This window comes from Anser cygnoides, chromosome 3 (assembly GCF_040182565.1).
Source record: "Anser cygnoides isolate HZ-2024a breed goose chromosome 3, Taihu_goose_T2T_genome, whole genome shotgun sequence".
NCBI classification, from domain to species: domain Eukaryota; kingdom Metazoa; phylum Chordata; class Aves; order Anseriformes; family Anatidae; genus Anser; species Anser cygnoides.
This window is the reverse complement of record NC_089875.1, coordinates 50434238-50506326: the sequence shown is the minus strand read 5'-3', so window position 1 is coordinate 50506326 and position 72089 is coordinate 50434238. Positions and strand designations below refer to the sequence as shown.

The 72089-nt window shown below is 41.6% G+C and overlaps 2 protein-coding genes across 5 annotated transcripts; both read right to left on the bottom strand.

Moving 5' to 3' along the window:
* Nucleotides 1-29327: 29327 nt before the first annotated feature.
* Nucleotides 29328-37881, bottom strand: SOD2 (superoxide dismutase 2). 2 transcript variants are annotated; one of them, XM_048067847.2, is made up of 5 exons: nucleotides 37726-37881; nucleotides 36513-36715; nucleotides 32047-32163; nucleotides 30964-31143; nucleotides 29328-29846 (listed from the first exon to the last, which is right to left on the bottom strand). In XM_048067847.2, the coding sequence occupies exons 1-5, from the start codon at nucleotides 37752-37754 to the stop codon at nucleotides 29701-29703; spliced, it is 675 nt and encodes a 224-aa protein (XP_047923804.1). In that variant the 5' UTR covers nucleotides 37755-37881; the 3' UTR covers nucleotides 29328-29700. The 2 variants fall into 2 exon arrangements, with proteins under 2 accessions (XP_047923804.1, XP_047923805.1); XM_048067848.2 differs by having other exon boundaries at nucleotides 36513-36712; nucleotides 37726-37864.
* A 5116-nt stretch (nucleotides 37882-42997) lies between these two features.
* On the bottom strand, nucleotides 42998-67724 carry WTAP (WT1 associated protein). 3 transcript variants are annotated; one of them, XM_048067845.2, is made up of 9 exons: nucleotides 67440-67724; nucleotides 63802-63839; nucleotides 63649-63704; nucleotides 58937-58995; nucleotides 57061-57188; nucleotides 55756-55806; nucleotides 51030-51208; nucleotides 46177-46331; nucleotides 42998-44222 (listed from the first exon to the last, which is right to left on the bottom strand). In XM_048067845.2, exons 2-9 carry the CDS (start codon nucleotides 63829-63831, stop codon nucleotides 43639-43641), a joined length of 1242 nt encoding a protein of 413 aa, XP_047923802.1. In that variant the 5' UTR covers nucleotides 63832-63839; nucleotides 67440-67724; the 3' UTR covers nucleotides 42998-43638. The 3 variants fall into 3 exon arrangements, 2 of the variants coding, with proteins under 2 accessions (XP_047923802.1, XP_047923803.1); XM_048067846.2 differs by lacking the exon at nucleotides 55756-55806 and having other exon boundaries at nucleotides 67440-67719; XR_007164779.2 differs by lacking the exons at nucleotides 42998-44222; nucleotides 55756-55806 and having other exon boundaries at nucleotides 46289-46331; nucleotides 50472-51208; nucleotides 67440-67719.
* Nucleotides 67725-72089: the final 4365 nt, after the last annotated feature.

Sequence of the window (72089 nt, the reverse complement as noted above, 5' to 3'; positions counted from 1 at the left end):
CATACCTATGTCAGGTGCCGTTCCAAATGCTCCTTGTCTTGATCTAGATGGGATTCTTATCTTTAATTCAAGGACAAAAGTTTGCATGGTGTCAGCCATTTTAAGGGTACCTGGGATGAGACAATGAGGAGGAAGCAGATCTGTAGGAACAACTTGCAAGAAAGTCTCTTTCCAGATGTGCCACAGATCAAGACAGAACTGATCTGCTGCCTAAAATAAGGAAGACCCTGCTAGTAGTTGTTAAGTTTCTTACATCTCAATAGATGCCCTGCATCTAAGGTTTATTCACCTCAGAGCTTGGCATTTAACCTCATCAACAGACTGCTTTTCCTCATGCAGTTGAAAGATAACAATCTTCTAACTAAATCTCTAACTAAAAGGATGTTTGCCTGATGCAGTGGTGAGGGAAGGGACTACATCTCACAGGAACACATAGCACTGTTATTTCGGCATATGTGTCCCAAACCCCTCATGATCTCCTGTGCCTTATACATCTGGGACCAGTTTTCATTAAACAAGCTAAATGAACAAGCTGTGCAAAAATCAACCAACAACACAAAAGCCCCAAAACCAACCAACAAACAAACAAATAACTGACCAACCCACCAATCAAATAACTAACTAAATAACCCTGGATGTTACAAGCTGAACACAACAGTGCTATAGCACCCAAATGAAAAGAAAAAAGGCAGGCCAATTTGGAATTTAAGCTACTGAAACTGGAATTCCCATTACCTCTTCTGGACTGCTTTCAAGCATATCTGGGCTAGGTGGAAGTATTCCTCAGCTGGTTAGATTACAGATACTGGGAGGTTTAGAGATGCCAAGATGAATGACCTTTCTCTACTGTTCTGGTCTTCAAGGACTGACTTGAGGCTGGTGGGCCTTGGCTATTGGCTGCTATAGGTTCCCCAAAACACGACTGAGCCTCAGAAAAAAACATGGTCATAAAATAGAAGTGCAGAATGTGGGGGCGAGGCTGCTGAGAGCAGCTTCTCCTGCTGGCCTGGACTGGCTGCCTGGCAGATTTTGGGTGCTGTTCAGGGCATTGGTTGAGATCTACCAAGTTTTGCACTAAGGTTACTACAAAGACCTCCTGGGCAACTCTGTCATCTTTGCAATCATCAAAATTACTGAGGAAAAGCTCCTACCTCTTGGTTTGTGGTCTCCGGACAGAGGAAAAACCTGTTGATTCCTTCAGGCATTTGGAAAGAGGCAGGGGTAGTGTGTTCATTTCTGTCTTCTTGGCTTGTTCCAGACTGCTTGCTCAGGAAAACTGCTTTTCTAATGGCCAGCATCCTTCCAGACATCTGATGGCTGTAAATGCTCTTTTCTTCCTTCTGAACCTAGTCTTGTCCCCTTTGCAGGTCCCCCTAAACAAACCTTTGCCACCATGCCCTGAGGATGTGAGTATCGGATACTAGCATGAGGAAATACCATTCCTTGAACTAACTAGCTTTATTCAAGCAGTGGTGCCTAGAGCTGTTTAACATTTAACATTAATGGTCATTGTTCTGCAGTTCAAGTCATAATGTCTCTTCCAGCTTTACCTCCCACTAACCTAGAAGACTGCTTTCAATTTCTGGAGGGAATGTCTAGGTGGTAATTCAATTAACACACTATCGGGTCAAATTTTGGTACAAGGTAAAACCTCTTGTTAAGTCCTGTAAAGCAATAAGAGTTTGCTGGTGGTGCTATAAGATGTCCATCTGAAAAACACACTGTGTGGCATGAGGCTGCTAGGAACATCCCTTTTCAAGTGATACTGTCAAGACGGACTAAATAGTTTCACTTGCAGTAGGAAGCATATCCTTAGTTGTAGCACCTCCTGACAGTGTCCTAAAATGGTATTTTCAGACATTTTCTCTGTAGTGATTCTGCTTTTGCTATGATTCTCTCAAGGGGAGTGGATGAGGTGCGTGTCTGCAGGACCCGTCCATGGGTGAGGGACCCTGTATCCTGTGCACAAGCGCAGGCAGCTCACAAATGGCAATAGCAATTCCCATGGCTGTATCCGGCCTCCTCTCTCTGGGCCTGAGCACCTGGTTAGCCAAGAAATGCCCCCTCAGAAAAGCGTGACCCAGGGTTGAAGTGCTTGTGGATGTGGTGGAGGCCATGCAATTGCTAACAAAGAGCAAGATGACCAGTGGCTCTGATACTTGTGGTTAGGGGGGCAAATGGCTTGCCTGAGGCAATCGCAACTCATTATAGAAACCTCTGTCATTAGGAGGCTAATGCTGTCCCAACAGCCCAGAAAAGGAGCTGGTTTCCTTCAAGGGTCAGCAATGTGTCCTCCCGTGCACTCACCACACAGCACCGTCCTGCCCAGGACGCAGCCGTCAGCCTTGCCATGCCCTCAGCTCCTTGTTCCAAATTCACTCTGGTGTACCCTGGTGGTGATTTCAGCACCCACCTCTCCTTCTCCTCCCTGGCTCTGCAGTAAGGCAGCACCTGGGGAACAGGCAGCAGACAACACTTGTCCCACAGCTGTAGGGCAAGTGGCAAACTCAGGCAACAAAGCTAGATACCCGAGTCCAAAGGCCATGTTCATGGCTCTCCACCTTATATTAGTCCTTGCCAAGACCTGTTTTTGGGGCAGGAGATGACAGTGAGCAGGATGGGATGACATATTGCTGGGTTGAAGTGAGTTCCCTTTAGGACTAACTAGTCAGGTGCAGAGCTATAAAAATGGGCAGATACCTTTCATTATACAGGAATTATATACTTATATAAAATACATATAAACAGAACCATATACATGTGTATATAGACAACATCTCTCTATATGGCAAATCCATCAGTGAGCAGTCCTTATTCTTAACGCACTTGCTGCCTCCCATGGGGTGCTGTTTAAGGATGAGCATGCAAAGACCTTGGCTCAGTTCACATTATCTATGAAGATGTTGAACATTATTTTTCCAGCCTGTAGATTGAGGTGACTGGCTGGGTTTCCCTCCTTCAGTGGAAGAAAACTGAACTATCCAGAGGTCCCACATGCAGTATAAATATGCCAATTCCATTAACTTCCTTAGTCATTACCATAGCTTCAGCCTGAAAATACATTTGTCAAGAGGTGAATTTTTCCCTAATGGAATAAACAGAAATATCTGTAAGAGGTGTCATGCTTCTACCTCCTCCTGTGGAAGGGCTGCTTGGAGGGCAGGAGTTTGATGTGTCCTCAAAGGAGCCCAAGTGACAAGCGCAAGACCCAGCCAAAAGCTGATAGCTGTTCTGGTTTACTTTCAGCGAGCACAAACCTGCCAGAGGTAAAAATGGAGAAACATTTTGGAAGCCATTACTTTGAGTTCACGTTTTCCCTTCCCCATGGTCTGGGCTCCTGTCTGTCACACTAACAGAGCTTTTGCCTCTTCTTGCAAGCTGCCATACGCCCAGTGGGTATTAGATGACAGCCAACTCTTTGAACTATACAACCGGCAGAGACTTCCAGCCATGGTCCCAAATGCCCCAATTGCCGTGCACTGACCTCAGTTTTTCTGATTAAGTTATCCATTCCCTGCAGCTAACCAACCAGCAGAATGCTTTCTCTCCTTTTGTGCTTGCTCTGCGAGCCAGGGAAGAGGTTGTTGTTGGTAACAGTGAAACATAACAAACTCACATTCTGTCTTAGGTAATTGGTGAAGGTACAGACCAGTTCATCAGCAATGGTTTTAACCTGTTCCATACTTATGTTCCCAATCTTCAGACATCACTCTGTTAAAAGGTGGGAACAAAATTCCCTCTAGAAAACATTTATCAACATGGTACCTGCAGATGCTGGATGGAGACATGAAAACGCCCTGGTGGTCGCTGCAGCATAAATCTCTAAGCAGCTAAGGAGGTAGAGGAAAAATAAGTTGAAAAACCTTGTTGGGAACCAACGAACACCCTGTGAGATTTTACCAGAAAGGGCCTTATAAAGCACTAGTAGGCATGGCCATAAATACAGAGGAATATAGAGAACATACTTTAGAGGCAGCAGATGTACAATAGAGGCACGTGTTGAATACAGTAAAATTGCAGGGTGGGCAGTGGTTGAAAAGCCTACACTTTGAAGAGCCACATGGGCGCTTTTTTCTGAGGGGAGGCAGGTGGAACAGGCTCATAACAGGTCCTCAGAGTTTCTGTGTCAGGATTTCTTGGTGTTCGTGCTGATGCTTTTGATTTCCCACTTCAGCCACTGAGGTTAGGTGTAAGTCAAAAAATATGTCTCATTCCAACATTTTGGCACTAAGTTATAAACAAGTTTGTTGTGCAACTGACATACATTTGTTTTCAAACGTCTTATTTACAATTCTTTTTTTTTTTTTAACCCTCAAACCAAGGTTGAAGTGTGACCACTTTTAAAGATCTGTAATAATTTTTTTTCCTAGAAACACATTCATAAGTCCGGTGCCTGCCTGAACTTTTAGCCAGGCTTCTGACAACCCTATAAAAAAAGTTACTGGCCAATTGTTAATGATGAATCATATTTTGTTAATAGAGAATGTTCCAGACAAAGCAGAACCTGTTCACTGCATTGCAGTGAGAAAGCCCTGAAAGTTGCTTCTTGAAGTGTTCATATCCCCACACCACCATGTCTCTGGAGAGGACATCATCTGTTCAGAAGTGCCACGTTTTCAGCATTAGAGCTAAGAAACCTCTTAGGCTCTTTTAAGACTCTTATGTTCTTAAGTAACAGAAATAATTTTTTTTGGCAAGCATTCTCTCCAAAATGTGCAGATAGTTCCTATACAGTAAAAATGAACCATAAAATTGCACTGTACCAAGAGGAAAACTAATAAAACAGATTTTGCTGGGAAGAGCCAAGCTAAACGTGTCTAACACTCTTCTCCTGCTGCCCAAACCACAGGGCGGTGCTGGGCTCAGCAAAACCCGAATGCTTACACAGACAGCCTGGTGATCCCAAGGGCTGCATCTCTTCAGAAATTCTTGGTAGCCAGCACTGCTGCCTTTTCTGCGACGGGGCCAGGGGCTGTCCCCATTGCATAGGTTTGCAGAACACCACATCTACACATCTACAGGCCAATATCCTTTGTTTATAAAATTGCTAATGTACATTCTCTGGCCAGTTTCTTCCCTTGTCTATTGTTTTTCTGGGTCTTCAAACAAAAAAATATATCCTCAAGCTTAGCCTCTTCCCAACCCCTCCAGTGAGTCTGCACCTTTCCTCGTGGCTTCCTCCACAGAGCCCACGTCTGCTCTCCCGGTGGCTGGATGATCTCAGACATCTGCCCCGGTCTCAGATGCTCCACTGAAACACTTCATTGTGTATGTCCCAGCCCTTGTCTGGCCTCTGGCAGGCTTACATCTTCCTGCTCTTTCTATGGGGTGGCAAATGTCAAAGCTGCCGAGGTGCATCTGCTGCCACGAGCCAAATCAAACTGCAAGCTTCTCTTCTCTTCCTCATGCAGCCAGAGCCAGGTTCTCTTGCAGACAGACTTGAGTTTATCTTAAGGGATCAAAGCAGAGCTTATTGTAGAATTTAACACGTAAGGTGAAGAGTGTGAGGTCTGACCTTCCCTTTCCAGATGTTTCCACGGCTGTAAAGAGGATGGAGGGCCCAGGGCTTGCTGCACAGCTGCAGCTCTGCTGAGGCCTGACCCACCTGCTGCTGCACTTCGTCTTGCAGCCATTGCCAAGTTAATCTGAACCATGTGGCTGCTGCCATCTCCCAACAGACGCACATTTTCTGCATGTTTTCTTGTCATTGCCAGTGCTTTGTTCTGGTGTCTTTGAGAAAACATCTGCCCCAAGGATTCCCCCTTTTATAACCTCTTTAAAATATGTCACCATCTGCTCCTTCTTAAAGCCTCTTCCTTGATCCCATCACCACTGCCTGCCCCCCCGGTGACCTCCCCTTTCTTAGCAAGGAGCTTGAGGAGGGATGTTTGTTCCTTTGCTTCTCATAACACAGTATTGTGTATCATGTTTTGATCCAGTGGTAATTCAGTTTATAGCAGAGAAACGCCTCTGCTTTAGCAGAGAAATGCCTCTTCCCTGGGATGCAGAAGGCACTCTGCTTCTTGGCATTTGTACAGTGTCCGAAAGCAGACCCCCACCCCATCTCTGCCTTCACCAGCCCATTTCCAGACTTATGGCCTTTAGGTTCTTGCATCCTAACAAGCCATTTTCTCCTCTGCCCCAAAGCCCACCTGCACCAAACAGCCAGAAATAACCCCTCTTGAACCTTCACTGGTCGCTCCTCCCTTTTGTCACCTTTCTTTAACTCGTTTTCCAGTTGGTATATGCCAGGCTATTTTGCTGATCCTTTTGAGTGACACCTCCCCATGTGCTGTCTCCACTTATTTTGCCTCTTTTCAACATCCTTTGGCTCAATCAGTCCAAGCCAAAAGTGCCTTTTTTCACCAAGAGCGGGCTCTACAAGAAGCTCTTCTTTCCCTACTGCCTATTCCAGTTAGACTCCCAATGAACCTCTGCTCTCTAAAACCTTCATGAGATTCTTGTATGGAGATTTCTTTCTCCTTCTGTATGACACATTTTCAGACTAAATTTGTCTTTTGTCAGATCCACTTGACTGGAAGGCAGAAGTGAAACAGTTGTAAGTGGAGGTCAGCTGTCTGGTACATGGCACAGTGGTCATGTTTAAAGCCAGTGTGTGGATGATGTAGTATATGCCTCCAGAGTTACATTGAAATGGATTTTACCTCTTTGCTTTCCTCCAGGCTAAGCAGCTTTCTCCTGATTGCCAAAAACGGCTTTGAACATACCGAGAATCTCTGACATGGGTCTGGGACCCCAACAGGACCCTGGTAGGACCTCACTCTGGAGACGGTGCTCTCCTATGGCTGTGCTTAGCATTTGTCTGGTCCAAAGAGGCTGCTTATCCTCAAATCCCTTTCTAACTGTCTCCTTCCTAGTTAGTGACAGACTCCTATGCAAGCACGTAGCATCTGGTTGTGCGGCTCTCACCTGTGCTAGATTTTGTGCTGCCTGAGCTTTTGGGGCAGGGAGCATCAGTCTGACTTCACATAAATCACAGAGCTGCTGTAACCATTGCGCTGGGAGTTTGGCTAATTCAACAGAGGCAAGACCACATACATGCACTGGATGACAATCTGCTTTGTACTACTGTTGGTTCTGGCAGCTCACAGCAGCTCACAGCAGCAAAGACAGTGTAACTGCAGCCTCATCCCCACCAGAAGATAAGTCTGTACCCACCTCTGCTGGAGGATCCTTGAGAGAAGCCAGCTTATGAGAGCTGTCTTGCTAGCCTGACCTTAACACAAGTTCCAGCCTCTGGGATCCTCAGCTGATAGCTGAATAAAGCAGGCACCATCTGTGCAGGTACTTTAACTATTAAAGGTAAGCACAGGAGATACTCAGTTTGTTTCTAGCACTTGACACTCTCAGGGCGCTTTGCAGGTGGTGACCCAGCATCCCTGAACTGCCATGTCCACCAGACCCTCTGCATATGCCACTGCTATGTTAATATTCTGGCTGCAGGCTGCTAATGTGTAGAAACTCAACCTCTTTTTCCAAAGGTCTGTGTGGAAGCTGGTCTTGCCATGCCAGAGCATCTCTCCCAGGCCCACCTCTAGCTCCCTGCACACAGCCCTTCCAACCTGCTCCCCCCAGCCCCAGAGCCATGGCTGTCGTCCCCCCCCCCCCCAGCCCCTGGCTTTGAGCAGCTTTTTGGCTTTGAATTAGGAACAGGGTGCCTTGCCTTCCTTCACCAGCCTCAGAAGGAGGCTGTGGGCTGGGCAGAGCTGGGGTGGTGCAGAGGAGATGCTGTTTGAATGCAGCATCAGAGAGCATTACCTGTGGGGCTGTAGGGGCTGAAACTGGAATCTGCATGATAAAAAGAAGAAAATTGATTATTTTTTTCCTTCATCCCCCCCCCCCCCCCCCTTTGTCTTTAATTTATTAAAACATTTGTGAATCTTCCTGGAGATTCACCATGAATAACTCCAGAGGGACTAATACTCATCATTTTTCTGGATCCAATTAAATATAGCACCGCTGCCCTCATCACTACCATATGTTAAACAGAGCTAAATATATCATCTTATTGTAAATTGCATACAATTTGGCTTTTGTTTTTCTTCTGTGGGCACTGATATCTGTTTTCTGCTCTGAATTTGTCATTAGTAAAATAGAACTCACCCAGAGAGAGCTGTTAAGTGCTTGTATAAAATAATCCATCAGAAAACGTTACCAAAGGATGTCAGCAGGTGGGTCCCATGGATATTACAGGGAGTTACAACCATTTCTAAAATGGGGAAAATTTTGCAATTGTTGCCACTGTTCACTGTACAATCTGGCTTCTAAAAATGCTGGCAAACAGAAATTTAGCACTGCCAACTTTTGCAATTATATCATGAGTTGCTGATACTAAAGTTTTTAACGAAGTCCCCACTCCTGAAAGCATCTGGATTAGATGAAAATCTCAACTTTCATTTCATATAAAAGCCTTGTGATTCTAACCCATGTGGTTATAAAAGCCTGGCAAGTCTTGGGTGCCATTTCATCCAGTTTTACTGCCTGTAACTTAGACATCTAGTTCAAGCAGGTCACCTGGCCCAGCAGTGGGGAGAATGACAAATCCAGGTGGCTGTGTGGCCCCACCAGCCCTCCAACATTACCTCTCTGACCACCGGGTGATCCTGGGTGCTGGCCTAAACCACAGAAAGCATCAGCAGAAAGCTGAGGGCTAAGAAGTATGGAGCTATGAAGATGGTGATGCTGATCCACTGGTGCCAGGTGATGTAAAAGTGGACAACAACTGCACACGGTGACTTGGGAGATTTCACTTAATGTTAGCACTGCATTAAGAGTGGGGCTGCAATAGGTGACCTTCAAAGGTCCCCTCCAACCTGGATCTGGAGATATCACGACACCCTCACCAGCAGTGGATTCTCGGTGGGTGGTTCTGTCCACCCTACCCAGACAGGACTTACGGCATGTTCCTCAAGTGATGACGGGAGTCAGGAGAGAGCCTCCCTTTTGAGAGGCATCAGTTGTGCCCCACGTGCTGGCACATGCTCCATTTCGGCTTTTAATGCTCTATTTTTGTTTGCACATTCTTACACCTGCTGTGAAATTAGTCATATTTTTTCAAAAGCTCCCTTTAAAAAATGGTGGTGGCATTTTTATTTCCAAGATTCTTAAGTCCAACAACATCCTCCAGCTTGTCTCTCTTTCCTTCATCTCATTATGAGCATCTTCATTGTTTCTGCATCTCCTCTCCTCAGCAGAGTCCAATCATATCCTCAATTTATAAGAGTGATTTGTATTGCAAACAAAAGACCTAATGGGTCACAAGATCTGTCTTCCTGTGTTTCAGTTTCCTTCCCTTCTTCTTTGTTTTGTTCCTTCTCTTTTGGGGAGCTGGGGTTTAGGTTTGTGTCCTTTTATTTCTTTTATTTTTTTATTATTTTTTTCCCCCATAGGAACTGCTAGCTCACAACTCCAGTGCACAAGGCAAGAGAAAAAAGGCAGGCCAGCAAGAAGCAGTGATTCACAGTGTCATGTGCATTTAATTGTCTTTAATTTATCACTTGTGCATTTAGTTGTCCTTAATTTATGAGCTGTAGGCAGACAGTGGCAGCAGCTAGCTGAAGTCTATTTAAAAAGAAGACGAAGTTTTTTGCCCCCGGTGCCTGGACACTCCCCATTCTGAGTAACAGGATGACAGAGCATGGCCCAGCATCGCTGCTGGCGTGGCACCTGCCCTGCGAGTGGTGAGCACTGGGACCTGCCCTTCCTCGGGGTTTTTACTGCCTGAAGGCAGCTGAGGGCACGTACTGGAGCCCCAGTGAAATCAGAAAAGCTGATGACAGTGATTGCTTGCTCTGAAGGTGTGCGCGCTCTCTCACGCTGTGCAACACCATCTCCGTGTCCATTTATCTTCCCCAAAGTGGTGAGAAACCTCAAAGGAAAAAGAAAAAAGCAAAAAGAAACAGGATCTTGGAAGAGAGGAGCTGCTGCTGTGAGTAAAGGAGGCCAGATGGGAAAATCACCACAGAGAAACACTGTGAATCACTACAACGGGAATTATGGTTCTTTGGGTATACTTGGACCTTAGGAGGCAGACATAGCTGCAGACACTGTGTATCAGAAGCCTGACATATATTTTATCTACAATTATTAAATATTTCATCTCAGGTCATTTGGAACATCTGGCTATAAAAAAGCTCTGCAAGAAGACTGAATAACTCTTGGGGTCTCACTGCTTTATTTCTGTTCATGTCATGAGGAACCCAGCATTACTATCTTTACACCCCAAATATGCTTTTTTACCTGGGTTCGAGGGACAACTCTACAGTTCATGAACCAGAAACACATCAAGAGCTAATAAATACAAAGGCACTCCTTTCTGGCTCAGACACAGTTGCTGGAGGATGTGGAAGCATCCCTTCACATTTGCCCCAGTCTTGCACCATTCCCCAGCTTCCAGTATCAGCAATGGCAGGGCACAGGTAGCTGGGCTGGGTGAACCTCTCTCCTGCCCCACTCGGAGGCTCTTATATTCCTGTAGATGCGTTTTGTAGCAAGTTCAGCCAATGTGGCTATTTGTTGTTGCTATCCTCTTACCAATCACTGCCTTTTCTGTTTTCCATTTGTGTGTCTTTCTGGAATAAAGCAGCACTCACCCAAAGGAAAACACACCAGCCAAGCTAACAGGGAGTTCAGGCTGCACAAAGCCACCCCACCATCTGAAAGGAGAGAGAAGGGAGGAGCGACAACCACACAGGCTGCCTCCAGCCTACCAGGACTTCCCAGCACCCTGCCCCCTTGTTCAGCATCAGCAGCCATCGGTGTTAAACACAGCCAGGGCCCAAGGAATAAACACGACCCAGTTCACTGCAGCAGACATAGAGGAGTCGGGAATGAAGGAGTGGTACAGTCCCTGAGGAAAAAAAAAAAAAAAAAAAAAGAAAAAAAAAGTGGAGCCAACTGGAGTTCATGCACAAAACCCAGTATTGTCATGCTTCATTTTAGATTTGCTTAAACCATCTTTTTCTTTTCAAGAGATTTAAAAAAATCAGTGCTCGACCCACAGCAGCCTACATCTGCACTGTCCAGTTACACCAGCTAAATATTAACACGGGGTTTTAATGCAGCTCCTTGGAGATGTTTTACTCGTCGCCACGAAACTGCAGCTGCTGTGGACAGCAATTGCAATTACTTTTTGAGAGAATATACACAGGTGGTGTATTGCTAGACCCTATGTGCCACCGGAGTGACAGCAAGCCCCTCTCTTGTCTTTGGGGGCAAAATACTGCAGCACTGACACTCAGCACCAATGCCTCGGATTCACACTTTCGAGAAGGAGGAGTCATCTCTTCCTTGGAAAGTCTGCTGGAGTAACAAGAAGCCTTCGAGGCATCGGGGCCCAGTGTGGGATGACCACTTTGTTCCACTGCACTGAGAAGAGCAAGCTTCAGCTTGGATTTTGGACTGTTTTGGGATACAAGTATAAATAGGAACTGTACCCAGCACATACTTTGCACCTTGTAGTGACAGAATGTGCTCAAAATTGTTCTTTCCATTTGTCTGTCCCTGCTTCCAACATAATGATTCAACCTTGCGCACAACTCAGAGCTTTTACCTTGCAGGGTTTATTTTACATCCACATGCTTGCAGAGATGAGAAAGCCTTTTGGCCACAAGGCCGTAGTCAGGATTTAAAACAAAATCATATGGAAAATATATTGCAAAGAACATACTGGGAATTTCGAACCTTCAAAACACATTATTAGAGCAGCTGGCTTCTATTAAAGGAGAGTGCAGAAGTTGGTAAAGACCGATGGTATCCCAAATGGAGCTCCAGACTGAAGACAACTCGGTCTGCTGTTTGATGTTCAGCAGCCTCCTGACCCTACAAGCAGTAGGTACCCCGAGGGCAAGGCCTACCCTGCCTTCCACCCTTGTTCTCAAGAAAGGGGAGCACTAAAAGCCTTCTGGGCAGATCCCAAAGAGCTAGGCCGTGCCAGTCCACATGGTTAAGGACAGGGAAGCGGAACAGCAGCAGGGTTGTTGTTGGCACAGCTTTGCCTAACTCGCCCCTCGGTACTCGCTGCTCCGGGCAGGCTGTGGGGAGCACTCACATCAGCCGTGCCAAAGCCACCAGCCAGGGCGCTGCTGTCACCCTCCACACGTGCCCTTGTCACCTACGAGTGGGACAGCTTCACCCACCCTGCGGCCTCGGTGCTGCGGGACAGGAGCTGGCAGAGCTGTGAGGGTCTCGGCCACAGCCAGAGCCCTCCCGGGGCCATGAGTCCTGCTCTCCTCCTGCCCCACCACCAGCCCCCCTCGGGCAGGGTTTTCGGGACCAGCGTGGCCCTCTCCGGCGGCCCCCGCCAGCACCAATGTTTTCTCTCTGGGCTGCTCTCGGCTTCCTCCTCCGCAGCTGCGCTCTCCACATCTGAAGGGGCTTTTCAGGGAAAAGTGAAATTAGTAAAAGCTAAGATAATTGAACGCGTTTTGTTTTACCAGAGAGACTGTTTGTGGTTTGCAAATAGACATGAGACTTTATAAAATATTTTATAACAGTACCCTATAGAGATGACTTGTCTGTAAAACATGAAATGCAACTGGCAGGAAACCACCACATTGACTCAATAAAACGTAACATAAACTGACAACAAAAAACAATCTTGTTAAGCAGCAGAAAACTTTATAACCTCAGTTATTTGAAAAATACAGAGGTAGCCCAGCTATTAAACTGGAAGGGATCATTAGGGTAATTTGCACTACGTCCTTCACTGTTATTAAATGTGATACCATGAATCCATCGGGTTGGAATTTCTTTGACTCTGTTATTCTCCTGACTCTTCCTGCTCAAAAAAACAGTAAGAGGCCAATGACCACTTTAAAAATCACACAATGTTTTGCAACACTCATTTAGAAATATTTCTAGGGAAGCCAATCAAGGCTTCAGAGTTTATGGAGCATACATCTCCTCAGTGCATAATGATACATACATTCTTGGCATGCTCCATGGATAAAATCGATCAAATCAATGTAACTAAAGATATTGCCTGGGTCTAACCTACGCTTTGGAAAGAGGTCAACATCTGTCCCATTAATCTTCTCTGTCTTTTAACTGGGATGTTGCAAGAACATCTATGCACAGAAAAGCACGGCTCCTAGTATTGTGGAAGTAACACTTAGGAGGCTTAAGTAGAAGACGATATTTACTTGTTCACACCTATATTTTTGTACTGAGGTGTGCCTTGATAACGAGCCAGGCATTATGGATAATGAGCTCCAGCCTGGCTGGCACTACACAGACATGGGACAAATGCAAAGGCTGGAAACCACCCCCTTGGCATGCTGCACTGAGCACCTCCTTCAGGGGTATGAAAAGAAAGGAAAAACAGCTGAAGAAGTTCTTCATCATTTCTTAACTATTGTGGCCCTCTCAGCAATAGCTCTGGAGAGGCAATCCTAAAGCACCTCTCAACACAAACACCAAGAAGTCCATTTCCACCTGAGTCCTGGCTTAACCCTTTGTGCCACGGGCCCAGAGGAGCAGTGTGGTCTCTGCAGTTCTGCACATCTCGAGCAGAAGATGGGCAGAGCATCTGCTCCCCCAAGAGTCAGTAACTTCCCACTCCCTTTCTAAAGACAAGTACAGCACACGTCTGGGTGTCGTGGATGCTTCCAGCCGCCTCTTTGCCAGGCAGACACAACACCTGAAACGCACCTCGTGTGCTCAACATGTACAGCTGCTGCAAACATTTTTCCCAGCACCCAGATAGCCACAGAAAGAGAGCAAGGTGTATTTCTTTGATGGTGGTATGTGTTTAAACTGTCTAATACTGTGGATCATGGCAAGTAACTAAGGTTTCTAAGTGGTAAAATAATATGGGGAAATCAATTAATAGAACAAAGTAATTACATGGAGTAAATGTATAGGAGCAACTGATTCAGCCATCCCCCTTAAATTCTAAAATGGTGTGTCATTGTTCTGAAAAGACTCTGAATGCCAGCATGCGAAGATTTAATGTGTTTTTTCCCTTAGTCTAAACTAAAGAAAAATTGGCTGCACTTCCCTAAAGTTAACAGCAAACAGGTCATATTTATCGTCTTGCCACTTAAGCTCGAGAACTAGCAATTTAGCCATTCCTAAATGGGTTGGCTTGGCCCTCCTGAAACCGCAGATTGTGAGTTATATGCAAGCTTATCTGCTGGAAGTGACTGATATTAGAACAACATGGCACTGCAGCCCTGGCATTCTGGAAAGCTGGTGAGATCCTCACCCCAAATTCAGCTTAAATGCTGCTGGTAGTTTCATCTGTGTCTATGTTATTGCTGTGATTTGTGGATATAGGTCCCAGATAAGTTACCCACCAAGGCAAAAATAATCAACAGATTCTCTGCTAGCCTTCTGAGTTGTTTTTTCCCTTCCCTGGATCAAAATTTCTTTAGAAAAAAAAGATGATTATTTTCTCTCCACAGCTATAAATTCCTCAGCCAGCTCCTCTGTTACCATGCAGTCTGCTGGGCACATTCCAGAATTATTTCTGAAGTTTCCTCAGACTTCCATATAAGTCCAAAAATTCCATAGTCCTGCTCCATGGCAGCGTGACAGCCGGCCCCTACTTCTTGGTAAAGAGTTTTGAAACACCCAGCTCCACTGATGCCGAGCAGTCGGTCGCACTGATCGGTAAATTAAGGACACAAAACCCACATAGGACTTTGGGCAAGTGCTGCCACAATCATCACACCATCTCTCCAGTAGCCACAGTGCTTTGTAGCAGACCAGAAATAATGGGAACAGGAAATATCAAGCCATCCCCACAAGGTCTAGAGTTAATCATCTCCAGAGGAAGCGGTGTTTTGGGGCAGCTGCAAAAAAAGACCTTATCTGTGCAAAAAAATACACGAATGGTATCAAACCAAATAACACTCCTCTGCTGGAGGCGAAGAAGTTGAGTCCCAGGCTCCAAGTCAAGCATGACTTGAGGTGCCTTGAGAGAACAGATGCGGTGTCCTCCATGTGGTGGTGTTCCTCCTGGTACCTGGTGTCACGGACGTGGGGTGCGAGCGGGAGGTGCAAGGCCAGTGTCTGCTCATGGCTGCTGTGTCTGCGTTCCCTGCGCAACGAGAGAAGGGGAATTAGCCAACAATAACAGTGTTTGTTTTGTTGCCATCTCAGTAGACATCCTAATAATGCTAATAGGAAAAAGAAACCTCACCAGAGAAGGGAAAGGTCAGAAGGCTAATAAAATAAATGCATCTATTGTGCGTTCACTTGGCAATTCGGATGGGAGTGTGATTTTATTTCCTTTTCAGTTTGGATTCGTCAGTTGACTTTCTTGCTACTATATAAAAAAAAAAAAAAGGAATTTCAGCTCTTCACACAATGCTTGTTACTGAAAACCATGTTTTTGCAGGGATTTAGGTTTACACTTGCTAGCTTTCCACTTTGATTCATTTCTTTGATTTTTGCATTTTTTTTCCTGTTCATCAAAGAAAAGCTGTGGCTGTGTAGTCCCTGAGAAAATGTCGGCCAAAAAGATAATTTAACAACAAGTATTGTTCTTAAAGGACATAGCTGGCCAGGACTATCCTGATTTAATGATTACCACATCAACAGAAGCTGGGGGAGAAAGTAGCCTGAAAGGCTACAGAATGGATGGCACAGCCTCACATAAGAGGGCAGATTTATTCCCAGGGACCAGTGAGAAAAGTCACCTGCTGCAAGGACACCCTCCCAGGTCTGCAGAAGACACCTCTCAGGATGGAACCCACCTTGCATGAGAGCAGGACGCTTCTCCACGGACTTCTATAGAGTCATCAGCTGGAACAGCAGCACCTCTGACTTCCCTATAGGCCCGAAGAAAAGGCTTGGTTTAAAATCTGTACAGCACACGACAAGAGCTCTGTCCTGCCTCCTTGCAGAGCAGGCTCCATGCCCTGCAGTGAAAGGAGGGCCGTGTTTTCAAGGGATACACCTCCCCTCCGAGTAGCAATGCACTTAACTCACACTAGAGAAGAAAAAACATGCCGCCCGTCCCTCTGCTGCTATGGAGCTTTTTCCTTGGCATTATGTCTGTAGTTTCAAAGGGTCCGCTTTTCACTTCAGGCTTCTCATTGCAGCCTTTTCTGAAGTTATGCCATGATCACAAAGAACTACTTCTGTGCTCTCCCTATTCTTAATGTCCTTTCTCCGGAAAACAACAGCCTGAGATTCTCTGGAGAGCTGATGGGACACTGTGGTAGGTAAACAGGGGAGTACGAAGCAACACTACTGGATGCTTTCACCCTCCGCACAGAGTACCGGGGAAGGCAGGACAAGGAGAGCCCAAAGTACCGGGCTGACGACCACAAAGACATGTCAGAAAACTGGAGCAGGTTCATAGATCAGCATCAAGAAAAATCTCATCCTTAGTTGGTGTTCATGTCCATGCAATGTGTAAGAGACCGTACAGGACATGCCTTTGGCAGCTCAGTTAAATAAAGCAAAGCATGGGAACATGAAACTGGCTCATGAAACACCTTAATTATTTTTTTCCCAGAAAAAATCACTGCTCACCAAATGTACACCATCTTCTTGGCAACCTGAATCCCCTGCCCACATTATAGCGTGGCTCTTTTATTTTCCCATGAGAGTTTCATATCCAAATGCCTTATTCAACTGGAAAAAAATATATATTACATCACTGTGATTTAAATGGGGATTAGTTTTTGCTGTTCTGAGAACAGAGCTTGCGTCTACTCTTTGAGGAGCTCGTGTATCATATGGGATTAGTCAATCTTGCAAAATCCAGTTGTTCCATCCACCTCAGCACAGAGGCTCCAACGAGCCACAGGCATCCTACTGCTCTGCGGAATTACGCAAATTAATAAAAGGGAGGCAAGGACTGGATCAAAGCCCTCAGCTTCAGAAGGGAGAGAGAACTCAAATTCTCATCAGGGAAAAAAGACAAAAAGTGTAAAGCCAATGAAGTGGGAATTGAGAAAGGAAATGAAAATATATGAAATTTACTGGTTTTAAAACACAAAGAGACACCGTGATCATCCATTTTATATTAATTCCTGCATAAACCTGGCCATGGCATGATTGATTACATCCAAACACACGGTTAGTTTTACTACAGCTGTAATTACAGATATCTTCAGAATAAGAGTAATTACTTTCATGAAGTGTAGCAGTATTTTGCCAGCATCACCCATTCACCTCTTGGGAATATATTGATAAACAACTGTCTAGGCACTGGATCTGAATTTTTGTCCACATGTGCAAAAATATCTCAGACGTCGCCAATATATTAGCTAGGCAATCTCAAAAGAGTAAGATGCACAAGATCTCATTAACAGAGAACACAGTGCTATTCAAAATTCTTCTGCAGCAACATCCCTCAGAGCAAGAACTGAGATTTTTCTGTGAGCTCTCGTTACTACAGTGATATTTATGGCTGTGCCTTAGGGAACGCAAGCAGACAGAATCGTCTGCCCTATGCAAAGCCAATGGTCTCTGGGCCCTACTTATACAGAGTCTTATTTTGATATAAATTTCATCTTAGGCCAAAGGTTCTGGCAGCGACCTTCTAGACACCACCATAGCCCCAGCGGTACTTGTTTAGGCAGATTTTATTTTTTCCCAAATTTACTTTCTTAACGTTAATCTATTAAATTCTAGTGAAAGAAGAGCACACAGCCCAACTGCTCATAGCTGTTGTAATCCAGCATTATCCATCAGATGTTCACAGACTGGAGTCATGTTGGTTGGGGCCCCCAAGCTCTCTTTCAGTTCCCAATGCAAAAATACAAAACATTTCTCAAGATGTTTATGCTTTCTCCAGCTATATACAAATCAGACATGTTTTTCAAAAGTACTCATTCAGAATTTTGATCTCTACAAACTGACATTCCAAATTCACTTGTTTCCTGAACATGTTTTATCAAAAATTCCTCTAGCTTGAGGAAATTTTCTTGGCCACCTTAATTTTGAATTGCAAGCAAGCAAAACTAGCAATGTGTTGCTTGGATTAGTTCAAAACCAAACAAAGTTTATTGATTGTTTGTTATAAATGGGATCCACACAAAGCTTGAAACTCAAAACCAAGTTCAGAGAACAAAGGTGACGTGACAAATTTGAATAAAAAAATCATGTGGCCCTAAGCAAACCAAAACATTTTGCAAAGACAATATATGAAGCAATGGTTTCATACAACAGAATATACATTTTAGGGCAATATTCTCATTGTTTCCTACATCACACTATTTTTTTCATCTGTACCACGTGATTATTTGCCACCTGTATCAGGCACCACTTCCATTCTGTACCATGTTGGGATACTTGCAGTGACAGACCTTGTCCTGCTGACAAGAACACTTCTACAGACAACTTTGTCTCTATTTTTGGCCACCTTGAATGATGGATGAAGCATGGTATTGTGAAATCACAGAGTGGCTGAGGTTGGCAGGGACCTCTGGAGGTCATCTGGTCCAACCCCCTGCTCAAGCAGGGACACCTGGAGCAGGCTGCCCAGGACCGTGTCCAGATAGCTTCTGAAGATCTCCAAGGACTATACAACCTTTCTGGGCAACCCTAAGCTTGACAGCACTTGTTTTTTCCATGTATTTGAGTTGACAGCACACCATGAACAATAATAATGAGTTCCTGGGGAAAAAGATGAAAAAAGTTTTTTGTTCTAAACTTGATTTTTGAACTTGCACAGCATCATCCACACAGTTCTAGAGAGTGCAAGAAGCAGCCAGGGATTACCACTGTTTATTTCCTTCTCTATTCTGGCACATGGCAAAGAAAGTGACATTAAAAAGGATGATTTTGTTCTTATGGAAATAAATACCATCTCCTGCTGCAAGTGCTCCTCCCTATGCAGATAGTTTCTTAATAGCCATCTGCTTGGTGGATTCGTCCAACTGCTTTGCTCCACCTGATTCATGGTGATGTGAGATGCAAAACAGCTGTAAAACAGGAAAGGTGGCTCTTTGAATCTGGACTGCTGTACATCAGACAACAAAACCAACCGGACACCGAAGTCCTGTACATCTTCAAAGAGGCTGAGATATGTAAATGGAGATCTGGACACAATTTAAATTCGGAGAGAACGTGCTAAAATTTCTACTTTAATTCCAGCACTAAACAAAACTCAACCCTTCAACCCTGAAAGCTGCCATGGAAGGGCAGCTCTGCTGTATCTGCAAAGCTTCACCAAAATGGTTGCAGTCATCCTGCACCCTTCCTATGGGAAGGCACCGGTTTGGGCATTGGTGTGACCTTTTATTTGCTGTATCTTTCTCAGAGATTAATGTTAGTAAGGCTGAGGCATTCTGGATAATTTTTAACTGTAAGCTGAAAACTTGACAGATATGGTGTCAAGGGGATGGTTAGCGGTGAAGGTAGATGGGTTGTTTTGTGTGGATGATGGTGCTACTAACTTCTGTGAGCAGCTTTGAATCTACCGCCAAAAAATTACTAGTAATAGATGACCAAACAATTGCCTTTCTATGAATATTGTTATTTTCTTTTGTAGTTTCCCAGTAATATCCTTTTTATCTGATTTCTTAAATCCTTTTTGTTTTTTTTTTTTCCAGTAAATTTCTACAAGTTTCTCACCACTGTCAAGAATAACATGCTAATTAGTACAAAAAACAAAACAGAGGATCTCTCTTTTCTCTGCCTCTTCCATTGCATTTGCTTTCCTGGTCAAGGTGAAGGGCAACCCCCAATCATCTCTCCAAGAGAAGATGAGGTTGTTACCTTAAAAAAACAAACAAATAAACAAAAACTTATTTCAATTTCGGCCTATAGTCTCTGTTTTTCCCTGCAAAAATTAACACCAAATACGGATGCTGTGACCTTCCAGTAGTGCTTTCTTTTGATCTGCAGCGTTACAGGGAGTTTCTCCTCCTTTTTCCCTTTTTTTTCACATTGCTGATTCCTACTCAATGCTATATATAACTTTGCGCTCAAGTTAGCATAAACCTAATGTCACTGCCAACTGCCACCAAGATAGCCATTCTGACATGAGATGAACTAATTCATTGTAAATTATCTGGGGGGGAAGGGGGGGGTGGAGAAGAAAAAATCCACTCTGCAGCCTAAATATCTGTAGATGATGAAGTCTAAATTTGATCATGATGAAAATCAGTAAACCAGAGTTCTTGTTTAGCTGCTGCTAAACATTCTCTGACTGAGTCAACAATTGAACTTGTTTCCTGCTCCTCTTTCAAGCTAATAGAAAATAGTTTCATGGAGCTGGAAAATGCTCTGGGCAAGACTTGGGGAAGCAAATAACTTATTTACTGAATACAGGGTGTTGACTGATTCAAAACATCTTGCCAATTCATCCAATGTCACCAAGCGATTGGAGATAGAAAGGAGATATGGAGCTAAATCAGTGGAATGAAACCATGGTGTGCGTGGGCAGGTGGCTCCCCTCAAGCAGTCAGGATACTGCCTGCAGTGTTTTTTGGAAATCCAGAGCCTCCTTTTTAGGTCACTAGCTCAGGCATGGGCTGGAGAGGGTCATAACTGTGTGACTGCCTCTGCTAATGGACATTGCAGTAATTTTGTCTACAGGAACTAAGAGTTCATCACCTCCAATATGGAATGGCCAGGCACTCTGGTGGGGGATGGACATTCAGGCCCACATCAGCAGAGGAAGAATTCAGTGCTGCTCTCCTACATTTTTGAGGACCATCCTAACTGCCTACCCAGAGAGCAGAGATGAAGCTGCAGCACCCACCTCCTCCCTTCTTGCATGCATGGTGCTGTCATCTCACCCTTCTTCATTCATCCCAAAATAACTCATGGGGAGAAGGCACAAAGTCTCGTTTCACTGAGGGAGGAGGAAAACAAACCACTTTTTTTTTTTTTCCTGAAGTCAGTTCAGTGGCTAACAGGAAAACCATTTATAGCCAGAGTCCCAGCTGAAAATGCCTCAAGTCGAGGACGGAGGAGATCTTGCTTGTCCTGCTCTGTAATATACCCACTGGCCTTCATTTTTTGTGACATTGATAGTGAGGGCCCATTAGTTCCCCCTCTACAACACATGTGGGTAATTTTCAGAGCAGTTCCAGCCCAAGCAATAGCTTCCTAAGGCCAAGGCTTTAGCGATGAAGCAATACAAGAACTGTACACACACTCTGCCATTTGGATTAATCTGGCAGCACTTGCATGTAAACAAGGCCCAGCGGCGGACACCTCCTGTCCTTCCAACACGCTGTCAGCTCGCGCTCTGCCACAAGGGGTGAGATCCTCTCCAGCGCTCGGTCATAGCGGGGAACCAAAGCACAGAAAGCACATGAGCAGGGATTACACAGCCTCCTGAAGCTGGCAGCCAGATGTTGGATTCCCTGACTGGGCGTAATCAGCTGATATTTCTGCCATTTTTTCTCCAGACACCCAGAAGAGGTTAACAGAACGGCACACACAGAGATAAGCTCATGATCACATTTACATATTTAGGCACAAACACACGTCAACCCCTTCAAATCTGTAATCCCCAAGGATCCATAATTGGACGGGATGGCTGGGATTTTTGGATGTCGGGTCCAGCTCAGAGCCTGCAAGAAGTTCCAGGCGAGCAGCAGCCAGACGAGGACTTCTCTGCGTCGTTGCCTCCACGCTGGGACCTGCCCCGGGATCCAGCCCACGGCATCTCCCTGCAGCTAGCTCCAAGAACTCGGGGTTAGATTCCCAGCTGGCCAAGGAGAGCTTTGCTCTCAAAACCTACAGTGAGCCCTGCGTGGTTCAGAATAACACGTACAGCAGGGAGATCACTGCACTGTTGTGACGCTCCAGCTGCTGATGCAAAGGGCTCAGGCAAAGGAAAGAGGGCTGTGATGGGATGCTCCCACATCCCAGCGTGAGCTGGCTCCTGGGATACCTCACCACGGCCACGGAAGCACACTTCTTTCTAACAAGGCTGACATCAGAGCTCACTGAAGAAAAATACAGCTCACTGGTGCAAATCAGCCCCAGGACCAGTAGAAGCAGACGTTACTTTCATGGACCAGATTCAGGACCAAAGCCTCATCACCAGCCCATGCCTCTATCTGTCCCACAGAGCCTATGTCAGACAACCACATTCGGAACAAAAAGATTTAATTCCAATTAATAACCCATACTTTGCCCCATGAAAAGCATGGCTTTGCCAGCCACACACGCTGTACATTGCACAGTCTCACAACAGCTGGAGAGAATGCAGTTGGGGCAGCAATGAGTACCAGCAGATGGACAACAATCACTTAACTGCTGCAACTTACACTGAAGATAAAATCCAGGAAGAACTCCAATTCCCAGCTTGCTAATACAGAAAAGCAGCAGTTCTGGCTTTGAACTGCTTTTAACTGACCTGGATCCCATGAAGACAAGGGAAAAACTCCTGCTGGAGCTTTTTACACTCAGACAGCCTAATTCCAGTTTACTGTTCTTATCTCATTTAGTTATGCAAACAGGCACCAAGCCCACACTTAGCTCTCAAAAATAATACTCCTCCATCCCCCCAGAAAATCCAGGTGAGAGTTTCAGTTTTGTGATCCTTATTCTTTTGTCAGAACAGTAAATAGGCATAAAGTCACAAGCATTTCTTCCTCAAAAACATCGATATGTCTTATTGCAGTCAAATCCAAGGTCTTCTGAAATAGCCTGAAATCCTGAAGTAGAGGTGGGGGAGCCCAGATGGAAGAAGAGTATGCTGTTTCTGACATACCTCAAGTTCCTCTCAGCAGTTTGGGAAATGAACTAAGACGCGCAAAGGACCCAAGTGGCAAGCTCTCCTCAGCCACAGGGGTAGCTTGGCCATCTGTGTCCGTCTCTTATAGGAGGATGAAGTCCAAAACAGCCCAGGGATGCACCCTTTGAATGGCTGCATTTCCCCTCCTCCCCACACCTCTTACTCGACAGAATTCTGCATGAGGGCTGAGCGTGGCTGGAAATACCCCAGCGAAGCATTTAGTCAAATACAGATGTACACAGATACAATGGGAGAGGGAGAGCTTTCCTAGTCGCTGCCTTGGTGAGCTCCAAATGCTTTGTTCTGGTCGGATGACCCTTGGAGAAGGCTGAGGCTCGAAGCCCATGACAGCTGCTGCAACAGGCAGGAATGGCAGCCTTCCCCTGCAGCTGCAGGGCCCAGGGAGCTCCTGGGTTCCTGGAAATACTGACAACTTTTTGGTTCTGGCCAGTACTGACCACAGCCAAATTTCAAAATTCCTGCAGACTGGAAGCCCTTACTTTTCCCTGCCTCGGGTCAGAATTTCTAGAGGCGTAACAGAGGTTGCAATGTTACCCGTTCCCACCAAGGCCAAGTACTGAAATGGGACAAATTAGCCTTTCTCAGAATTGCAGGATTACCTTCAAAACCACGACACTTTAACTAACAGATGGTTCTCCTCCATACCTTCTGGTCTCCAGACCTCTGACATGTCTGCGTTCCACAGTTCCAATGACAAGCTCTGCAATAATAACGTGAAAACTTTTAACTTTCTCTAAAAACAAACAAACCAACCAAACATACAGACAAAAAAGTAGAATTCCTGTGCAATACTGTCTTCCACTACTGCCAGCGTTGCAAACTTACTGATAAAAATAACTGGCCAGGCTGGATGGAGCTTTGGGCAACCTGGTCTAGCAGGAGGTGTCCCTGCCCATGGCATGGGGATTTAAATTAGATGGTCTTTAAGGTCCCTTCCAACCCAAACCATTCTGTGATTCCAGGATCCTATGAATCCTGTGAACTCAATTACCATGCTACTTGCTTCTAGCTCAGACTTTTTATAGCTACAGCTCTGCTTCCAGTAGCCTAAGGGACAAGCCTTTAACACACAGGTGCTATGGAGCAGCAGGTGGGAACGAGCACAGCTACAAGGCACAAAAGCACCACAGAGCTCACCCTAAAGGAGGCAGCGCTCAACAAGGGCTCAGCTGAGGTAGGGAGAAGCCAGGGCATAGAGGCTTGGCTCCTCCCCTGAAGAAAAAAAAAAAGTGCGAAAAATAAAGATAAAGGAATTGTAGTTCAACTGAGGCAGACCTGGGCTTTTCAGTTTCCACTTTCCCTAATTCACCCAGAGGAAGTCGGTTCCTGGAAGCCTCCAACCTGTCTGCAAATACCTAGTGCAATAACCAGCAATTGTGGCTGGTTTCCCCGGAGTTTTGGAGAAATTAATGCTTTCAGATCCAACTTGAGAAAGCTGTACTTTCATTTCTTCTGCAAGTTTATGTGCAAGAGGATCCCCCAGCTATGGGCCTGCCAGTCGTTTCACATGGCCCCCGTGACAAGACTTCCCACGTGCTGTGCTGCAGGGAGCTCTGCCTGGCAGGGACTTGCCGTAAATCCAGAGGGTTGCTCAAAAACGCTGCAGCAGGACAGGTCTGTCCGAGCCCTGCTCCAGTGCTATTGCAAGGCTACGTGGGAACACCAGCAGCTCTGGCGGGTCCCAAGACACCCAAGGCAGCAGGTGTGCTCACTTGCCCCTGTGCTAATTTGTTCATCCATCTCTTCAGGTGAGATGATCCAGTGAAAAGGTGGAGTTTTTGCAACTGCCTTACGAGGCAGCACAATTGTAACTGCACTCCTCAGTGCCTCAGGTAGCCTGCTGGGTACTCTTTGCAGCCTTGTCTTAATTATAGCAATGTAACAGACTTTGTCCCCTGCTGCTAAATGTCTGGGTTTGTAAGACTATTTGGGATGCCATGGACAATGCATGTCCCTACACAGACATCGCTAGAGCCTGATGAGGCTGCCAGAACATCTTTATTTTATCAAGGAGTACCTTCCTCTAGCCTCTGCATGCCTGTCTCTAGTTACACCAAGACACATATTTGCCTATATTTATTAAAATAAATTGTCTTCTGTACAGCAGCTTTGTCTCCTCCCACATGCCGCTTACTGACAGGTAGCTTCAGTGACAGTGGTTACCCCAATTATTTAGAAAGTGGAAGTAACAGCCCAAATAGTTACCTTCCTGTGCAGCCTGAGCACGTAAACTGCTCCTCCACCTGCCTCTTGGAAATTCAGCTCAGAAATCCTACTGACAATAGAGCAGATACATACCCCCCTCTAGTGGGAAAAGCACGGCTCTGGTTCTCTGGGACAGGAGTGCCTCCAGCTCTGCACACCTACCATGGATGCCCAAAGCAGCTTTGTTTTTCAAATCAAAGGGGCAATAGAAGCTATGATGAAATCTAAGGACATTATTTTTCATCATTAAGCAGAAAGCACTTCAAGGAAAAGGCAGGTTAAGCCTATAAACTTACCAGTATTTTGTCTGCTGAGCATTAGACATGAATACAAACAGAAGTCTTTTGCTTTGTACTAGCGTAATGATTAACTTCCGAGAGGTCACTGCAATAGGAATGTAAAATGTTAGCAGGAAGGTATGGCCGCATTTTAAACCTATTTTGCTATAATAAAAATTCTTGAATGCAAAACAGAAAGACGACTGAGTCTCCTGTACATAGTTTTTAATGTGTCTATTGTAGGAGCCTACCAGCTTGCAGGCTGAGTCACAGGTGGCATTTTCTGGAGTGGTTTGGCATTTACCTTTCTTTTTTTTTTTTTTTTTTGAAAAAAATACTTGCTCTAGATGAAGGTGAAACAAAGGTGAGGTGGAACGTGGAATCTGGGGGAGAAAAAAATAAAACGCCTTTCATCTATTTTCACGCTGTACTGCTCAGCAAAGGCATGTGCAGATGCCTCCTGTCCCACGAGCAGGATGAAGGCGCCACCCGCCGGGATCTCCAGGACCGGCCACCACCATCAGCGCGCACTGCCCGCCACGGGGAGCGACAGCGAAGGGACTGCAAGAGCCTGGTTTGGCCGGCCTTAGCCTGCTTCAGCCTTTTCTAGTCCAGGGTGACAAGCACGTGCTTTGCAACCCGCATTAGCCTTTAGGTGCCTTTTTATAGGCAAAAAAGTGTTGAGATGCAATTGCATCCGTTGTTAAAAGACGTTCACTCACTGAAATCCATTCACAGTGTGCAAATCAAGCCTCCGAGAGCAGCAGCTTTGCCACCTGTCAGCACTTTTTATCAGATCACCCTGATGCACTTTGTTTTTCTAATCATAATACATGAACATTTCCAAGAGGGTTTGGGTTAGTTACTGCAATATTTTTCCTGCTTTACAATGTTTCCAAGTTCTTCTTTTAACATACTGTGACCTAAACACAATTTCACCGTGTATACATACACAGCATCTTCATAAGCAACACAGTTAAACAAGGACTGACAAAAGCTAGGCTCCGGGGGACTGTGGGTATACAATTCTGCAATTCTTCTGTGTGGCCCAGGTAAAGATTCCTAATTTCATTGCTAACTGGAATCAAACTCTGTTCCTGTACTACAGATCAAGTCTGTAAATAATGTCATGCTCACTGATGTGAGAGATCCTGCACAGTTCACGCTAGAGCCAACTTTACACGCACAGACACTATTTTCACCGTTAGGGCCAGGAAGCTCTAGGTAGAACAAACTGCAGGTAGGTTACATTTTGGGTAGCGTGCCTTAGGCTTGCCCACTCAGACATGGCATTTGAGGTCAGCTGTAATTGTTTACCTTCCTGTTTCTCAGCCCATGTGGGAGAGACAGACCTGCCCACCTCCAAAGCAGTTTCTGTAATGCAAACTGCTAGTTCTGAACACCAACAGATCAGTAAGAGGTTTATGCACTTCTACTGCCCTGGCAGTCACCAGCCTTGCTAGCAGACTTAGAAATTACAAGCATGTACTCCAGGTCTAGTGTCACAAGAAACACTGAGACTTCTTCCAGATTTCACAGAACCTTGGAGTTAAAGTAGCTTAACCAAGCCCTTCCTTCTTTCAAAAGACACTCACGAATGAACAAAAAAGTACTTTATAACTGGCCAGTGGAATATGCATTGAATCATTTTAATTGCTTCAGTGTTTTTAATATTTGCTTCAACGTTTAGTAAACTTTCATCTTCCATTTGGACTTTCTACTTTCAGACTTAAAGGCATCAGGACAAGCTCAACAGCTGACTGTAAGCTAGAGAAGATTCTTCTGAACTTGTCGCACAGCAGAAAGCAAGCCTTACCAGCACATGTTGGGCTTCAGAGCTTGAGCAAGAGCTGGGCCTGCTTGAGATGATTTCCATGGTTTGCCTCCTCATGGTCTCAAGTATGTAGACTTCCTCCTTGGCTTAAACATTCCCTCCCAGAGCACATTCATCTCTCTATTCTTTAAGAGCATGCAAGTACCAAGACGATGCCCAATACATGCACTACAGCACCTATCATCAAGGCCCTTGCCTCAGCATTCACTCATCTTTACAGAGGATCTCTTTGCTACATGGTGTTTCAGCACATCATGTAGTCTCAGATAAGGAAAGAAAAAAATAATCTGTTTCCTTCTTCTTCAGGCAGACTCCTTGGCAAACAGAATATGCCTCCTATATACTTTGAAGATGCTTCTGGGAATTGAGAAACAAAGGATTCTCTTCCCATCTGAAGTCCCTGTTCTTCCTCTGAAAATCTAAATGCCACTGCTTCTCTCCCCACCCCACTCAATCCACCTTATCTGCAGGGCCTCGAGCTGAACCCGACAACTGAAACTGAAGTATTAGCCTTTACTAATCCAGACGCCAACCCAACAGCAGAAAAAAAAAATACAACCACAAATATAACAGCACACGCATAAGCTTTATACACCAATGCATTCAGCAACAAACTTGCTTAACTAAGCTTTATTTATAGCTAGCTACTGATTAACACCTAGAACTACACAGGATTTACAAGCTACAGTAAATACTGTTCCTTTCTCCCCTAATAATTGTCAGCAGTATTAGTCAATTCTGTAACTAATTAAGTCCTTAAAAAGGATTTGCCTCAGTGGTCTTGCATCAGGAATATTATGGACTACATGATGCATTTTATTAAGATTTTAAGCATTCTGAAATGCTTCGAAGGAAACAAGGAAGCTGCACCATTAAGGTAGTAAGATGGATCTCAAAATAAACTTCTCAGCCCAGTAAATAATTACAGCAAAGATTTTGCTTTGCTTAATTAGAAATGTCCCCTAGGAAGTACAATTCCTTCTGTCAGAAGGTTCTACCAGAGGAAAAACGTGTGTGATGCTAGTCTTTACTAGAGGAGAGAGACCAAGGCTTCATAAGAAAAGCTGAACGTATCTCATGATAAAGACTTCCAAACCAGCTGTCCAGACTTTTGGACTTGGGACAGTACGAGTATGGACCCTTCAGTAGTCTTTTTTTTTTTTTTTTAACTGAAGTCAAAGCTACCAGACTGATTATCCGTAGAGGTACTTTTCTTCATCACTGCTCACACACTACCACAAGTAAACCATGGGTGCAAGAGCTATGGTAATGTATGTTTTAAATAAGATATGAGGCAATCCAGAGTTAAGCAGCAGCAGCTCAAGCTGCATACCTGGGATGAGAATTAGGTCTACAGAAGAAAGATCCCCAAGTATGAAAAGAAAAAAAAACATTTAAAATGTAAAATAACCCATCCTGTGCAACGCACAGGATCTGACTAGTCACAGTTTTGGTTAAAGACTGTTGTTCCTATGGTAGTAGTAATTTATCTCCCTTCATCACCTGATAAAAGGCATTTCCTTTTTAAAAACACTTCTCCTCTTACTCCTACTTGATACTTCAAAACAGCAGCCTAGCACCACGGCAATGCAAGCCGTGTTTCTCTGAGAATCTCTTTTCCTTGTTTCTCTTCCTTGTTTCTCTGAGAATCCGTCCTGAACTTAAAGGAGCATTCTGGGAACACTCAAAGAAAACTTACATACAAGGTACTTCACATGTCCAGCACTGTCTGAACGACGTGCAACAGAACTAGCAGAGCAACCCAAACACCCTAACCCTTGCCTCTCAAGACCGCTTGGGCATGCTCCCACATGCCAGGCAGTACTTCATTCCTGTCTCAAGCGTTAAGTTTAACTTGTTACTACTGCTTCAGGAACAAAGCTGTGGACAGTTTAGACTTGACAGAGGCACACGATCAGTCTCTAAAGCTAAAGGATGAATATATAGAATATACTTGAACAACCAGTATGAAGTGAGTACCACCCGCTGCCATCCAGTTCCTATGTGAACGATTTAGTCTGTCCCAGTACTGCCATCTTTTGCCCAAGGTAACACTTCAAAAGCTAATACATTGCTACAATACATGAAGATCTCAGACAAGAAATCCAGGAAAGACAGGGATAACTGAAGACCATCAAGTCAGGCAGGCACAGCAGTGCCTATTTTCTGTTTCACCTATCTTCCTGATCTCTCAGAAAGTTGCAGAGCCTGTAACACAATAAATTACAGAAGGCGCTTCTCTTCCCCAGCCCTTTTCAAAGCAAATAACTGGACCAGCTGCTACCAAAAAAGAGTCTGTTACAGACAGTTAGAGAAGATTCTTTTGAGTTTTATTTGTTCACAGTAACATAAAGTACGTGTCTCCACTTAGGTATTTAAGTGCAACAAAGAAATCCATTACTTCAGTAAGCTTCAGCAAGGTGAGCTATGTTCTTATATGCAATAGAAAAGATTATTTCAAGTGTCTCCCTTTGTTGCACAACAATTTAAAGCTTCAAAAATCTAAGGAATACCTTCCATAGGATTAGACAAGCAGACACTTTGCTTATGAAATGTTTTTGTTGGATGAGCTAAGTGTTTTCTGCAGTAGAGCTATTCATTTGTAAGCCACAGATACTACTACAAGAGTGATACCAAAGTAGAAGTGGTGCCATTTCAGTAGTCTGTGCAAGAATTCCACTCTACTTTTTGCAAGATGCATATCTTGAAGATACATTCTCCCAGTTGATGACGTTCCAGATGGCTTTCAAATAATCAGGTCGAACATTTTTATATTGAAGATAATAGGCATGTTCCCATACATCGATTCCTAGCAAAGGAATAAGACCTGTAGAAAAGAAGGATAAAAACTTTAAGTCTATGAAAAAATGCTTCATATATAAAGTTTTATTTTGCTATTACCCAATTTCTTCAACTGTAGAAAGACAGAGCTCTCCAGCACATAGGTGCTCATTGCGCCATTTTACCTTTGGCTCTCCACACACACATATAGTATAAGCTGAATGAAGTGATTAGGATAAGAACCTATGAATGCCCTAGAATTGGCTTGAAGACAGAACTGAAACCAGCTGAAGTCATTTTTTTTTTCCAAGTTTACGGTTTATCTTTTGCACATGTAAGAACGCAAGTATTTTCCTGAAATACACCACCACAAAAGAATCTCTTGCCATACCAATATTTGTTTCCAGTGTTTTAATCACAAGTTATTAACTGTTTCATTACTTTCCTTGCTTTTGTGCTAAAACATCTTTCTAGTTGAGGTTTTTAGTGGGGAGTTTTCATTGAGGGGAGGGGTGAAATTTACCCACTTTATCACTGTTTGTCTCAACACTAGAACTATTTTTTTTTTTTACCAGTGATAAGCAGCACACAGACCATTTTAAGTGTTATTTTATTATAATAATTATAACTATAATAAGTTATTTAATTGACATCCATCACTATCTACCAATAGTAAGGAAGCACACTATAAGCCTTCCATTTTAAACCTAGAACCCTGTTTCAAGAAAAGAGTTGTTATACGCATCTTCCCCTCTGCTGCTGTCTGGCCTACACCCAGAGCACTGGTTCTGTAAATACCTCCTGTCAGAGAAAACAATCTAAATGTAACAGAACTATTTTTCCCAATACTCTTACAGGCAAGCTACTCCAATTACTCAGAAACAGCCCAAAGGAGCGTAACTGTCTGAGAGCGCGCACTTTCACAGTATGGCCCATCTATTTCCCTTTTGATTAGACAGACTGTAAACCCTACTGCTCTCCACAGATTTTCAAAGTCCTGATTTACAAACGCTATTTTAAAAGCTGCAACTGTTTTTCACTTCTGCTAGAAGTGAACCAATTTATCCAGCTATTTCTTCTTCATGTCTAAAAATTCCCTTTCCCATCTTGTATGCTTGCCTCTGAAATCTACGAAAAGCAGAGGGGAAGGAAAGAAACCTGACCTGTTGTTCCTTGCAAAGGGTCTTGATTTGCACAAGCTGCTATCTGTAGGCGCCCTTGCTCTTTGTTATAGCCAAGCCACCCCCAGCCTGATCCTTGAACACCAACTGATACAGCTGTTAGCTTCTCCTTGAAGTTTGCGAAGGAACCAAAGTCGCGCTTGATGGCTTCCATCAATTCTCCTTTAAAAAAAAACAGAAACGTCACAGAATGTCACGTACTTAACATCTTAACTTCCAGATACTGCCTGAAAATAGAAGAGAAGCAGAAGCACTTGGGCTCTAAGGGAAGGAACTGGCTAGACAAAATAGATGCATCGTTAATTAACAATCCTGTCCAAACCCGCTTGAGAGCGCAAGCAGACAGAAAGAGACAAAGGCAAGGCTTTAAAACACCTTTCCTGATAATGCCACCTGGAAAAAGCTCCATCAGAAATGGACAGAACTGCTGAACTACTAGAAGAAATTTCAGCTTTGAAATTTTATGCACCTGAAGCCCACCGGTCTATAGATGGGCATATACACTTGATTCAAAAACTTTGAAGTTTACCACAACAGCTTTTGTGAGATCTTTATTATAGGGCCGCTAATTTAATTGCAGGCCACTTGGAGGTTATCACTCCTCTATCCTCTCAAAAGGATTTCTTCCTTTAGGTTTTAACTGTTAAACTATCCCTACTTGAAAATGGAGCATAAATCCAGTCACTAGGCTGGGTGGTCTGCAGCACATTTCTTCCCTTTCTGTTAAAGCTGAGTACATGTACATGAACTTAATTACCACAGCTCTGGATAACTATTTTCTCTTATGAAGATGGAAAGGACATATACAGCAATAGCCAAGTATTTTGCAATGTACATGTAATCAGCTTTAGAAATTAAATACACTTAGCACAGAACTAGCTTTTTGAATTTTTACCTTGCCTTCAAAAGGCCCTGACTTCCTCAGAATTATGGTAATTGTCATATAAAAAGGCAAATTAATTCTGAAAAAAATAAAGATTTAGCCTCTTCCAAAGAAAAAAAAATATCATCAGTTCTGCTGGTCAATTAAAATTGACTCAATAAACCATCATAACAAGCACTAACCTTTAGGCTCTCCTCCTCCATTAGGTGAAAGGTTTGTCCAGAAGATGGTGTGATTGATATGACCCCCACCATTGAACTTCAGTGCAGGCTGAAGCGACACCTGAGCTGTAACATCACCTAGGGATGCAGAAGATAAAAAAAATTAGACAAATAAAAAGATCAGCGCCACAGTAGACACTAAATTGCCACTAGGCCTCCATCAATACCCAACATTTTTCAAGTCTTACTAGCCTTTAACACATCTATGGAAAAGATAAGGGGGTTTGTGACTGCTACTCATATTTTAGATAGTCACTGACAAACTGCATTAAATGTGTCTTATCTTTTGCTTGTCCTATATGCGATCTGCCAATATTGCACCTCTCAGGCAACTCACACTACATATACAGTACCGAAGTATCTACTGCCATTCTACAGCTAAATAAAGCAACCAGAATAGCCAGAATGCATTAAGGACCTAGCACTTGTAAATTGCTCAGTATTACCATTACTAGACAAGAACACTATTCACCCTTTAAGTCATTGATTTGCCCACTGTGAATTTTTAAACTTTTTAAACATCTTGAACAGGGTGAACAGTTTGTGCTCCAGACAAAGTTGATGAGTACAGTCAGCACAAACCAAAATGTTCCTCTCCCTCCAATTTTTCTTTCCTTTTTTTTTTTTTGGGGGGGGGGGGGGGGGGGGGGGGGGGGGTGCTGTTTTGATTGATTGTTTTTGGAAGAGATGTGATGACCCAGAACATTTTACTCAACATGAAGAACTCTGCATCTGAAACCTCTCCTCCAAATACCACTGTTTAATACAGGTGAACTCCCGAGTCCAAGCAGGTTTTAACTTCAAGAGAAAAACAAAGACCAGAAGTCCATCTAGAAGTATCCACAGCACATCTAAGCAGTGCACGTGTAATGCTAACCCTTGTTTCCAGCCCTGCACATAACACTCATACCACCCAAGGTCAGACAACCTTGCACATCCCTCCTCCCCCTCCGAAACATGTCATATTCCTTAAAGAATTCATTGCTGCCTTATGTCTTTGAATCGTGTTGCACCATTTTAACATGAGTGTTTTGCATGCTATTTTGGCTTTTAAAATAACTGGAACATTGCACAAGTTTTTGAAGCTTTTTCCACCATTCCAGTACATTCTCGAATAAGTCACCGGTGCGGGCAGCTGTTTCCCCCACTCACTTTCAGGAATGAGTGGTAGAAATCTTCCTATAGGAATAAGTGAGTCATCCTAGGACAGACGTGAAGACACGTCACAAAGCAGCAGCGCACCTGTTACTAAGGTTTGAATACAGGATTCCAAGTTCCCAGCATTTCCTCATACCCTTAAGAAACCATAATGACCTTGGTAAGTCTCATACAAATAAAGTATCTGGATGAAGCTGTTAAGTTCCACTATGACTCACAAATCTCCCCAAAATACAGACTTCAATGCTTTGTTAAAATAAATTACAGTAATGCTCAATCACGCATCTTCGACTTAATTTTTGCTGGAAATGATCGCTGTTATTGTAAAGAGTTTCCTTAAGATGCAAAAACTAAACAGTTTTCCATAAAATTTTCTTAAGAATAATTTTGTTCCTACAGGAATTCACTTTCAAGTGCAATACAGATTGATTTTTCTCTCATTCAGAAAAATATCTCTAAGTTAAAAGAGAGTGTGTAACTACTACGTGGCCTCTGCAACTCCAGTCATAACCACACCCAGAGCAACAAAACCAGACAGGGACAGGACTGGAATAAAGCATCCAAAGCAGCCAGTACAAACACTATTTCTGCATTCAGGTATCAAGTGAAGGATGAGACATCTCTTATAACCAGTCAAACAGCATCTTCAAGACATTTTCCTTGAATTTTGCATGCCTTTAAGAAACTAAGTTAATCCAGAACATACCCACGATATCACAAGCCAGGAATCCAAAAATAACCCAGGACATTTTAAACACCTTCATTATTGTTTATGATACCATACCCTAGAAGAAGCCAGGACCACTATGACGCTGAGACAGCATTTGATTGCTGTTCTTAAAACACAGTATTTGGGGTGCTGTCAAAATTGTCCTGCTGAACTTGGCACTGGAAAAGGTGATGGACAAAAGTAACTTGCCCATAAGCTACTGCAACGTATCTTCAAATCTACTTGTATATGAGGCCCCCTCCAGCCTACTGCACTCAACACAGCCACACAGGATGATTCAGTAAACCAAGACAGACAGCTTAGATGTAGTGCTCAAGAGACTTGTCAGCTCAGTTTCTCAGTCTACTAAGAGTCACTCCTTCCCTTCGTAGAGCAGCTAAGTAAAGCACCATAGGTCATAGGTCAACTGTCAGAAAAGAACATGAAATTCTGGTGGGCATAAATTTTCAATGAAAATATATTTCAACGTTATTTCTTTCAATTGGCAAAATCCTGCACGTTTTGATGAACCAGTAATCAGAACCAGATTACGCTGAAAGCTTTCTGGAATAAAGTTATTACTTCCCATGCTGGATCCTGTCACAGAGGTGCATACTCATTTTCAGAAGAACCGACAACACAAGCAAATGGACTCCGCTCAAGAAAGCTTTATAGTTGTCTAAACAGATATAGATAGGTTAAGAACATGTTAAAGATAATCTAAAGAGATTACTTCATCTCCTATTGCTGAACAGAAGCCATTGCCAAGGTTCTGTTATCCAGAAGAGATAGTGAATAGATGTGACAGGGATAGATGTGATATAGTGAATAGATGTGTTGTGTAACCTAACAGTGAAATGCTGTGCAAAAAGTTTTGGCCAGGCTCAATTTTTAAGTATGGGGAAAGAATGACATTACTGACAGAATTAGGGGGCAGTTCAGACTCTGCCCTTTCCTAAAGCCTGGTCTTACTAGTCTTTCTAATGAGGGTCAAAATACCACTCTCTGCATACTGTGCTATCACTGCAGTAAAAAAGCCAACCCAACACACACACACACAAACAGTATAAGCAAATATTTGTCTGGCTTTGATGTGCATGACAACCACAATACACTGCAAAATACTGGCAGCAAAATCCTTATGGAAAGATTAAGTTCTACCTCTAGAAATACTGTCACCAAGACCAAGTGATGAAAGCCTATCAACTGACAGTATTTTTTTAAAATACCTCAGAGGATCCACAGCACTGCAGATGTCTCTGCCAACCAGAAATTCTGCCTTCACTAGTGGCTGAAGCCTTAGTCATTATACAGCACTATTAACATGAGCAGTAGATATACTGATTTCTTATAGTTTTGTTTCCCTCCTCAGCTGCAATAATTAATCTCTGCAAGACAATTTTCCCAGATCCACCACTGTTAGGACAAAGCCGCAATCTTGATTGCACGATTCTTAATCAAATCTCATTAGAATTTAAATGGCACAATTTATTTTTAGGCTTACATAGCCACTTGAAAATCTCTAAACTTTCACAAGTAATCAACGTCCTATATTCAAGCACACTGGTATATGTCAGGGGCTACAGGGCTCAAGATTACTCAGACATGAACAATTTTCACACTTTCATCCAAGCCCAAACAAAATTACACTGTGGAGCAACTCAGCAACAAGGCATAAGTAAGTCTATAAACTAATCACCTTTTAGACATAAACTGAAGCTCTTCAGAAAGATCACTACTAAAGAACAAAAATATTCTGCCTCCTTAAAAAGATATATAAATATATTTCACATATTCTCATCAGTCCAACTTAAAGGCTGAAAGGAGTCTTTAAAAAAGCATTTCATGTGTTTTCACTGTGGTTTGGCTAAAACAACCGTAAAGTTTTTACAAAAGTCAGTGTATCTCAAGATTCAATTTGAAATATTAACAAAAAAAAATCCATTACCTCTTGCTATGTATTTCAGTTCCTCATACTGGCACATGAGCTACATGACCCCTTAATTTGATTCAGTGGCATACTGACAACAAAATTCAACTCTCTTCACTGGGTATCGCATGGATGTTTGCCTTATATTCATTTGTACAGGACTAAGATTTCTTCACAAGAATCAGCAAAGCATCTGATGTGAGAACTGTCAAAGCACACAAATTCTACTTTACGTACCTTTCACTACAAAGTATTTATTCAGTAAAATGACTGCAACTTCCTATTGATGCTGTCTTTGGTTCCAGTTACTAGTGTAAATGTGGACTAAATCCACAAGTCAATACAGTTTCTCCATATTTTACAGTACTACAGAGGGCAGTACTCAGGCTTTTGGCTAACCCTACTTTCCAGTTACTAGCAACGCTGAAGCCCACCACACAAGCTTGATCCTAGTTACATTTCACTTTATTAAAAAACAAAAGGAAAAAGGCAAGGTTGAATGAAATATATAATCCAAAAATGTTTAAAAAAACTATTTCCTGTAGAAAGAAATTGTCCTTTTTCTTCCCCATATCATATCATCTGCGTAAACTAGCTTCCATCTCATCTGTTGACTGTGGATACACAAACCTTTTGCCAGTGCCTCTTTGTATTTTTCCTCCGCAACGTTCAGGTTGTTCACGTAGGTGGCATGGTGCTTGCTGTGGTGCAGCTGCATGATCTCTGCGTTAATGTGAGGTTCCAGAGCGCCATAGTCATACGGCAGGTCAGGAAGCGTGTGCTTTTGCCTAGACACCAAGCACCCCAGAGGTGCTATCAGGTTGGCCCTGCTTCTAGGAGAGAAAAAACAGAAGGAGGATGTCTTACTCGGTGCTTTAACACTTCAGCAGACTGAAATGACCGTTACGATCAGCTGCTGTAAATACGCAAGGTGTTGTCTTAGATAAAGAAGCTGAATTCCCATTTTTCAAGAGCTCAGAGCAATAACACTCTGTGGTTTAATTGCAAAGATGAACGCACATAAAGGTCACAGGTACGGGGCTTTGCAGGGTAAAGCTGACACTCCTCAAACCACATCCTCCAAGCCACTGCAAAGACACTCCTGGGGCGGGGGGGGGAGCAAGGGAAAGCCAGCAGCAACACCGACATGCACAGCTCCAACTAATCGATACCGATTACAAGCAGAAGCCAAAACGTCCCTGTTAAGTCTCTCTCCCTCCCCATCCAAAAGGTCTCTGCATTAAAAGATAAAAAGGTTGAAAACTGAACCACAGGGTTCCCAAGGCAGAACGTGCCCTGTATTACCATCTCTTTGGTGCGCCCCAGCAGAAACACCGTCCCCACAGCAGGTACCAGAGAGCCTCAGGCTGCGTGAAAACAGGGCAGTGGAAAGCGGTGATGCCCGGCAAAGAAAACACCACAGGCTCCGCTTTCCTGTTTCACACCCCACGTTTTAACGACACACGAGGAAACGCTCCCCCCACGACAGGAACCACGCAGGGCCGGGAGGAAGGGCGGCTACTAGGGCCCCTCCGCCGGTGACCTTGGCGTAGATGAGGGACAAAACCGCGCGGCCAGGGCGAGGAGCAGCACCATTGCGATCCGGCAGCACCGAGCCAGGCGACAGAGCCCCCCGGCAGGGGTGCACGGGGGGCGACAGGGAGGGACGACCGCCAGCGGCCCCCCGAAATGGCGGGGGGAGAAGAGAGAGCAGGGGACGAGCCCTCCGCCGCCGCCTCCCCGCCCTCCCGCGGCTCGGCCACGGAAGCCGAGGGCTGCCCGGCCGCCCCCGCTGCCGCAGCCGAGCGGCTGGCACGGCGCTGCCTCTCCCCCCGGCTCTCACCTGCCCGCCGAGGCGAGGCGGCACAACATGGCGGCGGGCTGGCAGCGCGGCACTCCGCCCGTGGCGCAGCGCGGCTGGCACCGTCCTCACGGCCGGGCGGGCGGCGCCGGGGGAGGCGGCCGCGGGGTGGGGTCGGGGGCGTGAGGGGAGCCTGGGCCCGGCGGATGTGGAGGGGGAATAGGGGCTGGAGGGCCCGCGGGGTTACGGTACTCGTGCCCCTGCCTTGCTATGGTGTCAGAAATACCTCACGGGAGGGGAGGTGCGGCAAAACGGAGGAAGGGGGTGAGAAAGGAGGGTCGGGAAATGAGGGAGAAGAGATGGATGACAGATGGTGCTTTGTAGGGTACCCACCAGGCAGTCCTGCCCTCGACCAGCGCAGCTGGACAACAAACCACACCTCAGGTGCCTGTGCATCTGCTGCAGAAACTGCTGTAATAGCCTTAGCCTTGATACACAGCAGTCCTGGGAGCAAGGAAATCCAGCTTCTCCCAGCAAACCGGTGCCCCAGCTTGGGATAAGCAAACCTGTGGATGCTGTCAGTGCCCCGCTTGTTGCCCTGCCTTCTCCTCACGGGCAGGACTGGGGAGCTGGGCACAGACAGCAGTGCCACGCCCGGGAGCTAACAGGTTAAATCTCGCTGCAGATCTGGTGCAGCGGGTGCTCCTGACACAGGTAACTATTTCTGGCTCACAACGCAAGGCTTGTCATCACTTAGCTCCTAGGCAAACTCACTCTTTGCTTTTGCAGTTAAAAATAGAGGATTATTAAAATATACATTGGGAGTGAAATATGCATAGAGAGCAGAATAGATAGCAAAACCATAAACAGGGATAGAGAAGGGTTAGACATGTTCAACAAAATGTTCTCTTTTTGGAAGAAAGCAGGATGAATCAGATATTAAAGTTTCACAGCCATAATGAAGACAAATGTAAAGTTTCATTTGCTAAAATTAAACTAAATTAACTACAAGATTTCCAGAAGAAAAAGGTCCTTACCACTTACTTCTGGAATAGTAAGGAACTGAATTATCTGAAATACTGGTAACAGTCCTCTCTCAGAAAACAAAAATGCCAAAGAAGTGTTGATCAACATTTTATGAATTGTAGACAAAACAAGGGATTAAGGTAAGAAATTCTACTGCCCAAGAAATAAAAGCAAAGGAAAATTGTTATCAGTGTGTTGTCATGGTAAGATGTTCTTTTCAAAGACATTACTTCTGTGTACTGAGATTGCAACTCTAATTAACAAAAGCAACTGTAGGAGACATTTAGATTCATCTCCAAGTGATTGACTTAGTACCCTCTACTTGGATTTAAAGGATTTAACTATACACAGCATAAACAGTGCACATGGTAGAAGGGATTAAAGATCAACTCACTGACTCAGTTACCAGACTAGTAGTTCACTAGTGTTTCCTAACAGGGCCAGGACTAAGAGGATCCCATCCCATTAGGGTCAAGTCTTGGCCCAGTGTTTCTATTGGTAGCCATAACCTTAGGACTTTTATTATTGAAGTCAGCGGTTAACAAAGCCTAACAGGACAGTAAAAAGAATACACTACTTCTGAATTGCACTGGTGATCAGTTGAAAACCATTAAGACTGATCAAGATAAATTGTTCACATATTACCTTTTATGTACAGTGTGCTTCAAACTGATTTACAGAGGGGACAAAAAAAACATGTCAATGTGAACACAGTAAAGCAAGTAGATCAGTCACGAGAAGTTTCAGAGGTTAATATTAAGCGGGAATAGGAAAGCAAGATCACCTTTCCAAACAACACTGGTGAGACTACTAGACCTAATGCTCCACTAGGAAGTGTTCTAGAAAGGGGTGAAAAAAGGTTCCATAAAATAAGTCCAGAGAGCTGACATTCTCCTCTTCAAAAAAGAGCCTGAACATTGACTGTGTGTAAACCTTACTCATGGAAAGAGCTGTGGTGCATGCAGTACTGTCTGGGAGTAACCAACAGACAATTCAGCCTTGAAGAACCAGCTGGGATATGGCTTAGCACCAGAACAACAGGCCCACTGAATACATGGGGCCAGACTACAACGCAGCAGTTCCTTCTGACCTCAGGAGTCTACATGTATTTTCCCCATTTATAATCGTATTTTGTCCACCTTGCAAACCGCATCAATCTCTGACAACTTGACACATGCAGAGTCAGGTATTTTTAGTGCTGCATAATTCATCGAAGGTGGGCTAAATAATACCTGTTAAACAGACATGCCCTCTCTGCTTTTAAAGGAAACCCATAGAGGTGAGACAGAGGATTTCCTCAAAGTATTTCTTTAAAGTATTTGCCTTCATTTGTCACTTGATCCCAGCTATGTCTATGCATACAGTGGAGGACATTAACACCTTAAAATCCCAGGCCTCAGTACTGCAAGCAGAGGCAGGGCAGCAGCCTGTACCAGAGTTTGCAAGCAGCCCCACACTCCCATAAAGGCTGGTTGCCATTAGGATCTACCCATCCCAGCCTCTGGGAACAAGGAAGGCACTTAAAAATACCTTTTCAGCTATTTCATCTACTTACCTTTTTTGATCTGTTCCATTTTTTTTCTCACTTTTCTGAGTTTGTTTCCCAACACCTGTTTTTCTCCCAGCATCAGTTCAGTGGCCCTTAACACACATCAGAAAGCTTCATTTGCATACCTTAACTCCATCAGCTAAAATAATCAGTATTGAATAGTTAGTGCAAAATAATTCAAAGAAACATGAAAAATAACTTCTCCTATAAGGCCAGCGAGGAAAGCTCTTCATTATGAAGCATTCTACAAGATAAATACTAGATTAAATGTAAGGTATATGGGAAAACATCTTTACTACCACAAAACCCTCAATCTTTTGAGTTTTGTCTTTTTAAACAAGCGTGTATATCCAAAGATCTTAAAGAACCCAAATTTATCAGACTAAAAAAAATCAGTGGGGTTAAGTGTGAACAACCTTGGTTAAAATAACTTACCTCATCTTGGAATTTGCCAGTAAATCCACAGAGATCCATACTGTGAATCAAAATATTGTGATGCAAAGTACAGTAGTTGCCCCTCCACTCCCTTTTAAAGGACCCCAGAAAACCATGCAAGTTTCCTTTTTCACCTATCAGCCAGCTGTACTCTGGATATCTGAGCAGAAAAAATAACTACTTTATCAATAGATATGAGAAAAGATGAATTGTTTGAAGTCTACAGTTCTGTAAACAAAACTTTCCTGAATATTGAAATAAATCCATGAACTGCCATCTTAAGGATGATTAAATGCCATAATAGAGGCTGTATGAATTTACTGACAGCCAAGAACATGAACATTACTGTGGCTTAGCATTTCTATGTGCATTATTATATTGTATTTCACTACTGTTTTGCAGCAAGTATTGCAAGAAAGCAAGCCAATTATAAGATGCATCTTGTTATTAACTGATGCAATTGCTGGGTTGCTTTCACTCAGAAAAAAATTCAAACAACACACCAGCCCACTTATTTAGAAGATACCCTCTAAGTAGAGAATGACAAAGGAAATGGTTTATATTACCTTACAATTATTTTCCTAAAAGTTAAGCCAACTTTTAGTCTGTACACATATTTTGTATCTTTAAGCTATTTAGCTAAACTTCATTTTTTTTTTTAACTATTTAAAAGTGAAGTTATCACTCACCCTTGAGAAAATTCAAATCTTCATGAGGTTTTAAGACATGCTCTTTAGTAGCTGACGTTAAGTGGCAAGTTGTCTTTGCCTGAAAGACACACTTTTAATAAAAACCTTAACAGCACAATTAATAGCAGTTACTGCAACTCCAAAGATTTTGCATCTTTCTAATCCCTTATACCAGATGCCATCTTCTTAACATGAGTTGCTTTCACATTTCAGATTTGAACCAACATTGATTTCACTATAAGGCTTTTTACCATTTGTATTATCAGGATAAAGTCATCGTTATTGTCCATTACCATCATTTTAAAAACTTAGAAAAAAGTTTAATATAAAAAATTATACTCCACCACAAGTAACCGGAGTATACACACACACACGCACTACAGATACTCACTCAAGTGATAAGGCACTAAAACTAAATATGAATCACAAGCAACTAAAAATTTAGGATTTTTTTTGTAAACCAGAAATTACTTTGGGCACCAGATGCTAGTAGGTTTTTTTTTTTGGTATAGATGTTCACTTCCCTTCTACATGCCCAACTGTCCATTAAGTACTATTTTTCAGGCAATGAGAGCTGAAGTAACATTCCCCCAAACCACCACATCTTGCAAATAGCATTTATGCTTCCAGCGAGACTAAGTTATTTCAGCATCTTTAACTGAGCCCTATGAATTTAAAGTAGCAGCAGTACATAGACTAGTATGTTTCCAACACACGTGACAGCAACTAACAGTATTTTGATTATAACCATTTATCTTGGACAGCAGTTTTGCTGGTGCTAGTTCTCATATAACATGGGAACCCTTCTACAATTTAGGAATTTATTTACTTTAAGCTACAGTTGTAACATTTCCAAGTATCTCCTGTAACTTTGAAGACACACTGCTTTCAATCAAGTTTCACTGTTCCCACGGTGAATTGCAAAGCTGTAAGCTATTTACTGTTATTATAGTGGTTATATGAGAGGACTGCATTAGTTGTCTGGTGATGGCAAGATTCTCAGGTAGGGAAATGCTGAAACTGAGTTAAATCTGCCTAAAAGTGTGCTGTTGAATACTTTTATTTTCCCTTTAACAGTACTTAAAGCCAGTACTTTTCCACTGCCTCTTATTGCTACCATCACAAAACTAGTAGACAAAGCAATCGCCTGAAGGTCAGGTTCCAAGCAATTCATAATTCACTGCTACTGATCAATAAAAGTATACTTTTTAACTTTTCTGAACTTAAGTCAGTTCACTGAACTTTCCCTCATATAGGCTTTTTAAAAATAGGAATTACCTTTTTAAAATGCTGAATTAGTAACTTCTTAAAGTGTCATAATTTGTGTATTTACCTGTAGGATACCTCCTAGTCTTTTTTTTTTTTAAGAGCCAGGTTCCAACTCAGATTTGCTTTTATTAACTTTTTTTTTTTAAATCTGTCAATAAGAAAACCTGTAAAATAAGAACTAAAAGGCTGGCCTGAAACATGATAGCACACAGACCTATAAGCACAGGTACTTGGTATAAACCGTATCAAGTGGGGTTGGCACAGGAACAAATTCAGTATAAAGCAAGTACTGTAAACACACTCCATACAAATAAGTCAGGTAAACCAATGCAGAACAATGAGGAAATTACATTATTAAAAGTTTTTATTTAGGTTTGGTCAGTACAGGTAAGATAATATTGGAGTCACAGAGCAATATGCATAAACAGGATACAACAGTTCTTAAAAACTGAGTAACTATGCACACAATTCATAAACATTCGGTCACCTAAGGAGAAAATGCACAGATGTATGGTGGGAAAAACTGTAATTAACACTGAAACTACTACAGGACTCCTTCAGTAAGTCCATCTTTTAGTGATAAAACTACTGTACTGGGCAAACTTGGCAGTCATAAACCCACAGCTATTATGACAAATCTTGAAGGTGGTGTGAGTATAACAGTATGAGTAAGAATGCCCTTACACAGCACAGGTTCTAGATATACACAGATTTGTACAGACATCATTTATGTTATACTTTATGGAAATAATTTCCATTTCAACTTCACATTAACTCATATAAAAATAACTTGAGCTACACAAACGTCTTTTTAGCAACATTCAACGTAATTAACTGTTAAAATTTCCAAAGTGGCAGAGGTATTGAAGCAAAAAGAAACCCACAAAAAGGCAAAAATTGTGACAAGTATGCACTAATTTAAACGGCTTCTGGACAGTATCCTCTCCCAATTTAAATGACACTGTATAAAAATGTTGCAGAAAAATGTTACAAAACTGAACCCTGCACACTTACACTGGAGTCCAAACCATTCTGGACATGACGAGAACCCACAGTTCTGTTACCTTTCATGCTCACTGTTTTCTCCTCTTGAGGATCATGATTGGAGTCTGTGTCATTTGAGTGGTGAGTGAGAGAGTTTTCACTGCCAGTGGGAGAGTCTACACTTTCATACCCAGTACTGAGTTGGTTTATGTAGCTACCACCTCCTCTACCAGTTCTATCTTCAGAGTGGTTGGACAGCTTATTACCATTCCCTGGAGAAGCCGGGAAGTCATCTTCTGTGCTGCTACCCTCCCTATAAAATCCAGGCCCAGACGTCCGCTGATGGGAGGAGCTACCATTGCTTGGTCCGTTAGCCAGGCGGCTGCAGTCTTTACCCACAGCCTCTCCCTGGTCTGTAGGCTCAGAAGATGGAGTCCTGCTGGTACCTGGGTTGGAGGCCTGGGACTGCTGCTGCTGGTACTGTGCCAACTGCTGGCGAGTCTCCTTCAACTGCTGCTGAAGAACTAGAATGGTACTCTGCATACCCTCTACCTCCTCATCAAGCTGGATGATGAAGTCATTCAACTCTATATAAAGAAAACACATTTGTTGCAAATACTTAATAACCCATATGCAGCTTAAATCTCATCAAGAATCACAATCCAGTAACAACACGTTATGCTGAAGTTTTTCAACCAACTTTTTCAGCCATCAGATGGGCACCATTTTTGATACTCTGCCTCTGAAGGAGGAAATGCGGAACTGTCACCTACTTACTTTTTATACTACAACTTAGAATATATGAGAAGAAATTAATTTCTGGACAAGAAAAGAGGGTATCTGGAAAGCAGCTCAATTCCAACAATACTCTAAAATCTTAGCAGATTACTTAGCAGTGTAAAATCTTAGCAGAAATACTGTAAAAGTGACCACAAACTACATCTGTATGTAATAGGTCTGAATGATTACAAAAGCCTATACAGTGACAAAAGATTGTAGTCACATTTCAAGGAAATTTCAACTCTTAATCTTTTCAACTGCTTTTAATCCTATCTAATGGGACACAAATAGAAAGAGTAGACTTTTGCTGACACTTATATTAACAAAAATACTGAAACACCCTGTGGAATTGTTACATACAAAGAAAAAAGAACTTTCACAATTGGGACTGCATGATGGAGCAGAACAAATTTGACCTGGAAAAGGAATCCTCAATTCAAATGCTTCAATGACATGATGAAACAAATAACATGGAAAGTGATTATCATAAAAAATTATAAACCTGAAGTTTTTCATAAAAAAATTATAAACCTGAAGTTTTTCATAAAAAAATTATAAACCTGAAGTTTTTCATAAAAAAATTATAAACCTGAAGTTTTTCATAAAAAAATTATAAACCTGAAGTGTTCTCACTGCTATGGGCAAAAAAATCACTAGGAAAAGTTGTACTGTAAGATTGCCATAGTCTTCATTTGTATAGGGAAGAAGCACTAGAGGCTAAGAACACATCTCAATTCTGAAGCTTACTTTACTATGCTACACTCAGTAGCAAAAATCCTTAAAGAATGCCTGTATTTGTTCCAGTTGTGAATTTGATAATCTTAGTGCATTAAAATAAATGCATTATCTAAAGAGTAGTTGAAAAGCAAAAGGGTAACTACTCCAACATAATTACAGAATCATTTACCTTAAGAATTTTCCTTACTGTGTATCACTTCATACTGTTTTCTCACAAAAATAAGATCTACAGAAAAATATTTATCCTTAAATATACAGAATGTTACTTAAACAACAAATCAATTCAATGCTATCTTAGGCATCAGTTGTGAAACAAACATATCCAGGTTAACATGGTAACATCTAAATAGCTTGTCTCAAGATTTAGCGTAATAATCAGACAACTTACTGTGTAACCTTCAACCAAAAAAGCAAGTATTTCCATCAGGCACCTCAAAGAACAGTGATTCTATGCTGAACTCTCAACTGAATTATTTTTGTTTTAAATTTGCATTTTCCCCTCCATTTAAGTTACGCAAGAGGTCAGAGTTTATAGATAATTTCAATTTAGGTTCATAATGCTGTAAAATTTGGACAGTGAACACAATGGGACATGTAGGTCACCTGGTTACCTCATCAAAAAGTGCATTTCTATTATTCTAACAAACACTTTAACAATATGTAAGTGGTTTTTTTCTTCTTCACATAATTCCAAAATGTGTCAGAGTTAACAAGAAGCATTCTGTTTTCGTTGCATGCTTACCTTAACATTCCCTATTAAAAAACAAGACCTAAAGAACAAAACCCAGCAGCTTCATATTCAAACACTGAATTACTGGAGCTGCAAATCCCACCAGTACCCCAAAGTTAAGTTTGTATTGTCTTTTTCTTTTTTAATTTTGCTACCAGTGAAGACTTACAATGCTGTTATTTTACTTGATACTGCCCTTCAATTCTGGCAAAAATTTTACAGTATCCATATCATTAAACATTAAGCTAGCAGAAGTGCAAGGCAACTTCCATTTTCTTAAAAGAATCCCTTACCATCCTGACTGCTTTTAAGTTCCTCACTATATTTCTTCTGTAAAGCCAACTCTGCCTCAAGCTGTGCAATACGTCCTTGGGACAGCTGCCTTCCAAGCTCTTGATTCTCCTGGATAAGCATTCGACACTTCGCCATTAACTTTTTGCCTGTTTGGCTGCAAAGGAAAGAGCCATCTATCACAAAATGAATACAAAACCTTCAGTAATCTTCCTCAAACACAATTACAGACAAGAAGGAGATGCAATTTCTGCATGTCACAATTCAAGGAACATTATGCCTCAACATAATTGTCATAGCAGAAAGTCTCCCTATAGTTACCACATGCTGCTCCAATGTCAGTTGATCTTCTGTCGCTGTCCCATAAAGTGGAAGGCAAGTTTTATTACTGCAAGTATGAATAATCATATGTTTTTTGATACCAACATCTGGATTATCAGTTGCAAAATCTTGCATGTGCTAATTCTTAATGGAGTTAGATATTCGATTAAAGATGTGCCTTGTAATTGAAAAGATTTAAGTACTGCATAAAAACATGTCAATTGAATTATGAACAAAAACTTTCTTCCTTTATCAAACAAGCAGAACTTACTAAAAAGAAGAAAGTTGTTTGTTTGGGGGAAAATATAAACCTCATGTTCATTTTTTATAGTGACATCCATTTCTTCTTTGTGAGGCTAAGACATACTTTTGAATGTTGTCCAGGTGCTCTTGCTTAAAGAATTAGATGCCTACTTTTCAACTACATTTATGTATTTGACAGCACAGAGTTCGTTTCAAGATTCCTATGGTCAGCTTTTGCTAAGCACATCTTGCATGATGGAGACAAAGTAAAATGCAGTTATAAATTGGCAGAAAATTAAGGAATAAGTGATACTCTGTTCAGGATGACAGATTCAGATCATGGGTAACGTTTTAGAATATCAAGTTTCTGAAACAAATGGGCTGAAAAAAGTACCTTGAACTGGCAAGATTTTTTCTGCTAAATAGGTAACATCACATCTTTAATCTCCATGAATAAATTTGCATTTTAAAGCATTATAGGAAGTAATATGCAAATTAATATATAGGCAATATGGCTGACTCCATAATGTAGTTAAGAATTCAAGTCCTTCAAGACTGTCTGCCGAAGTCAGAATAGCAACCACAAACAGTTCTTTTATAAGGCTGAGCAACATAACGAAGCTTTCTTTCTACAGAAGCGTAGGCTCTGTCAAAAAAAACAAGAACTTGAACAGGTTTGTTGTGAATTCAATGGCAGGACTTGCATTATTTTTTTTAAGACCAAGGTAGTCGTTTAATTTTTAAAGTGACAAAAAATAGACAGAAATTGAGGATTAAAAAAGTAGAGTAGGAAATTTCTGCTACTGTGATTCACAGCCATGGTCCTCTCCTACAACCAATACACCCAAGCAACATAATGAATTTAAAATAGTAATTTCCCTTATTGACTACCTTTTAAGCATTCAAGCTTTAAACAATTTTTAAGCTCTGCCAACACTGCCTCAGTAAGCATTATACAATTGGCTCTCCCAAATCTTTCAGATGGGCTGCTCCAGAAGGAATCTGGCTGTGTAAAGTCCTGGAAGCCTGTAACTCTGCTAAAGGCAGCAACCTGTTTTCTTTCTTGATGTGATGTCCAATGCCAGGTCCTTGAAGTTTAAATTGTGTTGACCTAATACAATCCAAGTAACACACTTAAGATGCAAGTTTTCTTACAGATGTTCACTCTGTGTAAAGCAGGACCGCTTTGGAGATGACCAATGTGACATAATCCAAAAGCTTTTAGGCAGACATGCAATGATTTCCAGGCATTTGCAAACTCCTGTTACTACATTCATCACTACAAGTTAAAGAAGTCCAAAGTGCTGAAGACATGTAATGTTTCTCTCCTTCACAAAACAACGTCAACTGCAGAGTTATGAAGTACCAGGTACTTGGAAATGGGACAATTTTAAAATCCCATTAATTCCTTCATGTTCGCTCCTGCCAAAATGTGAAATATTTATTACCTGTATATAAATTTGCATAGTTACCTATAATGCTGTTTCTTTCCATCATTTTTCCAGATGTTCTGAACTAGTGTTGCACCAAATAAATTTCCCTTGCAATTTACATAAAATACAACACATGCAAGAATATCAAATCCAGTAGCTATTAAAATAACTCCTATTAACTTTAAAACTAAATTTGGCATTGTTTTCACAAATCCATTTGAACATACATGCAGCAAAACCTGTAAGAATTAAGTGGTTAGGTTTCAGAAGACTACTGTTTGTTGTACTAGGCTTTTTGCAAATGGCATTTCTACTAATTCTTAATCCAAGCATATATTGTATGTATGAAGATGGTTAAAATGGCTTAGTATAGCCATTCCTTTCATTATATGCCCTTTTATTTCTCCCTCCACGCATTACCAAGGATTATATTGTACACCCTTATCTATGGTTAAGGTCCAGAACTAACACTGCTTAGGGTTGCAGTCAACATGTTACCTCAAGAACATCGGTTAGGGATTTGAATAGGAGCATCAGCTCTTTCAAAAACTAGGTCAGGTGACATGAAATAAGACTAGTTGCATACAAGGATGGACAATTAAAACAAAGTGTGGGGGTAAGGACTGCAAAGAATGAAAAATACTATGAATACTTTATATGAGTCATCATTTCTTTACCTTTTCAGAAAAAATAAAATCAGAACCAGTTACGAAAACAGCCTCAATTCTTTACCAGGAAATAAAACTTAATTTTCTCTACTCCAGCTGTTGCATGTATGATTTCTCCACATTCACACCACTGTGACTTAAAATTATATGATGCATATTAAAGTATATTGTAGCTACAAAAGTGACAAAGTCCTTTTGATACTTTTGCTTGAAAGAAATTGGTAGTAACTTGTGTCTCAGTTGTACACACAATTAAAGCCTGAGAACTTGAGGAAACCAACCAGCCTCTATCTAGATGTATTTAAATAATTTTTGAACTCCAAGTTAAACAAGCAATCTGTATGGCATGCCTCTATCCACACATCATAGTGAGCTTTACAAATGGCTTGGCAACACAATTAACAATTTATTAATGCAAGTCTTACCTCCGTTTTGATGCTAGATCATTAAAACCTTAGATACTGCTATAGCAAAATCATTCCAGATGTGTCACTTTTTAAAAGAAAGTTTTCTGAAGGCTTTTCTTTTGCTGTTAAATCGTTACTCATGCAAAAAAAATAAATCTGCATAAGTGCACTACTCTTCAATCCCATGTTAATCATCTAAAGCACGAACAGTTGAGATACTTCTAAGTTAAAAATATGTAGTGCCATCTTAATAGAAATCATTCAAACAGAATACATCACCTTCTGCGACAGCTGGATCTTTTTCATTTAAAACTGAATTTTCTAGAATTAGACGGAGTCATAAAATATTGCCCAACTGATCAGAAAAAGCAAAACCTTAGTTTACTAGAACTCAATTCGCTAAGATAAAAAAAATACACAAATGCTATACCAAATCTGCATTTCACTTTACACACCTCAGACATGCACTCCCAGCTGTCCCCAATTGCTACTCTTACAAGTAACTTGGGACAAAAGAACAGAGGCATCAATAGAGTAGCAAAGGTTCCTTCACTGATTCCACCAAGGAAAATGCATGCATTTAAGTTTTTGTGGCTTGTTAAAAGTGTGTCTTTTTTTCTTCAGAGAACGAGACAATGCAGAAATAACAATCTGTTCAATTCTCGTTCATCCCAGGAGTTTCACAATACAACAGTATAACCAGTAGTGTTCCTTGAACTATATATTACAACTATTTCAAGGCACATTTTATATAGAAGTGCAATACAAAAAAAACAGGTGTACAAAGGAATAAAAACACCCCACCAACACTGAAGACAGTTGCCATTGTGTGCCTTCTGTATTGAGCATTTGAGATCAGTTCTTAATATAGAAGATCAAAAAATTCTCATTTCTGCATGAAAACATGCAGTGAAATACTTATCACAACTAGTTTTTCTTATACACGCTAGTTGTGATCAAATATATACTGCTTCCAACAACTTTAAACCTGCAATTAGATAGAACGTACATTCTTGTACAGTCCTAATTTTGAGGCGTCCACAGTATTACCAACCATCCAGAGAACAGTTTATTATTTAGCAACATTGACTTAAGGCTCCGTCAAGTGCTACAGAGCCCAAATGCTTAACAGTCAAATGTATACACTACCACTGATGTGATATCAAATAGCACTTGTGGCTATTCAGAACTGTTTAGCAAGTAAACTCTTTAATGCAAAATTCACCTCATCGAGTTTTGACCCAGCAGTTCAGTGAACAAGCAGGAAGTCCACAGTCTTATTGGCAAAACTGACTTACAGTGTCTCTAAGTCACTAGGCTCAAGGTTAAGAGCGAAGCATATTCCACTTCTACATTTTACGGGAATTTTACATGTTCAATTCATGATTTATAATCTCTAGGTTCTCTCTCCTCCAAACTGTCTGTAGACACAGTGTGCCACAGACTTAAGACTTCTGTTTTTCCCTCTATTTTCTTCAAATAGAACAATTTTGCAAATGTCTACATGTTCTAGAAAAGATTTTTTTTTCGGAGATGGCCATTTCTTCAGAATAGTCCGACGCCGTCAGGCCTCTGAAGCAAAGGGGGAGAAAAAAGCTGAAACACAAGGTTCATCTGGTAAGTTTTACATTAAGCATTACAAGCTGGACAGTATAAGAATGTGGCTTTTGCCTCAAAACGTCTGAGTCTTGGTGTGGAAACGAGTACTTGGCTGTCCCACCATAGCATTCTCGTAGTGGGACTGTCAGGGAAGTCTTGACTGGGGAGTATTTGTTTTGTTTACCTATCAGGCGTAAATTTCCAGGCACTCAGTTCATTTTGGGCTTGTTCCAGTTTGTCTTTAGTCTGTTCCAGTTCACCTTTCATTTTTAGGAAAAACAAGTTGATGGCTGGGTCCACCATTGTTGATCGCAGTTGGGCAACACTAGGCTGCTGGACTTGCTTGAGGTACTGAATCTGATTCTGCACAAAATAAGAAAAAAGATTTATTTATACATCATTCAATACAATTTTATAGTCATTTAGTTACGATTACAAATAGTTATTCCAAAGGTGACATGAAGGAATTTTGCCTTCTTACAACTTTCCAACTTGAAAAGGGCAGGATAAAAATCACTTTTGCCTGTCTGTGCTTTCACCCAATGTCCCCACACCATCCTGCCAAGGCTACTTTCAAGGCTGTTTATTTTTTTTTTTTTTTTTAATAAAAATGCTTTGATTTGTTCTGTACATGTAAGCTTACGTTCACCCAGTATGCGATTGGAACATGGTAATTTGCCCTCCCTTTTAAACCTATATTTTGAAGAAAAAAATATACAAAGAGTTGTCTGCTTAAAACAGATGACTAATTCTCATACAACTAATGAAAATTTATTCTGGAACATGAAAGTTACTGTTGATAGCATTTTTAAGCAGCTATAAAAAATGTTTGCATATTTACAAAAAATAGGAATTTCTTATAATTTACATTTGCATTTTTTTCTTAAAAACATTAAGGAATTCATCAATTAAACTTTTTGACTGATTTGATTCACTTGCAATAAGCACAATCTTGCAAATAGTCATAGAAGTTTCAGAAGGAGCAACTATGAGACTGTCTTTTAAAAACAGCGTTCATTAGTAAAATTTTAAATAAACAGGATTGTTTTTGAAAGCTTCTCAAATTTTTATCTCACCACAACAGGCAATCTTAAAATTGACTACTACACAGCAGTGCAGACTACTAGTATGTGTTTCAAACCCAGCCAATAAGCAAAAATCACAACAGCCTGCACTGAAATTGTTCATTCTGAAGTTCAATTTATTATGCTCCTTATATGACACATTTCTTTGTCACCAAGAGGTAAACAAAATTACACGAGATGAAAAAAACATTAATTCAAGGTCAAAGGTTTTGCCTTCTGCTGCCAACAAATCTTGTGACCAGACTGACAGCAACAAATTCAATGAATAGTACAAGCCATCACCAGCAAAATTAAGGGAAAGAGTCTCCCCCGGCACTTTGCTTTACTTCCAACAAGCAGCACAGTCAAAAGCAGTCAGTTTAACCATTTCACTGTATATATAGCTACTGTTTATTGAATCTGTCACACAGCAGTAGTGAAAAGAAAATACAAGTACAAACATTTTTATTTATTTAAAAATGTGCAGTAGCAATCTCAGACGCTTACTGATTTAGGAAGAACTTGTGTTAATGTATCTATCAAATAGCAACAATTCTTCAATTTTATTTCAAATATGTGATCTTCAAAGTTATTGAAATGTCTAATATATTTCAAATTTACTTCACATTCATTTAGTATTATCAAAATATATTCAAAACAATCACCGCATTTTTTCAATGTAACTTTAAACGTAGTAGTTTGTCTGTGTCCAGAAAGAAACAGAAAGGGAGCAAAGCACTGTGTAAAAAATGCTTTCAAGAAATAGAGCACCCAAGAGCCCACCTACAGAAGTATTACTTAAAAACAGAAGCCCAAAGTAAGATTATCCTAACATTTCTTGGATAGCATTTTATCCCTACAGGACTTTCATCTCAACAAATGTACAAAGTGATACTCATTGAGTAAGAAGTTATTTAATTTACTGTCATACCCACTGAAGTTTCTGATGTTTGCACTAATGGAAGTATTTCAACAGCCTGCTGTTCTTCGCAAGGGCTAGCACTAGCAGAGAGTGCAAGCCCTTGTTTAACAGGTATCTGCACTCTTACAGACACCGCTGCTGCCAACATATTCCAGAAATATAATTACACTACAGTAACATGGTTCCCAATCTATTTTTAGACTGGCATCACTGAGAAAGGAAAACATGTTCTTGCCTACCTCCTCTCTTCTCCTGCCAGCCCAAGATTCCTTGGACCATTAGCACAAAGAACTGCTGCAAGAAGTGTACTAAGAAGTTCAACAGGAACCAGCTACTTCTATACAATGTGAACTGTTTAACCATCTGATTTGGGTAGCTCTAGCTCATGTACCTAGGCCAAGCAAAGATTGTTTTTGTGGGCTCCATGTAAAACCTCAATTGTCATTCCTGAAGCAGTAGTGTAGGAGGAATTTACTTGAGCTGACCAACCCTTGCCATTCCCTCCCCAAACTTAAAGATAATTTATTCCTCCAGTTTTTCCAACTCTAATTGGAGTTGCTTTCTCCAGTCAGAACTCCAGACTTCTCACTTGTCAGACTTCTCATCCATCCAGGCCTAGCAACCTCCTCCAAACTCAACCCACTCCCAAAACAAGCCCATACCTTCCAATCTTTCCACCTACTTCCTCATTCCATTCACTTTCCTGCTTTGCCAGTCCAAGCCTCCCACTCTTGCTCCCACTAACCACTTCCTGACATGCCTCTCCTCCCTTCTACACTCCTGGGAGTAAGAGGTGGGGAACAGAAGAGTTTGCCTGCCTTCAGACCCAGCAGCTCAACATCAGGCTAGAGCTACATATACAGGAATAGTCATGTCCACTGCCAGACTCCAAGACACTCTAACACTCAAAACACCTATCGGCTGCTCATATTTCCAAACATAAAAGCAGATACCTTCCGTTACTTTTCAGAAGCCTGTAACCTTGGTATTATCTTTGTTTGCTCTAACCCAAGGCAAGAAAATAAAGTACTCCAGATAGGAAAGCACACTATGCAGGTTTTTGTTTGGGTGGATTTTTTTTTTTTTTTAAAGACAGGCAAGCATTCTCAACACCTCTGCTTCTCACACTCTTGGAAACAGCTGACACCTTTCAGCCGAGGTTGCCCAAAGATATTCACACAGAACAGACCCTCTGAAATCAAGAATTTAAACAGAAAACAGATGCTTAAAAAGTGAAACCAATCTAAATAAGCATAAATATAAATCCTTCTTATAAGGAAGGAGTAGAAAGGAAGAAACTCGATAATGAAGAACACAACAGAGCTGTAACCTAAACCACAAGAAGTTATGGAGAGTAATTACTATCTCAGTACCGTAGTCCAAATGCATCCACAGGAAGCGTCCATTCATTATTGATATCAGTTCCATGAGAAAACTTTGAGTATCAAGTATTTCCAAATACCTGTCCACTACAGTAGCTAAGCAGTAGCTTCAGAGGGGATCAAAGCCTGTCCTTAAAGTAACAATCACCACCCCTGCTAGAAGTAAAGCTCCATGTACAGACAGCAGTCAACACCTTACCTGTGTGTCCCTAACAGCAGCAGCCTCTCTTGGGCAGGGTTTGCGGGAGAGGATCAGAGGAGGGGTTGTTCTTGCTATGGGGAAGGTAGAATAAGGCTGTTGCTGACAGTGGGGCACCTGAGATATTAAACTCAAACTGCAAATGAGCCCTTTAGCTAGCCACCATGGGCTACGCAAAGTAAGTTTGCAACACCAGACTCTGTAAGCTCCTAGCTCAAAAGAATCCCAAGTATGCTGCAGCTAGACTCAGCAGAGCCCAACAGAGGATGCAAGAAGTACTCAACTACCGTCTTGTTTCTACAAAAGAATACTGGAACAGAATCAGGACTACTCTGACATACATACCTTCAGAGCTTCAAGAACAAGAAGACTGGTAACTTTTATGAGCTAAGTGGGTTTTGCTGCGTTTTGTCTTTTAAAAAGAAGGGCACAAATTAAAACAGAAACCAAGACAATCCATTGCACCCTATTTAAAACAAGACTAGCATATTTTAACTGGCAAAGTGTTTTACACACTGGTAATCAGAAAAAGCACCCGCATCTGTCAACTACTGTTATTTGAACATTGTATTGTATTTTTGAGTTTTCATCCATTGTGAATTTAAAATTCACAAGGCTTGTTTTATACTTACAAGCTTGTCACATTCATGTCCCACCAATGCATTAAGAATAATATAAAATGTATTAATACAGTAAAGTATTATATGTAGTTTTTAAGCAAGTTGACACCATAGAAGCTGCCTTCTTAATTAAGATGTGGTAGAAAACAAGGCTTATGTAAATAACTCAGTGTCACTGGCATATTTTATATGTAAATATTGATTTTAAAACATGGTTAACTATGCTAAAAGTTAAGTTACTTTATGGACATGTTATTTGACATATCAGATTTATATGGTGACTAGTTTTTGTTCATTTATGAAATCATTTAGCAACTTACAGTTTAGCTTTGCAGTTCACACAACAGGATTTATTTTTCTGCTGTTGTTTTACTGGAAAAATACTATCTAACAATACAAGCCAAGAAGTCCTCCAAAAGGTCTTTGAACTGGGTGCATGTTCACCCCTGGGGTGCATTAAGAAGAGTGCTGCCAGCAGGTTGAGGGAGGTGATCCTTCCTCTCCACTCAGCACTGGTGAGACACACCTGGAGTACTGGGTCCAGTTCTGGGCTCCCCAGTACAAGAGAGACATGGACATATCAGGGTGAAGCCAATGAAGAAGGGTCATAAAAGCAATTAAGGGCTTAGAGCATCTGACAAAGAAGCAGAGGCTGACAGAGCTGGGACTGTCCAGCCTGGAGAAGAAAAGGCTGAGGGGGGTCTTACCAATGTGCATAAATACCTGATGGGGGGGGTAAAGAAGGCGGAGCCGGGCTCTTCTCAGTGGTGCCCACTGAAAGGACAGAAGGCAATGGGCACAAATTGAAATACAAGAAATTCCATTTTAACATAAAAAAACGCTTTATACTGTGAGGGTGGTTGAACAATGGCACAGGTTGCCCAGAGAGACTGTGGTCTCCATTCTAGGAGACACTGAAAACATGGCTGGGCAGTCCTTCGTAACCTACTCCAGCTAACCCTGCTTGGAGCAGGTAGCTTGGTCTAGACACTATCTGCAAGCCCCTTCCAACCTCAATGATTCTGTGATTTTTATTTTTAAACCACTGCAAAGCAAGTTTTCTTTTCTTACCAGTACTTACTATGGACTAATGTCATCTTACAGTAGTCTTAGGAGCAGTGAAAATAACATGTACAGATTTAAATCTTACACTGCTATACCTGACAGCTCTGGACACCTGCAGCAAAAAAGAAAGGAAGGCTAAAAGAAAATAGCAGAAGAAAGCAACAAAACTAATTACTGCTTTTGCACAGAGCCTATATTCTTCATAAGAGAAGCTCTCAAGAATATGTTTCACAAACCATCGGTAAGAAACTTACTACAATCTTCTCTCAGAAACTGCCAGTTAAAGAAACAGGTGGAAATGATGTTAAGAAGGTGATCCAAAAACAGTTAGAAGCCCCAGGTTGGCAACAGGCTGTTTCAAGGAACCAAAACTAAACAGAAAGCAGCCTCAGAAAATCCACAGAAATAAAGGAGAGAGAAACAACAAAGACATTCAGGGCAAAGAACATCAGAAACCCTACAAAGCAGACTGACAAAGTTCAAAAGGACTCCATCCAAAAAAGTCAGCAACTCTTTCCCCTGCCAAGTCAGTAGCTTTTTTCCCCCACCTAGCCAAATGGATGCAGAAGCTAGTTATCCAAATACACCATATAGATCAGCATAAAAACTCCTAAATAAAATTCAGTATATCGAATCTTATCCTTAGGTTTCACTATGTTCCTGCATTCAGTGATAGTTAGAAGTAACCATTCTGGTAAATAAGCACAGCTCGTAAATGCTACAAAGCAAGCATTGCAATACCTTTCCAAGCACAACTGCTGCTGAAAAAAATCAACCAAAGTAACCAATACTAAAAAAAAAAGAAATGATCTTTAATTCAGTGAAAGCTTAAGTGTCCCACCATTTTTAAAGCACAGGAACTGGAATGCTGTAGATGTATGAAAAATGTAGCACATGGTTACTCGTAAGAGCAGATATTCCTGTAACAGTCTAAGCTAACCCTTATCCTCTCTAAATACTTACAGTACACTCTTGCATCTCCTGTTCTTTAGTTGCCAGCCTCATGACCAGAATATTTTCTCTTCGGGCGGATTCTTGCTGTTGCTGTTTCAACTTCTCTTCAGATTCTCTCAATCCCGTCACATCATTAGCTAATTGAATTAATAAAACAAAAAGGACATTTGATAGCATCCTCCCATGAACAGTTTAAGCTTAAAGACAGATAAAAAAAATCTGAAAACCAAATTCAAAAACAACAAAAGAGCTTAATAAGTACAGCTGTAATTAGCACAGATTAAAAAGATCTATACATCAAGTGTTAGAAAAGCTTGACAAAGGTTGATTTTGAGTACGTCTTTCTTATCCTTCCTTAAGACTTAGAACTAAACTTTGGAAAAAGCTTCTATGCTTATATAGGAATTAACTTTCAAAGTGCTTATTTAACCAGCTACTTTGCCTTTCACCACTACTACTTGCAGTCTGAAATTGAGGTAAGATGGGAATGTCTTGTTATCTACAACACATTCAGTGTGCAAAACAGTGCTATTTGTGGTCAATTCTCAAAGTGATCTCAGCACTCAGAGTAAACAGTAAGACAGACACTGGAAAACTTCAGAAATGGTAGTTCAGTCACAACTAGAAGAGTTCTTCTGATCCATGAACATATATAAAAATTTATATATGAAATATTAGGGAAGGCCAAATTACTCTATTGGGAACATGTGCAAACAGCCTGGTACAAACAATACATTCACTCTATCACAAATAAAATGATAGAATAATTGTTGTGTTTTTTTTTTTTTCCTGACACTCAATTATGTACTTCAAGTATAAACTAAGAACATCACAACTCACTTCAGGACAATTAGTTTTTTTTTTTTTGCTGTTGTTTCAGATAATTCAATAATGCTGATTACTAAAGCATGTATTAGAGTTTCTAAAATTGAGAAGCTGGGAATGTTAAAAAAACATTTATCTACATTAAGACATTTTCACCCTAAAATGAAATCAACTGCTTATGTTTGCTGTACTTTAGTCTCCAAAACTCAGATAAGAGATGGCAGTATATAAAGGATGTAACAGAGGTAAGAAGGAACATCTGCCTGGACTGACAGAAAAAAACTTCAAAATAAGTGCTATCACTGCTACCGAGACTCTGGGTATTTAGCATGACACGGTGAATGGAAGACAGGAGAGCTTCTAGCTGCTGATGCAACTTTTACATGACTTAGGACTGGTGATCCAGTCACTTCCAGAACATATTCAGACTTTCTCATTTGAGAGTAGGATGATGTTTTCCTGTATTCTCTCTTTTTGAAATACCGAAGTATACCGAAGTTTTAAGACTACCTAAAACTGACATTCAAACAGCTAATTCAACTTCCCAAATGAGATAAAAAAAATCACTTGGGTATTCATTTTACACCTTTACCTCTACAAACTATGTCCCCTCCCACATGATTTACAATCCTGTAAAAATACTGAAAGGACAAACATTCTAAGTATTTTGGTAGAGGAAAACTTCTCTTTCCTGTTGCACAAATCCTGAAAATACATATATTTGTGGGGTTGTGCTCTGGGTCTTTTTTTCCTAGCAGTCCAGGTACAGATGGTCCCACAGATGCAATAACAATTTTTAGAAGCCACGTAAGATCTGCAAAGAAAACAAGTGGCTCGGAAAACTGGGAAGGATGAAAGCTTACACCAGGAGAGAGAGGGATTTTTCTGACAAGTAACATGATAAGTCTATTCCTGAGGAATATTACTGTTATTTTTAATAATAATGTGGCAATAGATTATCTCTTTCTAAAACTGTTTGAAATTACAAACACTACTTCACCACTCTGCTTTATACAAACATTCAGGTAACTCATACCATTTTGAAACTTTGCAAACTTACAGTTAAGATCTGTGTACTTGCCCTCCAAAGCTTGCACGTATGCTTCATACTGTTTCCACCTATTGCAGAAAGAAAAAGATTTTCCTGAAGACTAGTTTATTGAACCAAGACATTTCATTCCTAAACAGAGTATATTTGTATCACAATCAGGAAACATTAAGAGATACATAACTTGATTAAAAAACAGTTCTACAGAAAAAAATTAATTCCACTTGGCAACTCAAAAGGATAAAAATATAGCTGTCCATTACTACCTAAAATTTACAACTTAAAAACTACTTGCAATATTTGTCAAACACTAGAATCCAAGACTTAGTTATCTGTGCTAAGTACCTAAGATGCCTCTCATTCTCAAAGCAGATCAAAACAAAACTCTGTAACAGAAACCATAACACACGGACAACACATCTGTTACCAAGCGAACAGCAACACAAGCAGAAGCATATTACAACAGTATAACTTGCAGTCTATTAGTTATTCTAGCTCATTTAAACCAAGACCATGCTGATAATATTTACTGACCAGCTATCCAGTTTAATAACTCTTTGAAGGCATGCTATTTCAATGATCCATCCAGAAAAACCTCACACTTAAAAACAGCATTGCATTTGATACAAACCATCAAATCAATAGCAAATAAAATCCCGAGTAAAGGTAACCATGCCTTGCCAACAAAGTTCACAGGATGGGTTGTGGTGGGTTTTTTTTTGGGTGGTGGTGATGGTGGTGTTAATCAGGTTTTTTCTGTTGTTTTGGAGGTGGTGTCTTTAAAGATGTACTCCTAACTGTGTATACCTCACTACAGTACAATTCCACAAGATGAAATAAATTCATCTAATAACTTTGTGACTACAGAAAGGGATGGTTTCTGTTCCCTCCCTCCCGACTTATTCTTCCCCTCCCCACCTATTCTGTGCCAGACCCATCATAACCGCTCTACTTTAGCCTCTCTAACCTAAAACAATACAACCTCAAACAAAACTATAACATCTAGATTATTTTTGATGTTACAGTGAACTCAAGCAGCCCAATAAAGGGCCTGCAAAACGTCTGGTCTATAACAGCAAGTGAGATCACATCAGTGGGAAAAACAAAAGAAAGCACAAGGTCTCTTCTTTCTGGCAGCAACAAAATTTTCTCTCCTCAGCTGAAGAAGAAATCAGCATGAATTAACTCTTTCAAAGCTCTGTAGGAGAGCACCAGTATTCCCACTTAATCCTTAAACTGAGCATCTCTCTGCTCTAAAAAGAAATATACTTAGAAACAAAAGTTTCATAATTTGACCACTCGAAGTTCAACATTAATTCAGACTGTCAACCCTCAAAAACTGCAACTGAAACAGACTACTAAACAGCAAATCTCAAAAGAAGCTGTATTTGTCTTGAAATAATTACATGAAAGTGTAAAAACATCGGTCTTCAAATAAAGCAGGATGATTAACTTCTGAGTTATGTCCCCCAGCCTGAAAGTAATAGTTCTCTGAGAATTGTGACCTCTTGATTGATAAAAGAAGCTACACAAAGAGTGAGTGAACTGTAACACTGAAACAAGTTACACAGATGTAACAGACCACCATCAGAAAGAAAACGCGTGGCCTGCGGTGACCAAGTAAGTCAGAGGTAATTACTCTAGGTCACCTCTCAGTGAGCCCTAGTATTTAAGCAAGGGCTGAATTCCTGGAAGAGAAAACACAGAGCTCATTAGACCATGTCATGGATTTACAAGTCATGTGCCTACCTACTCCTCTAGAAAGCTGACTCTTCAGACAAGATTACTTATCTTGTTTTGTAAAAACGCACAAAACATTGTGAAGGCTGTAGCAGTTCATTTCCAAGGACGTTTCAGAAACTGTACAGAATAAACTTGTGATCACCATACTGACACAGAGAACTCTTCCAACAATCAAACCATCAATTTTAAAAACTGATGTTTTTCTATCACAGCAGCTTCAATTTCATACACAAGCATGGTCTCAATAATTTTGGTACAACTACAGAAGGTCTCAGAAATAATATTCTCTTCTAGCAATCACTCTGTTTTTGACTCACTGCAGGCAAACCAGATAACTAGCAACAAAGATAAATCAGAAGCAGGCTTATTTCCTACTAGATTTTTAAAAAAAACATTAAAACAATCTATGACACTAAAAGCATCAAAACAGAAAATGAATTGTAAAAATATCCACATAAACCAAGTAGGTCGTTCTTACAAATAACTTAAGCAGAAAAATAAGCAGGTATACAGATAGGCCCTTACTGAAGAGGGACCGATTCCCTTTCAACCCAACTTGTAGCTGTGATTCTTTAACTACAAAAATACCTGACGGATACGCATCTCAGTAATCACAAAGATTTTTTTTAGAAGTCGTCAAAATATTTACAAAATATATTCACAAGACAGTTTCTTGAGAACATTTCTGAAGGCAAGTTCAAGGAAGAAACAGCACTGCACCTCAGCCATTCCAAAAGTGATTGGCTGTATGTCCATGCTGGTTGAAAGTCAGTAAAAGCACTGTATTTCATCAGAACAGATTGTGTAAATAGAAGTACTTCAATATTTTACATACTAACCACTATGATAAACCATCAGGGGAACACTGAAACAGTTTTTCAGCTATGGGTCCTTGGCTCCTCCTCCTCCACAAACTGACAGCATAGCTTCTAACTGCCTATTGCATTACAGAGAAGGGGAAGAAAGCAGATGAGTCCATTGCTGCAAATGAGACAACGAAATCCCCAGAAGGCTAGACTGAAAGGCTTCCTCTTGATCCTGCTCAATTTCAGTCAATGGAAGCGAAAGTGGACAGACTTTAACTATGTGCTTTGTGGAAAAGAACAGTGAAGTTCTGACTCAAGGCACAGGAACTGACAGAAACAGTACCTTGCACATGTAAGTACTTTACCAGTGCAAATTGCACAGGGATGATGATGCATGTAAGACCAAAACCACAGATTACATACACCAGTATCTTAGAAGGATATGTCCTGCCAACACACAGACCAAAAGACAAATTCCAAATCTTATTTTAAGATGATATAGTGGTGGTCAACACGTTTTTTTCTATGTCTGAAAGTAGTAGAGGTGCCGTTGATTAAAACAATATACACAATGATGTAACATTTTATTCCAACCTACAAAAGAAGTTCGCAGTTAGCACAGTAATTACTACCTTCCCATGAAGTCATAAACAAAAGCAAACATAGCATACATCCTTTATTTATGTACTCAAATGGAAGAGAAAGAAGTGTTCATAGGACTGCTGAATACTAACAACTGAAACAGACATGGCCAAAGTGGCATTTAAGTACAGTTACTGTCCTTAAACCAATAAGGAGACCTTTTAAGAACACAAGTTGCCTTGTCTACTCTAAGAGGAAGACAATAGCAACGCAGCTGACACCAGCAAATTCCCTCCTGTCTCTTCATTAACTCAGTTTAGCTGCTGTTGGACTTTACCTCCTTGGACAGATTCTACCACATTCTCCCTTTATTAAACCCTAGAAATCAATCTCTTCTATGGCAGAAAGTAACCATTGCAATACACAGAAACTGATTACAGTTGGAAACTTTTTTTTCATACAATCAGGATGCAAGCCACACAGAAGCTACACTTTGATAGAAATTTTGAGCATAGCTTTGGAGACTTAGAAGTCTGCTACTCCCCCAGGACAATCTTGAGTATGAAAACTTCTGTAAAAGGTTCCTAAGACTGAAATCACCTAACATCAAAGAAGCATTTTCCTACTATTTAAAAACCTTGTTCTTTACTACCCAAAAAACAGATATTTGAGTAGATGAAGACTATATTGACCCCACAGGAAAAAAAAAGATGTTACTCCAATAGTAGCTAGGAGAGTTTCTCCAGAAGAGGGACTAGCTGATCACACTAAGCATTATACTTCTTGTATCCTCATGTTCCTACTGTTTAAGTCTTTAACTCATAAACAAGATGACAGTATTTAACCAACTGGAGAGACAGTAATAATGCAAATAATTTACAAAGTACAAAAAGCCAAGAGCTAAACTTTACCAAAACGCAGCAACTATTGCAAGCAGATAAACAAATGACCCACAGATGCCTAGTTTACTTAGTTCCTTCTTTATCAATCAGGAAATTTAGGTATATAAAGCTTGCATAACTGAAGCTTTGGTCTCTTCCCACCCCACCCACCCCCCTTTTTTAAGAAAGTGGTCTTTATCACAGAATCACCTATTTCATTTTCCCTGGTGGCCCTTAACTTTCTGTAAGGTAAAAAATATAACCAGGCTCTTCTTTAAAGAAGTTCCAGGTGATAATCTTATTTTTAACATTTTACTGTTAGTATCTGAACATGCTGAAAAGATAATTAAATGGACCAAGAAAACCTAAAACACTGGAGGAGTAAGCAGCTGACATTTTTGTGATGTTTAAAAGTAACTTGCTATCTAGCAAGGAATGTAAGCAACCCTGTCTTTCGAAGTCACAAGTAAAGAAAAAACTCCTACTCATATGGATTAGAAAATACTGCTCAGGATTTTCGTCCTTCAGAAAGTGCTTCCCCCCGAACTATAAATGAAAATATTTCAGACTATGAAAATCTTATAAAATATGTATCATGAGAAGGCTAAACGGGTCTTCAGAATAAGAGTGCTAAAAACAATGGCAGTGGGAGGTTACATCTTCCACTAAGAGTTTGCTAAAGCATTGCAAAACAAGAACTTTGTCACTATACCTTAGGATAAGCTCATCTCTAGGCAAAACCTTAAAATCTGCTTCACTAAGGCGAACCTGTGGAGCAAAAAGGAGAAGCACAATTTATCAAGCTGTCGTAAATACTTGGGGGGTGGGGGGAAAAGGAGTGTCACAGAAGTATTTTTAAACATACCTTCTTCGGGAGAGGTTCTTCATTCGTCATTGTGAACTCTGAAGGGAGAGAAAGAAAAAGAGTTTCATTTAGTGTAGTTACTGCTGTATGTGAAATACTCAGCAAGTAAGACATTTGTATTTCTAGTCTTAATTTCATCTATTTGGGTTATTAGACTAGTAAAATACTGGTTCCACACAATGCATAGTCAGAGTACAACACAGTACTATGACAAGTTTACCATTGTAATCTAGATACGAAGTCAATAGACACCTTTTTTTCCCCCTAAAAGTTAACCAAGACTTTCTTTAGTGTCTAAAAAGCCTACCAGTAATCAATTTTTCCTACTTAATTAAGGGAAAACCACCCAACTTTGCCCATACATGTTTAAATTAACAAACTGCATTTCCTATTTGCCCATAACTATTTATCATTACCTTTTACAAGGCAGATCCTAATACAGAAATGATAAAAGCAATTTATACTACTACTATAATACTTCTTTGGAATAAAGCTAACAATTTGAGAACACTACCACTAATATTTGGATTATGCCAAAGTAACGAGTTCTTTTAAGTATTCATTTTTAAGATTCTGATAAATAGAAAGTATTAAGCAGTTAACTTAAAACCCTTTACCTTCTCAGTGAAGGTAATGCGTCAAATGACTTGGGTACCACCATCACACTCAACTCCTCTTGTGCGTATGTACTATAACAGGATTGTATTGTGCTATGTTAAATATTCATGTTTCCTTGACTTACTGGACATACTTCCTTACCTCTAACGGATACATACTTTCTATGACTGATAACGTTAAAAAATTGAGCCCACAAAGATTATAAACACACAGTATTATAAGCATATATTTAACTATTTAACAACGAAGTCAAGTTTTGCTAGAGGCATGCACCTTTGCAACATGCCAACAGAAAGTTGTAAATATTGAGGATTTGACAGGCTGGTAAAATTGCTGCAATAGATATGTACCAGAAAAGGGGCATGGCCAACTCCTCGGTAGTAAACACCTTCACAAAAAAACAGCACACATCAGTAAAAAAAAATATTTTCTCAGACTTGCACAAAGTATCTTAGGTATATTCAAAAAGGTACCTAATGAACCAATTTAACCGTTCCAAGTGCTAAGAGCCCTGCCACTATCCATAAGACAAATACGTGCCAAATGAAGCATACTGCCTTCAACCTATGCTAACCATTGACAAATACGCAGTGTTCCACCAAGTAAGAATATTGTTAAAAAACAAAAAAACAACACACCATGTACAGTGCACAGATAAAACAGATTCCAAGCCCTCCATAAAATAAAAACTGACATCAGCATACGTGGAAAAGTTTCTAAAAACATGCAGCAGAAGCATCTCACTGATGAATGGCAGCTTCCTGTTCCTGTACTTCAGCACAGACACTTAAGTGCTTCCCTAGAGTAGAAAGTCCTCTCCTCCCACAGCAGTTGCTCAGGCATTTTGCTTTAACTTCTGCATGCAGCTCCCGTTTCATCTCCTGTACGCACAAGAGGCTACTAATACAAACTTGCTTGTGCTGGACTCAGTCATTCACACTCAGACAGAAGAGCTCAAGAACAAGAATGCTAGGGTCCCCCGCATTTAGGTTGCCTACCTCCCCCATTGTAATTTGCTTAAAAATTTTTAGAATCTTTTACTCCTTCAGTGTTTGGAAGTAGTCCTGAAGACTTCAGTGGGAATCAAGTCCTCGACAGAGAGAAACGTTCTTTTCATATGTTCCCCAGAACTACAGTAAGCATCACTTAAATCATGCACAGCTGATGCCATTATTTGCATGTTCCTTCAAACAGGAACAGAAGCATACAAATACCAAAAAAGGTGAGTTTGCCCAATCACTTGGCTCATGAACCAGGCTGCAGCATATAACTATAAACACTTGAGCGTTGCCACAATTGTGGCTGAAAAAAATTTAAGTCTGATGCTCCATCTAAGGCTGGGCTACCTTGCACCTCCATACCCAGCACACGATTCCAGCACTCAATCCTCTACAACAGCACCACACCAGGCTACACAGACCTCTTTACAAAAGCTCTCTCTTGCTTTCAGATAAGATCCTTTAACAGAAGTGATGAAGACAGAAGTTACAGGCCACAGTATTACAGAAGTTAGTCTTACTGTCACTTGTCTTCCCTTGTAGCAATAGAACTAGAAAAGAAAAATACCACCACTAAAAAGCTTACTATAAATATTCAACAAGTTACTTTACAAAATTTAGGCTGATCACATCTATGGATGAATAATAGTAGTCTTTCTGCATGTGTGAATTTCACCTCACTACTCACAGGCAGCAGTTTGAGGACATACAGAAACTTACAAAAAGCTTAGGGATTTATTATTGCTCTAGGTTATGTTTTCACCATTGTGCTCAGCGTTCTCTGGAAGCATTACGAGCATCAGGCTGACTATATCACTCAGTTGTCACAGTGATTTGCCTTAGTTCTTTCTGTTCTTTAGCAGATACATTTAGAAGCTACAGACAATAACATGACAACTAAAGTGTTCACTCTTTGAATTTAACACCCTAACTTTTCAAGTGCTGTGCAGTGAGATGCTTTTCATCATTCATCTGCCCTCTGAAAGAGAGATGATCCGTCTGCTACGCAGTTCAGGAAGATTTTGCAAGAACATGACAAAGTGCTCTTTTCTGCAGTAATAGGAACCAATGAAAACACTTTTCCCACACAACCTGATTTTTTATGATTTATATAATGAACAGCTTAACCATACTATCCTAACTAAGCACTTGATTTTGGGGAAATGTTAGCTGTTACACACCACTCCTTCTACAACTGCTCCTAGCAACGAACAACATGAAACTATATTCCATGCCTGACGTTGTCATGGGTACTAACAGGTCTTCTGTGGAATTTCATCAAGTCTTGGATTTTTATTGCAATTCAAATATGGAGATTAAATAGAAAAAGCACATTCTAGTTTTGTGAGCTCTGGTACTATATGCCTTTCACTGAAATGTTTAGGAAATAAGGGATTTAAATAGGAAGAGATAAGAGTTTAAGTATTTAAATATTAGGTGTATGTGAACTGTTTATTTACTAGTTACACCTGAACCAACTGCGAGATAGTTTAACGATATAAAAAAAAAAAGAGACAGTTCTGTGGGGAAACCCCAGAAAAGGTTGCAGGCTCCCAAAAATTAAAAAAAAAAACACACACGGCTGCCCCACTTCGCCCTAACACCCCGACCCGGGCTGACTTCACCCCCAGCAGCCGCGGTGCAGCACCGGCCCCGCCTTCCGCGCCCCGGCCCCACCGGCCCGGAGCCAGGCACCGCTGCAGGCCTCGGCCGGGCCCCGCCGCCCCCCCAGCCCCGGTCCTGGCCCCAGCGGGCCGCCCTCGCTCTCCTTCCACCGGGGAAGGCAGCGGCGCGTCCCCCGCGGCCGGGCGTGGCGGCGCTGAGGGAGGAGGACCGCGGCGGAGCGGCCGGGCCTGGCACAAAATGGCTCTACGGCCTTCCGCTCCTCCCCCCGCGTGAGGCGAGGGACGGAGCCGCCGGCGCTCTGGACGGCGACGGCTTCACCCCGGGGCTCGGAGAGCGGCGGGGCCGGGCCCGCTGGGCTCGGCGGCGGGGTGGGGGGCGGCCGTCCCGGCCACTCACCTGCGGCCCGCGGTGCGGAGGCGCCGCTCTCCCAGCACGCTAGCTGCCCGGGCCGCGCCCGTCACATCGAGGGCGAAACGCCGCCGCGCCTCGCAGCCGGCTCCAGCGGGGCTCCGCCGCTCCGGAGGCCGGGGGTCGCCGCCGCCGTCGCTGTTGTCGTTGTGGTCGTAGCCGCCGCCGCGCCGCGTCCCGCGCCCCCCTCCCCGCCCTCCTGCCGGCCGCGCGTCCCCGCGCGCCGCTCCCGCCCGCTCTTTATTCGCGGGGGCTCTGCGCTACAAAATGGCGGCCGAGGAGGAAACGAGCGCCCGGCCGCCCCGCCCCGCCCCGCGCGGGGCTGCGCGCGCAGCCGGCACCTGGCGGCCCGGCACAGAAACGGCGCAGGCCCCGCGCCCTCAGCGCTGCGGGGCTGTCCCCGGGGAGCCCGCCCGCAGCCCGCCGCAGCCGTTTCTTCGCTCGTTGGGGCGTTAGCTTAAAAGCTGACGGTTAAACGGCCGCCCGGCCGCCCGCGGGGCATCATGGGCCGGGCGGAAGGATACGGGCGGCGCGGCGGTGGCCTAGCAGGCGGGAGCGGCTCCCTGAGCGCTGAGGGAGTATCCCCAGCACGGGGGCTCAGACACCCCGCTGCTCCTAGTGCTCGCTGGCGTCCTCGGTCAGCAGCGAAAAAAAGCAAGCTGAACGCCCATGCTTCCACAGAAGTAAAATTTCGGGGTTACAGAGGGATAATAAAGACAAGTTGTTTGCCCTTAGTAGCGCGGAACCACTGCTTTAAAACTGAATTTATGATTCTGATTTGCAAGGCCCCTACACCAAGTAAACACGTTCCCTCATTGCCAGCAAAGTATTACAGCTTCTGTACTCTCTGTCAGCTGGGTTACACAGGTGTGGCTGGTTATAACTCACTAATTCTCTGTTGAAGATGCTTTCAGAATCTGCCCTCTTGGCTGTGTTACTGGTAGCAAAAAGTATATATTCACCACAGAAAAGATTTCAGCATACATATCCCCTCCATCTGTATAAACATATTTTTTTCAGTGAACAACTGAAACATTTTGAAACCTAAGGCACACATAAAGAGATTTCTCATAGCTACTCAAAAAAAAAAAAGTACGGATCGTGTGAATAGTGACCGCAACAACAGAAGGCTTGAGTTAATCCTTTCAAAACCTTATCTCATTGTTTAAACTAAAAAATATAAACCGTGATTGCTCTTTGGAATTTTCTGCTCCTGCTCCCGGTTTCCTCCACAAATCCCTTGCAGGTGTTTGTTTTAAACGTTCAAGGTATTGATTCACAGATAACGCAATCACTGGATGTGGCAGCCTGGGAGAGGTCTTGAAGTTCTATATTAGTCCTTAACATGAACATTAACATAGCAAATTGACTTGTCCTCATGCACAAATCTAAACACTACAATGCCAAAAATACATGTAAAGCATTTTGGGACTTTGTTTAGTGTTACTGGAATAAACATACCAACACCTGCATTGGCTTGCACTTACGGTATGGTAACTGGAGTAATTTTTTTTTTTTATGGTACCAAGATAACTCCTAGTGGCATTGTTTGTTCTCAGATGAAAATATCAATGAAAAAGGATCTGGGAAAACACCAGTGAAAAAGCAAAATTCAGAAAGCAGTACAATATAGATAATGTTAAGATTAAATAAGAACCAATATCAATGTGTACAGTACAGCTTTCTGCACGTAAATGCGGGAAATGTTTAAGGTGAAATTAACCATTTCATGAAGCATATTGTGTTTGCATCTCTTCCCTATGACCTATGAAGTCACTTGAATTGTGTTTTAAAATTAATGCTGACTCTCCTACATTTGGCTTTGATGGAAAAGTTGATTACACTAAGAGGAAAAATGACTGGTCGAGAACATCATTTGGCATTAAAGTGTCCCCCCTGTACTGGCACATAACAGGCTGCCTTCTTTCTGGCCCACTCTTACCTACCAGGCCTGCTCAGTGGATATTAATAAAAGTAGAACCCATTTTTGTTTTAAATCTGTTTGTATTGGCTCCTCTAGTTTCATTCTGCGTTCCTCGAATGCCAGCATGTAGTTCATTCACTTTATTATTTTCCTGCTGGAAAGCTTGCGGCTTGTCATTGTTTTTGTCTGCTCATGTCTGGATTTCTTTTTCACCTTTTGCTTTGACAATGACACCAAGTGGAACAAAGCAACAATTAAGACACTTCTAAACTTAGAAGGAAGCTATTTGTTGCATATTCATGGCTAAGTTTTCCGTCTGTTCTCTGCATGCCCTCACCTGGGCTGCCTCACCCTCTCCCGTGCTTGTATGGGCACAGCCCTGCACAGGGGTGGTCAGGGGAGCTCTGGAGCTGCAGGCACAGTGTGACCCCCCTGGTGCTGCACCCTGGGCGGACAGACTGATGGATGGATGGACAGACAGATGGGTGCAGGGCAACTCTGGCCCAGCTGAGATCAAGGCAGAGCACTTGGGTATTCCTGCATCGCACCGCTGAGTATAAAAGACTCACCGAATAAACTACAAGAGATGGCAGTGATAGTCTGCAGGTCAACAAAGCTAAGAAATAGGAGTAGGGAAAGGGGGGGGGGGGGGGGGGATAGTTTGGAATACTGTTACATACATTTCTTAGCATTTTAAGCAACCTCAAAATAACAAACTAAAGGAATGCTAATCAGCTCTTCAAAGGTTTGTCCTTGACTTGTAAGGACATAAGATGGAGGAAGGCAAAACAGTGGTACGCCTGCTGCAGGAGCAGAGAATGAGCTCTTAAGAGGCACTAGAAAATGCTGCTGTAGCCTACAGATGTGGTGGAAAAATAAAACATATGTATTTCTGCACTGTGAAAAAAGTGATACTGAGAGGTACTTCAGGTAATTACCAGGTAGAGATTTAGACGCCAAAAAGCCCATATTTGAATTCCATGAACTCTCCCTCCCTTGCAAAAGCTTTCTGAATCCTAGAAGTCAGCCTTAATACTTTCTTTATTTCCCCTGATAAGAGATTTCTAAGGATCTTACTGGAATTGCAATGTATTTTTCTTCCATTTCTATAGCAAGAGATAGTAAGAATTTCTTTAGAGAGCCTTCTCTTTTAATTAATGGTATTTTTTTATGATTTACATATAAGATCTCATGAAAGCATGTACATTATTATTCAGCTGATTTTAAAACTCTACTGTCCATGGCGCCAATTTGACAGTAGTCTCCAGGACTGCAGCACTTGTAATGCCCCTGCACACCTGCGAGTTCCTGAATGCAATACAGTGCAAATCAGAATTTGGGGGGGGGGGGGGGCTGACCACACTAGTAAGTAAATTGCAGAGGGTCTCCTGAAGACATCCCCTAAAAGGCAATCAATCAATTAAGCTACAATTACAACCAAATGGTGACTCAAATTAAATTTGGGTTTGCGATGCTTGATAAATACTGCAAGCTTGCATTTGAAGCACTAATTTGTATGTAGTTACTAAGGATAAGCTGGGTACCTACTACACCTAAGTTTAAGCCATATAAAAGTCGCAGTGGTTTTAGTATCACAAAGTTTTTTTCTGTCTGAGAGGAAGAGAACATTATTATTTTTAAATACTGATTAGATTATGAGCTTTCCCTGACAAACACAGTTGCAAGGAAAACACAGATGGCTCTTAACACAGCCAAAAACATTTTCTTTACTTATCAGGAACTTGACTTCCAAGGACCTGATTAATCAGGATGGAATTTGAGGTTTAGGAATGTTAGATAATGAAAATCTCATCTTCATTAGGAAAACAGCCTGTTCTTTGAGGTGTATTTTATATGCTGAACCTATCTGTAGGCAACTGTGCATCAGTAGCCTAGTGAGAAAATCTGGGAAAAGAATGAATGCTCTTCCTAGACCCTAGAAAGCCTCTTGAGCTGCTAAAGGTGTTTAGCAAGCCTGAATGTCCTGTATTATCTTGGCACAATGTCAAAGTATGTGGAGAGAAGAAAAAGCTTTCTCAGATCTCCCCCAAATGAAAAAGGTTCTAATTTTCATGAAATTATGCTAATTATCAAGCTAACTTGTTTTGGTACCTGAGTTAACTTTTTAAGGAGCAAAAAATGTGACTTTGCTGTCCCTTTGTCAAAGAACAAAAACATTGCTTTTTGCTTAAACCAACCAAAGGACAATTCATATTCCCTAGCAAGAATAAAAGTAATTTCAAATACAGACTAAGCACAGAAAATATGCATCTGAAGGGTGAATGCCTCTTAAAAGCATTCAGGTGAGAACTATGGACCCCAGAATTACCAAGTATGTTGAGGTGTCAAAATTATTGAGGCAGGGTCCACTCTTATCTTTGAAGGTGCTGGTTTTAATGCACATTGTGCACAAGTATTAAAATGTGTTTCACGCTGCTGACAATTAGAAAAAAAAAAAAAACAGAAATGCAGAAAACCAGGATACTCTTATCACTGTTAGTAAGAGAAGTCCTGAATGTTGGCCGATTATTTTATATTAAATTTAAATACTAGAATTATCATACCCTACAGCAAAGAGACAGCTCCATAAAACATGAAGATGGATCATTTCTGATTCAAACTTAGGTATTGATCTTGGAAACACATTGGCATCTGCTTATTTCACTGCCATGAATGTCCCTGTGCAGCTGCAGATCAACTGTCAGCATCAATGA

Coding starts and splice junctions, on each gene's coding strand:
- SOD2 (XM_048067847.2), bottom strand. CDS start 37,754: ATGTTGTGCCGCCTCGCCTCGGCGGGCAG. Junction 32,164..36,512: donor CAAAGAGGCACTGGCAAAAG/GTTTGTGTATCC, acceptor CTGCATCCCTAG/GTGATGTTACAGCTCAGGTG. Junction 31,144..32,046: donor TGGAGGAGGAGAGCCTAAAG/GTTAGTGCTTGT, acceptor TTTTTTTTAAAG/GAGAATTGATGGAAGCCATC.
- WTAP (XM_048067845.2), bottom strand. CDS start 63,831: ATGACGAATGAAGAACCTCTCCCGAAGAAG. Junction 58,996..63,648: donor AGAGATGAGCTTATCCTAAG/GTATAGTGACAA, acceptor TTTCTGCAATAG/GTGGAAACAGTATGAAGCAT. Junction 57,189..58,936: donor CAAGTACACAGATCTTAACT/GTAAGTTTGCAA, acceptor TAATTCAATTAG/CTAATGATGTGACGGGATTG.